This window comes from Lissotriton helveticus, chromosome 9, assembly GCF_964261635.1.
Source record: "Lissotriton helveticus chromosome 9, aLisHel1.1, whole genome shotgun sequence".
Classification (NCBI taxonomy): domain Eukaryota; kingdom Metazoa; phylum Chordata; class Amphibia; order Caudata; family Salamandridae; genus Lissotriton; species Lissotriton helveticus.
In genome coordinates, this window is record NC_136070.1 from 1233726643 (window position 1) to 1233798731 (window position 72089).

Genomic DNA, 72089 nt, shown 5'->3' on the forward strand with positions numbered 1-72089 from the left:
ATGAGCGTGGAAGAGATTAAATGAGGCCCAGGCAGTGTGATACTTGAACAAACAAGGGCTGATGCCCCTTTAAATGAGGCCTTGTCTTGGACTTAGCTGGAAGTCAAATAAGGATGCTCGCTTTCCACCTGCACGTTAACACTAGAAATAGAAAGCAGACAACATGCAGCCGATGCCGAATGTGTTCCATCAATGGAAGATTACACTGGGACAAATTCAGCATATTTCACTGGGACTAGCCCGGATCCAATCCGGCTCAATAATAGCTGCCATATCCGGGATCCGGTTGGATACCCTCATTTCCTGTACCGCTCCACACCCAATCAATTTTTTTTAACTTGTCTTTATTAACAATTTCCACCCGTAAGACATTAAAGAACAAAAAATCAAAACTTTGCAGCAAAGATGAGCACCCGAAGCAGGCAAAGGTCATGATATACTTGAGATGCCTTGCGGACACCTTCCCCCTCTGCGCCCCCGGTGTGAGTGGTGGTTGTTTTCTCACCACATCAACAATACTTAACACTGTAGCACAAATCCTGGAGGGTCCAGCTCAGGCCCACTCCTGCGCTCTTCCGGACTAACTCTCTGGTGCATCACACACTCACACTCACACCACACACTCAACACTTGCCACCCCAACCCTACCCATTGGAGTTGGAGGTAAATGGAGAGCCATAGAAGTGTCCACAGAGAAGGAAGAGAAGAAGGTCACAAGAAATGAGAAGACAATTTGAGTGCACCTGATGGAAGACCAACCATCTGAACAATGCTTTGAGTGTTGCACCAAAAACACCAAATATTGATGGGGGATTTATCTGTGATCACAAATATATGGCTTCTAAAGCTACAGTGCCAAGCACTCATCACAAGTCTTGTTTCAGTATTATGTGCTAAAGATCCACCAGGCCACCCTACCATGTCTTACTGACAATGTATGTATTGTACTTACAATTATGTTGTTGCAAGTCAAAAAATCTAGATCGAAGTGCAAAAAGAGATGGCTTTATTAGTTCTTGTCCAGCATTCTTTTCGTAGTAATTGTCTGGCGGATAACAAGCAGCTTGACAAGTCAACTTTTCTTGAGTGCCTGTCTTATTAAATATTCATTCATTGTACAATTAAATTGTGTTTGACATTTCAAGAGTTGAAATAGCTGCAAATGGGTAACACATTTAAAGTTTACCCAAACAGAGTCATGCCGAAATGCCCCAAAATCATTAAGATGCCATTGCTGACCACTGCACTCAAGTGTGGAAAATCACGTCTCTAATAGTGCAAAACAATATAATTTATTTATAATCTTTCCAGGACAGTTCTATTTACACTCATCCAATTTTGTCAGAAATGTGGTAAAACCTCTTTTGTTCTGCTTATAAAGCCACTAAGAATACTTCTTTGAAGTGGACAATGTTTGGCGAACGACCTTTACAACGTGGTTGTTACACCGCAATACATTTACATCGCGGTCATTACAAAGCAAGTTGTTACGACGTGGGCTGGATGGCGCTCTACACTGAGGAATAGTATGATGTACTATTCAAACACCTTCCCTACTGTTACACACACTGGAGTTGGAATAGTGAACCATACTATTCTTAAGTCCAGCGCCTCTAGCGCAAGTCGTTGTAACGACTTGCGTTGTAATGACCACGATGTAACGTACCGCGATGTAAATGATCACGTTGTAATGTCACATATTCACAATGTTTATCCTGAGTGAGTGAATGGGTAAACAGTCAATTTCCTTCATGCCAAAGATGTCATCAAAGTGATTTCAGGATGGAGCCTGAAACACACTGAGGCAATCATTACCGTGGTACATTCACCAGGAATGATAGCCCTGGGCGGATACTCCCACAGCCCATTCAATGTAGACTGGTGTCTTTGTAGTTAGAATTACCAGGTTCACAAATACCAGAGCTGGTAACACCACTGCATATACTGGACCCAGTTATTCTCGGCCTGGAGACTCTGAGCCTGGTTTCATCAGGATGCAGTGAAGCTGCTGTAGAGACAGGGAGGTGGCTGTGGACCCAACCCCTTCGACACCATGTGGAAGCTTACAAGGCTCCCTCCGATCAGGCCAAAGACTACCCCAGCCCCCAATTCCTCCCACTGTCCACCCAGGAACAAAGTCAAATGTGTATGTGCACTCAGCCACATTCAGTGTCACAGGTTAAAGGCTGCGGACGTGGAAAGCCTGGCCCACACCTCCCTCAACCCAGTGCTTAATTTGAGCCAGAACTTTCCGGTGCTGAGCACCTGCACTTAATTGGTTTCCGGTGCTCAGCACTGGCACCTAATAGTCAACACCACACTTAGGACAGTCTGCCACAAGGTGGTGCTGCTCATGTAATTTAGAGATGAGCAGTATAACAGTTGTTTAGGAAAACAATATACAGTAAAAAATGTCTAATCCCTGCCTCCCCAGCCATTCCTTTAGCTTTGGGGACCTGGAATAATCCGAACTGTCACATTTACATGCGAGAGAGATGGTTAGTAGTTGTTTTGGCAGCGATGACAGGGGCGATGGGTGGTGCAAGCTGCAGTGGCCTCCGGTTCAGAGCTCTGGCACTTAAAATTTTACAAATTTAGCCCTGCCTCAACCACCGCATGGGCTCAAACTTTCCTGCCTCTCAAGTAGGTCAGACCCACACCTCTCACCCCACAGCTGCCAGGTCAGGTGTGAGTCCACATTACGCAGAAGGAGGAAGCCAGGAGTTACTGTTCGGGTCCCAGGATGTGAGACTTCATCACCCCTTGGCCCAACCTGGCTGAGGAAGGACAGCTCGGAACCATTGCCTGCGCCCTGGCTGATGGCTCCAACCACCTCGCATAAGGATGCCCGGGGCTACTGACAGAACTACAGACTGAGGCCAGGGTGCATCCACCCAGCTAGAACACAAGTGGAGTGAACAAACAAAGGGGCATATTATCAAGAAACGGCGTTAAAATTATCGCCGTTTTAGTGGCAGGAAACTGCAGCTAAAGCGGTGATAATGGGCTTGATAATATGCCCTTGTGAATTCCCATAGAAGCCCATGTTCTGGTGTGAATTCACAAGGGCATATCATCAAGCCCATTATCGCCGCATCAGCAGCAGTTTCCTGCCGATAAAAGCGGTGATAATGTATCGCCCCTTCTTGATAATATGGCCCAAAGCTCCTACTGGACTGACCCTACCCTGGCTCCACCAAAACCCACCCTCTAACTAACTTTTTCCACCTGCTCTAAGCAGAAAGGGAAGTGTTAGTCTTTATATCCCCAGAATCGTCGTTGCCAGTGGACTCCCGGTGCATAAATATCTTTGTCGCTGATGTGGAAGTATTTTACAAAAGTGCATTTAAATATTTGTTGTGGTTTTTTTTTGCTATCCCAGTGGAAAAATAATTTTCCTTGAAGCAGACGTCTGCTTCCTTCCAGAGTCCATAAGGAAGGCTTTGCGCTGGTGGGTGAGCAATGTTGCTCCGATCGCTGATGGCTGTGCAGGTTTTCTGCAGCATTTCCACTGACCGAGTGGGTCACCTGACATCTACATTGATCGATTCTTGGCAGAATGACATTTGCACTGAATGAAAATGACATCTCGCTTTGCTCACTCGGTGCAAATGCGGGTGCAAAATTGCCTCGTCGCCAGAGGTAAATTGCTCATCCTCTGGGGCAATGAATGCATTCATCCCGGCCACAGCTTAGAAGTGTACAAAGGTCGCACATGCATTCCAGGTACCTAACGTTGCATCTTCATGCTTTAGGCTGCTGGATCGACGAAGAACAAGAAGTAAATGCAGAAATTACCATTTATAACCGACCTGCCACAAATCGAATAAAGAGAGGTGTGAAGCCATGTTATCTGTTATAAGATTACCACGTGTCATTGCGCTTCTGGAAATTGAGGGGCATATTACTAAGGGTGGTGATAGGCAATTATTGCCGGCGATAATTCTATCGCTCTATTAGCAAGCTGTCGCTAACTGATGTTAGCGACAGCTTTTAGGCGATAGCGAGCGGTTTGGGGCCCGCTTTGCATGTCAGCGATATTGATCGCTAATGACATGCAAAGTGAGCGTACCCAACCAGTTAGCGACTGAAAGCAGTCGCTAATGTCCCTGTCGCCTATTAGCAAGGCAGGCGTAGCGATGGAAATATTCCCGCTATCGCCCAAACCCAACGCCTGCTCAGACCAGTTCTTAGCCATGTTATCCAATGGGAGGTGGATAACACGGCTAAGAGCATTTTGTCGCTAATGCGTCAATATCGCTGTATTCTCAGCGATATTCACGCATTTCGCCGCTATCGCTGGATATTTTAGAACAATGGAGAAAAACGTTGCTAATAGCATGTTTCCTCCACTAACATATCCAGCGATAGGCAGTGATAAAAAAATCATCGATAAGCTTATTTAGCGATAACTATCGTTACTTGTTGGTAATATGCCCCTGAATTTGGCCAACTGTTAAGTCAGGGCCTAAGGGTAGTTTTGAAACAGTACTATATATGGGCAGGACGTACTACCCGGTACAGAGCACTTGCACTTCTTTAATTTGAAAGTGAGAGTACCTGCACTTCTCAGCAGGGCTGCCGTACATTCAATGGGAGGGTACCAGCACTTCTCCGGAGCAGACAGGTACACTGGAAAGCGAGTTCCAGAACTTCTATAGTTTCATTTAAAGCACTGGTTGGGAACAACAGGCAGCATTAGCTACTAACCACCAAGTGTTACATACTGGACTATTCCAGGTCACCCCAAGCTGTACGTATGGGCCGGAAGTGAGAGTGTTATCGTTTCTGTAAAATATTGAATTGCTGAACACTCGTGGTAGAAAATTGGGCTGAGAGTGCCACCAAGTGGTGTACTTACATAAACAAATGCTGATTTTTTTTTAAAGTGCTGAGGCTGAGTACTGGCAAACACCGGCACAAATTAAGCACTACAGTCTTGATCATGAAAAAGCCTGCAGACTTGGGGATGATATGGCGACACCTGGAACTTCTTCCAACACCATGTTCACTGGTGATTGCGCCATGATGTGGATTTTCTTGTTGCATGTCTGTTGCCAGGAGCAGACTTGCAAGTTCTTCTAGCAAATCTGCTGCTGGCCCTGGCATACTGGTGGTAATTCTTGGATCAAGGCAGCACCCATGGCAGCATGCGTGTGTTCCCATACTGGGAGTCATTTTTCACATACGCGAATGCACATTGGGAAATGCAGGCCCTGACATATTGGAGGTAATTCTTAGCAAATGGAGCACCCATTGTAAAATTCTGGAGCTGGTAATTTGGATTAATAAAGGTAATAAGGAAATAAGGGAAGACAACCAGGACATACTTTAATTAGGCAGAGGATGGGCAACCATGATAAAACACTAGCCGTCACTTATTGGATGTAAATTTTCACATATGCGTCACTCATGGTTCATCAATTGCATCAATTACCTTACCTACAGTAATTCTTACCTACAGTAACTCAGCCATTGCATATGGGAAAAATCCATAGGAAAATGTTCTCCCTGGCACACTAGAGGCAATTTTTGACATGGGGTACCCATAGCACATTTTGAAAGAAATGGAAGCAACTTTTGGGGAAGGTCAGGCTTCATTGGCACACCATTAAAATGCTGATTTGTGTATGTATATGGTTTTCTAAAGTACAAACTTAGCCAAAAGGTAGCAGAGTGCTGTACATGGTCAAAGACAAGAATTCAGTCAACGAGGAAGAGTGGATGGTTAATGCACTGCGATGTAGTGTTCTTTAAAGGGATGTATGACATTACAACGCATGCTTTTACCACGCATGCTTTTACATCGCAGTTTTTACAACGCATACCATTACAACGCATAGCGCTTTGGGGTGCTGGATAGTGAATAGTTTAATTTACTATTTCAACTCCAGTCCCCGTGGATAGTAGGGAAGGTGTTGGATAGTAAATTAAATCTATTCCCTATCCTAGAGCGCCCCCAGCGCAATGCGTTGTAATGGTTTGCGTTGTAAAAGTTGCGATGTAAAAGCACTGCGTGGTAAAAGTTGCGTTGTAAAGGATGTTTCCTTCTTTAAAGAGGTGAGTCTTCAACTCTCACTTAATTTGGAGCAGCCTAGGGGCACTCCTGATGGATACAGGCATGTTATTCCAGGTCCTTGGTACATAAATAAAAAAAGCGCGCTGTCTTGTTTTTTCTTTTTTACACATCTCAGTCTGCAGTCTGCACAAGTCCTCTCTGTACATGTGCTGAGATCCACCAGAGATGGCGAGCTTGCTGCAAAATAAGGAGGGGTGCTGGGTTTGATTCCTTTGTAAATGATGCACTAGTTATGAAAATGTTAAGGGTCAACAAGGGGAGCCAATGGAGCTTCATCAGGATGAGGGTGATGTGATGATATTTCTCCAAGCCCTGGATGAGATGTGCTGCAGCATGGAGGATACCCGTGAGGGGTGCAGGTGTGGCATCTGGAAGGTGATGGCATATGGTATTGCCACCATTCAGATGTAAGCAAACAAGGGCTTCAACAGTAGTTTTTAAGTCTCTTTCTGAGAGAAATGGTGTTACTTTCATTAGCAGAAAGAGCTGGAACCAGGCCGTCTTTGTTTTCTGGGCAATGTGTTAGTTGAGTATGAGGTTTGATGTCCAGGGTGAATCCAAGTGACTTGGCTTTCGGATTGTTGGGGTGCAAAGCAGTCAAGGGTCAAGCAATTCAGCAAAGTCTGTAATGTATCGTGTTTATTATTTTTGGCAAATAGCAAGAATTCTGTCTTGGTTGACATATACTTGACATCTGTAATTCCGAGTCTCAGCCATCTAACAACTGATGATTTATTATCAATAGAATTTGTAAACTCAGACTCAATGCAGGACGGCACTTTAACAACCCGTAGGAATAGCGAAACAGTCACGAAATTACTCAATGAAACCACTAAATTTGATGAGTGGGGGATCACCCTGAAAGCAGAGGTAACACCAGGTTACCCGTCCCCTCTCTTGATGAAACACCGTACAAGAGCAAACAGTCCAGTGGCAAAAAGAATCACATACTCGGTATTGCAAGGTGCCAGGGGCGCGGAAAATCGGAAGTCCGAATTTCAATTCCGATTAATCCATGGAACACGAGAGGCCTGAAATAATACTCAGGGCACCCACTTGGACCAAAACCCAGTAAAAATCCTATCCTGGAATATCGCTGGAGCAAAAAACTTCGTAAGTGATAAAAATAAAACGGACTCCTGGGATACCTATGACATCATTGCACTACAGGAAACATGGCTAACTCTATAGTTGATGTCCTGGGCAGGATAGGATTCCATGTTAGTGCCACTCGAACCCAAAACTATGGGCGAGCAAAGGGGGGTCTTTCGGTCTATATCTCCACAGCCCTAAACATCAAGTCCTCCCAGACACCAGCATCCACTTCAGATGTGCAAATAATTAAACTAGAAATGGGAACCCTGGTTGGTATCGGAACTGTTATTCTCATTAATATCTACGCCCACCCAAAATCTAAGGTTAAACAAGAGTTATTCAAGAAACTCAGTGGTGTAATAACAAAATTCCGCCTAGAAGAGCCAACATGGGAAATAATACTCACAGGCGATTTCAATGCCAATCTATTACACCCTCATCAGGATGAAGAAAATATCATTACAGCTCATGAACTCTGGGCTGTCGAAACACAGGAAATCCCGCACGCGAAGAGATTGGATAAAACGGGACGACAGTTGTTGTGGGAGCTAGAACAACAAGGACTACAAGTGTTAAATGGGAGAATAAGCCAGGACAGACCCACGAACAGCACCCACATTGGTCCTAGCTCATCGACAATTCTAGATTACACCGTTGTCTCCGTTCCACTCTTGGGATTAATTAAAAAGTTCCAAATTATATGCTCTCCAGATAGTGATCACTTGGCCCAGCATATTGAAATTAAACTAACACCTTCAAAACACCTAAATGTACCAAAATTAGCAGGGGACACCTCAACGACAAACTTGAAACGGTTAAAGTGGACAAGTGCCACACTCCCGCAAATAGCTCAAGATGCAAAGAATTTACTGCATAAGCTCACCTTAGAAAATGAACTAGCCATGGAAACGTGGGTTGCCTTTGTGGATAAATTACCAAAGACCAAACTCCATGTCAAATCAAGGCATAAGGCAAAGAACATTAGCCATTTCAGCCAGGCAACACGCTATTTAAGAAGGCGCTTGCGACAGTCCGTGAGGAGAGCACAAGGTCACAGTTCACAATCCATGGTATGGCAGGACGTACGTTTCATAAAGAAACTTTATAAGAAACAAATTTGGATTGAAAAAAAACACGAGGTCACTGATTTTTGGACAAAAATAATACATAATGCAAAAAAATCTGATTCCAGAGCATTTTGGTCTCAAGTAAATACACTCAACAGATCATCTAGCCCTATATGCATAACCTGCATTACTGAAAAGGCATGGACACAGCATCTAGTTGATACCTTCTCAATAAATCCTATGAAATCTCCTCCGCTAACAGAAATTTCAGCATTTCAAAGATCCAATGCAGATACAATAGCGCTTGATCTTATTAACATCAATCAGCAAGATCCAGAACCACATGAGGAAGCAGACATACTACAAATAATAAAAAAAAGCAGGAAAGATAGTGCACCAGGACCGAACGGCGTTCCTCAGGCAATTTACAAGGAGGATCCTTACTTCTGGGCCAGCTACTTTTACAAATTGTTTCGGATAATAAACATCGGTGGTCGGATTCCGGAAAGCTGGCGAGGGGCGATCATCAACCCAATCTATAAAGGTGGTGACCGAAAAAAACCTGTAAATTACCGCCTGAAAGCGCTCATTGACGCCGAGGCAAAGTATTACGCCTCATTGGTATTAGCCGACCTTACAAAATGGTCTGACAATAACAACAAAATACCTGTAAACCAGTCAGGGTTCCGCCGTGGCATAGGTACCATGGCAAACGCCGTAGCGATAAGCCTGATTGCCGAAAAAAGCCTCCAAAATCATCAAGTACTACACTTATGCTTCGTGGATTTTAAGGCGGCTTTTGACCGTGTCAGCCGACAATTACTCTGGGCAAAATTGAAGCAGCAGGGCCTGCCGGACGCGATCTTAAACCCAATAATGGACCTATACACCAACACCTGGATGCAGGTAAAGATTGATAACGGCTATCGGCTCACGAGGAAGATCGGCACCTGTGATGGTCTAAAACAAGGCTGTGTCTTGGCCCCCCATCTGTTTAACTTATTAATGGCCGACTTGACACCAAGGCTTGATGGGATCAATGCACACCCCCCACGCTTAGGAATAATGCCCCTCACGCATCTCTCCCACGCTGATGACGTTGTTCTCCTTAGTCAGACGAAAATAGGACTGCAACGTCTCATAAACGAACTGGCTGAATACACCAAACAGAATATTCTGCAAATAAATACCACGAAAACAAAGGTCATGATTAGAACTCACCGTCGTACAAAAGTACTGAATTATACAATTGACAATAACAAATTGGAAGTAGTGGATAATTATAAGTACTTGGAAATATACTTGGATACACGGTTCACCTTCTCCGCGCACTTCAATGACATCGAGAAGAAAGGGACAGCGCTACTCCATGCATTCAGCAGTTTATCTAAATCGCTTAAGGGCCCCCTGTTCACCCCCCTCCTAACAGTCATCAAAGCCAAGCTACTTCCAACAATAGCTTATGGCAGTGTGGTACATTGTGGAAAGAGCGCGCCGCTCTTGGACAAAATCCAAACAAGGGTGTATAAACGCATATTCAGATTTCCATGCGACGCCTCACCCGCCCAGGTTCGGCTTGAATTTGGATTGAAGTGTCAAACATTGCAAAAAAAGTACGACACAGTTAGATTCTGGTACAATGTGTGGCTAAACCGTGAGATACAAATTAACCTTGCTATCTGGGAAGCCATTCAAAGCAACCCAAACTCCCAGCACGCAAAGTATTTAAAATCCTCCCTAGAAATCACAGCGCTGGCGTCATTGTGGCAAAAGCAGTTACCAGTGTCTTCATTCAAACAGGCTGCAAAAAAGGCAGCTAATTGGCACTCGTTGATTGATGATAAAACAATCCTGAGACAACGCTCACACTCCTGGATGATAATCCAATCATATAAGAAGCTGGCCCCGGCACCCTATCTAGGGCTAGCCTTTTCCTCACATCTGAAATCCAAATACCTAACCCTACGAATGGGTAATTTGCCTACAAACCGGGCTGGAGGATACCATGCTCAAAGGAGTGTAACTTATATGGCGCTGCGGTACAAGATCTCATTCATCTGATCTGCATTTGCCCGCAACTAGACAGTGAACGTCGGCACCTGCTCAAGGCAAAATTCAACAAACTAGGAATCCGCACATGCCGCTCAGCCATAGTCCAAGTGTTGGACTCAGCGGACCCCCAATTTATCTGTCGAACAATTAAATATGTTATCAACTTTGAAAAAAAAACTGAAATTGTGTCAAGACCTACTACAAATTTGATCTTCCTGAACTTTTTAACCTGTATTTTATAGAATTTGAATTAGCACTTACAATTTTTTATACCAGTACCACTATTATGTTTACTTTTTAAATCAATGTTTGTTTTATTATTCTATAAGAATGTGCTTTCTTTGATCCATCTTAAATCAATGTTGCATCTTATATTGTAATGGTTTTTATTAACTACACAATAAAGAATTTTTACTTTACTGTCTTGGTTGGGTTGAGCTTCCGGTGGGCGCTTGACATCCAGGTCTCAATGATGTGCAAGCAGTGTCGAGGCCTTGGAATCTGAAGCAGAAGAGACGTTCAACTCTAGTTGTATTCATTTATGTCCTCTCAGATCCTATTGCTTTTTAGCAAATTTAGTTGGCATTTTCTCTTTAAACTGCGTTACGTTTTCTCATATTTTCCACCCCACTTGCTCATTTTGCTCTCTCATTGTAACTCTGGTAAGTATTACACACCACCAATTTCAAATGTCACCAACCACCACCGCTGCACACATCAACACTTTCTTGCTGCATTTAAAGGCTTCTCTTACACCTCCGGGTAAAACTTAACACATTATTTATTACTCATAATGGTGGGTGTGCAGTATATCAATTGAACAACACTCTTCACCCAAACTGTCTGATCGTGTCATGGTCGATTGGTGCGGGTTTAGGATTTGTTCCCAGATAGCACATACCAAAAAGGGTGAACATGACAGTGTCATTTTAACTTCATCCCTGCCCCTCTTGAGGCTAAATGAATATGGAGACCATTTATGGTTTACTGGCAGTGAGACATTGATTGAAAAATCGACAGTTCCTGCCAGGTTCTTGACTGTAGAGTTGCAGCTCATTCTGCCATGGGAAACTGTTTGCTTGTAGCCTTGTGAAGGATGGACAGCTAGTATATGAACATTTGATGACTGCATCTCTTTAGGGCGATACAGAACTCAGCTGCCAGACTCATCCTCAACCTCCACAAACAGACCCATATCATCCCAACCTCAGGAACCTCCACTGGCTACACATTCAGAAAATATGCCAATTCAAGATGTTGACACACATCTACAGGGCACTCCACGACCTAGGTCCAGCATACATCAACCACTGCCTATACTTCCACCAACCCTTCAGACACCTGCGCTCTGCCTCCCTTCCCCTCGCACACACACCAGAGCTACAGTGGAGGACGATCTTACATGGCGGTCAAGTCCTGGAATGACCTTCCCCATCACCTACATACATCATCTCCCAATGGCTTTTTGACTGACCCCAGCAAGAACCTAGTGTCGGGACACCCTCGCAGGTGATTAGCCGCGCTCTACAAATCCAAGTTGACTGACTCATTGATTGCTTCCAACATTTATATATCATACCCAGATATGTTGTACAAAACAAAGTGGACTGTGGTAGGGAAAAGTAGAAGCGGCTTCCATGTGATAAGAGAAAATCCCTAGTGTGTCAGAGAAACAAACCACCATGGACGTAGATTGGCAGCCCACAGCTTGTAACACCTCCCTGTGGAGGTTGCACTATGTGGAGAGTCCACTGCTGATCTGCAGTTAGATATAATGCACAAAGCTTGTGTTTTTTTTAAAACAAGGCTATCTAAATCCAGTGTGTAAATAGTTGTGGCCTCTTTAAACAGGGAGAAATCATAAGGGAAACATCCTTTACAACGCAACTTTTACCACGCAGTGCCTTTACGACGCAACTTTTACAACGCAAACCATTACAACGCATTGCGCTGGGGGGCGCTCTAGGATAGGGAATAAGTTTAATTTACTGTCCAACACCTTCCCTAGTGTCCACGGGGACTGGAGTTGGAATAGTAAATTAAACTATTCACTATCCAGCACCCCAAAGCGCTATGCGTTGTAAAGGTATGTGATGTAAAAACCGCGTTGTAAAGGCATGCGATGTAAAAGTATGCGTTGTAACGTCATACATCCAATCATAAGCATACCTCACTCCCCATCCACCATCAAGACTATAATGAAAGGCCCTGTGGGCTGCAGTGCTGGTTGTCAGGTCTTTTATGCATGCCATGGGTTAGTTATTGGTTACTGAGCAGTTCTCTGGGGGGCAACTATTGTCAAACACTGGGGTCACAGAGCACTGGGTACTATTGCAATGCTCACTGGGTACCAAATACTCCAATTTTCATTGAGACTCTGTAAACGGTAGTATGGTTGAGTAATTAATTCTCATTCTTTGAAATTATAAAGATTTTTAATCTGTACTGTATGATGCAAGTAAAGACACTCAGTAAAGTCCCTTTTTAAGAGAGTTAATAAGTAGAAAGAATTCTGCAAATGTTTGTCATGATTGCAGGAGGGAGAGGGGAAACTCAGTCTGAGAAGTGTCACAAAGCAGACAAAATCAGTAGCTGTTGCTACTGGACCCAGGTGGTAGGCCAAGGGCAGGGGCAACAGGGATGAAATACATTTTTTTTTTAAAAAGAACACTTAACTGTGATGGCCGTCTGGCAGCTGCCTCTCCTTCCTCCTCTTCTTCCTGACTCTGGTCCTGCAGCAGGATGCAGGAAGCAGCAGGAAGTACCTGGCTTCCAGCCTCCCGATAGCCAATCACAACGCTGCAATGCAGTGCTGTGATTGGTCTGAGCATCATGGATCAATGCTTAGCCAGGGAGTGGGGGCCTGGGCATGTTCTTCACACAGACTGTAATGCAGCCTTCATGGAGAAGATGTGAGGTGCTCATGAATGTTTGGCCAGCCCGAGAGGGCCTGCTAAACAGTCATGTGCACTTAGGAATAGGCAAACCACTCCTTACCTGCCCCTCTCTCATCGGAGCAGCTCCACACCAAATGCAAAGCTGTAGGAGAAAGAAACATAAAAGTATAATAACGCAAGTTATTATCATTTTATGTTTCCTTTACCTCACTGCTGCAAAGCAGATTTACCCGGTGATTCGTGAACCGAAGACTACTGCTTTTTGAAATTTTAATAGGACTACGAATGTTGCACAAAACATCATGTGACGATGAATACATATGAGATTTTGATGTCTGTCAAAAAAAGAAAAGACTACTAATTAGCCTTGAGAAAGCCCTGGCATTACTCGCCAAACAGGGCGAAACACGTGTCGGCTGTTCTGTCCTTTGTTGTAAAAACCAACTGGATAATGGATAAATGAAAAAATGAGCAATAAAGGATGAAATCTTGTGATAATAAAAAGAAATCTGTTCACATAAATCGATTGGTACTGTAGTATCTAAAGGAAATTTGCCTATTGATGGGAATGAATGAAAAGATTGGGAAAGGAGGAATAAACGCTTGCAACCCCTGCGCGTTGCTACAAAGCAGTGTAGCTACGCTCCTCTGCCTTAACAGAAGAGCCGCCACTGCACAAAATATATCAACACCCACAAACCAACTATCGAAAAGAGAAGTGCCGCTCGCACCCAAAGGCAAAAAATGGATTGAGGGTTCCAAAGAAATAAACGAAAGTAAAAGTTACAGGTAAGTGGATCACTGGGGCTTCAGTGTGTTGGGGATGGCGGGCACAGGGCACCACCACATGCAGTTCAATGTGGTAACTGTCACAGCTCCCCCTCCTCTCAGAGTTCAAACACGAGGTCAAATGGTGCTGGACATAGGCTTGCATCCACAGTAGTTCCATACTTGAAGAGCCCCTGTATATTTAATGGCAACTCATGGATGAGATTTAATTTTATAAGATGAACTACGAAAACCTCGGCTTCTACAGGAAACACTTGATTCCACCTGCAACTGGGCTACTAGGATTTAAGATCTGGATACCGTTGCACATTTACAATGTGGTATCTCTGGTCCAAAGATCAAACAGAAATTGGTCCAAGTGCCTGAGCATAGGAGTGACCAGCCTATTCCAGCGAAATGTTACCCAGGATCTGGGATGAAAGTGGAAGACCTAGAATTCTTCATGTCCTTAACATATGGCTGAAGTTCTGAAGACTGCCTCCCTTCTCTCCCCCTTTATTTGAAATCTGTATTTATGAGTGTCCTCAGGAAGGTGCATGACTGCTGTTTGATGTGGTACCGAAACACACGTCGGCAATATATTGGGGATTTGAGGATATCTCGAAATTTGAAATATAAACAATGGGAAGTACCATCTTATACATTTGTGCTTCGAAGAAAATGAATGTCTACATGAAGATTTCGATTTGAGTAAACAATATTAATATATTGACTACACATTAGAGATATAGTGCAGTAGAGTGTATCTAAGTGGAAGTAAACATAATTACATTGGAGTTTTTCCATCACAATAACATAGTTATATATATGTTCATACATATGATGCCTAGATCTCTCGTTGTGTATCCCCATTGTCTTTCATGTGGTGGGATGTTGGTTATAATTGTGGTATGTTCGTAGAATTTATGGCTAGATGAGTGAATGCAGTGTGACCACAATTTTAGTGGAACATATTTGAGTTAATGTGGAGAAGGATATGAGTAGTTCTTTTGGTGATGAAGTGACTATCTTTAAAAAGGGATTTTGTATAACCATATATATACATTAAAAATGTTCTGAATGAGAAGACAATATGTTTAGAAAAAAATAATAAAAAATAAATGAAATGGATTATGTGTATGTATATTGAATGTTTGGCTCAACTTATATGTATTATAATGTATTGAGTTTTTGACTTTTGCATTCTTTGAAATTAGTAGGCTATGTGGTTATTTTTTTCATTTTCAGTGCCACTGTGAAAAGCCATGGCTTACTCCAGTCCGGCGCAGGGTCCATCCTCATAAGCTTTTACATATAAGCTGGAATGGGATGGGCTCCACCAGGCCAAAGGGTGGTATGTTCTAAAAAAAGAAGGACCAGGCACCGCAGCAGGTCACTCCTGTCTCTCAGGTTACTACAAAGAGGGAGGCCAAAAAAAGCCAATGGGTTGTGGATGCCAAGAGACCACTCAGACGCCCTGTGTGGGGTAAGGTATTTTCAAGTAGAATTGTAAAACATGGGAAACAACCGTTACAACGCATGCTTTACAATGCATGCTTTTACCCAGCATGCCATTACAATGAAATGGCTTGCTGTAGGGGGTATAAGGTGTTGGATTTAACTCCAACACCTTCCCTACTGTTGCACAGACTGGAGTTGAAATAGTAAATTATACTACTCCAAACTCCAGCACACCCCCAATAGAACTATTGGGTTTGTAAATACTTGTATTGTAACGGCATGCAGGGTTTTGTTTTCTCGCTGAACTCTGGACTGGAGGAAAATTGCATTGAGAAACAAAGATGGGTGAAGCTGCTGCAGGGTCTAGGAGACAAAACATATAAACAGGGCCATTGGAATTATGCAGCAGGGGAGGGTCAAATTATGTGGCAAGGTCGAGTAAATTATGCTTCAAGAAAAGACAAATTATGCAGCATAATGTAGCACATTTCATGTTGGTGTTACATCATTATTTTGTCATTTTTAAGTTGAGCCTACGGCACTTGCGCTGCAGGATGATCTGTTGTATCTACTTTATGGGGTTTGACTCCTCCCATCGCTGATGATTGGTTTAGGAGAGTGTCACTCACAAAAGCATGTTTTTCAGTGGTTTCTTTTGCTTCTATGTCCCACCTTCTCTGTCTTTCTCCTCCCCTGGAGAATTGGACTAGTGATGCTTTTGTTTGGCCATCATAGTGTGTTCTTCCAGTCCCACAATTGGCCCAGTTATGGCTAGTGATGCTTTTCGAAGACTATCACAACCTTTTGTGTGCCGCTAAAGCCCTACCTCCCCGGCTCCTCCCCTGCTCTTGCGACAGATCTCTTGTTCTTGCTGAATGACCTTGATCGTTTTTGAAGATGTATGCTGTGTTGAGCTTTTGGCTAGATCGATGCGGACAGGAGAGTTTTATTCTGTGCTTGATGCATGAACACAATCTCAACCGGACCGAAAGAAATTCAGATATGACTAATTGCTTGGCTGTTTTTATTTAAATAATCTCTCTAATATCTTGTATTTATTTCTAAGCATATCACACATGTCAATGTTAGTAATTCAGAGTCGCCCACTGTCTCAGGAGTGATTGTACGCCCAGCGTTCTGGAGTTTCGAGATCAGCCCCCGCCAGCTCATTGGGTGGTGTACAAACAGTGAATGTTCATGCATGCCTCTGACACTCTTTGCTGTTACCGTAGCCGTTGCATGCAATTGGTCCAACTATTTGTATAGGCCTTAGTTGTTAATCCACAAACCGGTTTTACTGTATTCATTGTGTTCCCAAACCACATGATCTCTTTTTGAGGTTTAGCAAGGTTTTGCCGCTTGTACGTGAAGATGTGCTTGGCTTTCTACAGTTAACTCTTTGCCAATAGACGCTGCTCTACTCTAACCTGTCATCGCAATTGAAAGCAGAACTACAGCCGATATTAAGTAAAACAAAGTCTAATAAAAAAGACCTTCGATTACGAATTTTGCCCGACTGTACCTTATGCCCCATCGCTCGTGCTTGTTTATTATTTCTTTCCTGCACGCACTCCGGTGTTGTTCAGCTTCGTGCCCCATCACCACCTACCACCCATCTCATTCACTTAATCGCTCCGCTCATCAACACTTATTGCCACTCGAGTGAAATCTGTGCCTTGAATAAAAGGCCGAGCCCCGACATGAACCTTCTTTAAAATATGATGAATATTGGCAAGCCCACCATTAACATTTCAGGCACTCACTTCTCAGTTCATTTCTGAAACAGTTGAAACGTTCTTTTTTTTTTTTTTTAAATCTTTTTATTAAAAAAATGTTCTGTTGAAGAAAATAACTGCTTGCAAGCCAGCCCACTACTGTCTATTTCTTCATCACCAAGCATTGTGGTTATATGCTTATATGCTTGCTTGGTCCTCTTCTGTGTGCATTGTGGTGGAACTTGGGCAACACTTTTAATGTTTTCTTTTCTGTTGCTTAAATGATCCAAAGTGACGCAGAAGACAGAAGGATAATGTGGTGCATGGCTAAATACTTATAAGGTCCCAAAGGCGAGACCGATTGCATTGCAAATGCTTGTTACACTTGGTAACACTGTCTGGGCATTGGTTGCACCTCATTTGTTCCAATATAACACTCATATATAGCAATAAAAAACAAAAAGGTTACCAGTCAAGGTTTGCAAATTGCCTTCCTCTGCTCTGCAAGACATGTCACTGCACTTTTGAACATTTTGAGCTAGACATTTTTTATTGTTTAAATCTGGTTTGTCAATGTTTATTTTAGTTATGTGGTGTAGTATGGTATGCCAGTCCTTTTATAGTATGGTATGGCATGGTATAGTATGGTATGGTCTGTCATTATATGGTGTGGTATGTTATGGCCTGTCATTGTGTGGTATGGCCCGTCATTGTATAGTATAATATGGTATGGCCTGTCATTGTATAATATGGTATGGTATAGTATGAAATGGTATGGCCTGCTTTTGTGTGATATGGTATGGCCCTTCATTGTATAGTATAATATGGTAAGGCCTGTCATTGTATAACATGGTATGGTATAGTATGGAATGGTATGGCCTGCCTTTGTGTTGTACAGGAAGGCTTGTCGTTGTATAGTATAATATGGTAAGGCCTGTCATTGTATAGTATGGTATGGTATGATATAGTATGGTATGGTATGGCCTGCCTTTGTGTGGTATGGTTTGGCCCACCATTGTATAGTATAATATGGTATGGCCTGTTATTGTATAGTGTGTCATGGCATGTCATGTATGGTATGGTCTGTTGTTGTGTGGTATGGTTTGGCCCGTCATTGTATAGTATAATATGGTATGCCCTTTTATTGAATAGTACGGTATGGCATGTCATGGTATGATATGGTATGGTATGGTATGGCCTGTCATAGTATATTATGGTCTGGCATGGTACGATTGTGGGTATCTGAATGGTTTTCCATCAATACGTCTTGTGTGTTTGTCGAGGTATAAATATGTCTGTGCGCTTCCAACCAGAAATGAAAGTCTGAATCTGGTTCCAGAGTTCAGGTTCATTTCCCAGTCTGTGATGCTATGCCTGAACCAAACGAGCCCGAACTTTATCTGGTTCCTCAGTTCAGTCTCGGTCCGATGTTTTAATAATATCTGACCTTTAAGTCCGAACTATGTGAACTAAATGTGAAATAAAGCGTCTATTCGTCTGGCTCAAGGGAGCTCTCAGTGTACAACGATAAAAAGAAAAAAGGGTCTATGAAGTGTAAAAACTAACAAGAAAACATTGGGAGTTCTTTTTAACATTTCAATAAGAATACTTCTAATTTGTATTATTAAAAAATCTCTTAGTTCCATTTACGTACTTGAAGTATGACATAGGTGTGCTGCACTTCATAAGAGGAGGTTCGCATTAAGATGGTATTAACTCTATGGTGCAGATTTACAAGCCCCCAGGAGGGCGCGCGACGCGACGGACAAGATGGCCGCTCCCCCCTGAGCTCCGCGATTTCGGCGGCGCTTTCCTAAAGAAGGTCCCGTTTCCAGACAGCGATTTCTGGTGCAAACGGCTGATTTCGGCGGCGGAAATGCCCTTCCTCGCCTTGGTATGCTTTTTATCTCAACTGTGCATTTTTTCTTCCTGAAAAATGTGAAAACGCTGAATACTTCATAACGGCCGCCATTTTGTTTTTTCCTTTTACTCGTTTTTCTTCAAAATCGACCTCCTATGCCTGAATTTGGTCCTTTAGCCTTATTTTTCCTTTTTTCACATCATTGATGGACCCTTAAGGCTTTTTCTGTGACTGCAACTTGGATACTCTCTGAATTTGTATCTTTACCTCAGTTTTTTCCTTTACCTGTGCGTCATTGGTTTTTTGAGGACCATTTCTCCACTCATTATTTTGCACTATTTATTTGCTGCTGTTTCCTGCGTCCTGATGCCCTAATTCCTTTGTTAAGGAACTCTTTTTGCTTCATTGTTGAGATTTTTGGGGGCATTTCTTTGATTACATATTCTGCGAGGTGCCTCCTTTCTCATTCTACATTGGTCCTCTCAGCACCTGCCATAATGGAGCACTCACAGCACTCAAAGGCATCTGCTCCGTCCTCTGCTACGCACAAAGACTCTGCCGCCTCTGGTAAGCGCCTCTAAAAAGACCCCCCCTTCCCCTCTAAGTCTCCACTTCCTGTTACTCTTGAAGACATCATGGAGGAATTACGCCTTATTCGTCCCTTTATGGCAGGTACCACCACCACTCTTCAGAGATTGGACGATAAATGGTCCAATTTGGACAAGAGGGTATCAGATGTTGAACAACAGATGAGTGATGTTCAAGATGTTGCCGCCAAGGTTGTTAGCCTTACTAAGGAAGTGGAAATGATCAAGAAAACTTCTGAGGATTTGGAGAATCGTAATAGGCGCAATAATCTGCGCATTTATGGTGTTTCAGAAAATTCGGAGGGGTCTGACATCATCCAATTTTTGAAGTCACAAGTTTTACCTATCACTGGACTGCCTAAACATCTTGATGTGAAAATTCAGAGGGCGCACAGCCTTGGTCCTAAAAATTCTTCCACTTCTTCGAAACCCAGGGGTATCATTGCGTATTTTCTTCTCTACTCTGACCTCATGACTATCCTTCACTGTGCCAAACAACATAAGCAGTTACTTTGGTCAGGTCACAAACTCTTTTTCACTCAGGATGTTTTCAAATTGACTGCTGCTCGTCGCAAAGAATTTCTGGATTTAAGACCCACGCTTCGTTCCATGAATGCAAGATATGGCCTCATTCATCCGTGCTTCTTCAAGGTTACTTATAAAGAACGAACTTTTAGCTTCGATGACCCAGCTGACCTTCGGAAATTCATCAATACCCACAAAGAAATTCCATGGAACACAGCAGTTCTTAATGTTTCAATGTCTTTTCTTTCTGTTTTATAGTTTTTGGTCATTTTGTTCCTCAGTATAATATGTTTTTTTTGTTCTTCTATCTTGTTTTCTACTTCTCTTCTCCAAGTGTTTTGGTTATTTGCTTCCCCCACTGTACTGTGCTGTTATACGTTTTATTCGTTCCAGTTCGCTGCTTTCCCTTTACAAATGTTTGGTAAGTCCCCTTCATTTGTTTTTTATCGTCATGTCTGGTCTCCCTTTCCGGTTGTATTTTTTCTTTTTTTCCTTTATTTCTTGTTTTTGAGACCATGCTTCTGACATCTTTTTCTATTGTGCGGTCGTCTTTTCCTGTTGCTCCCACTCTCACCCTATTGCTCTTCACGTTATTTGTCTTGTATGGCTGAAGCCTTGCTGGTTTTTTGCCATCCTTCTCTCTCTTCTCTTTCTCAGGGGAGCTGTGATCTCCCACTCCTTTTGTCCTCTACTGTCTCTTTACCCTTTTCTTTTTCTTTCTTCATGGCATTCTTCATGTTCTTCTGCTTCCCTTTTGTTTCTTATATCTTCCATTTTTTCTCTTTCTTTACATTGCGGTACAGGTTTTTCTTTTCTTCTCCGTTCCAGGCTATTTCTCTACTGCTCTTGCCTATTTTCTCCTTCCTCAATTTTTCATTCCTTCATGCTTATCTTTCTTTTTTTATTTTTAAATGAATGGTCTTCGTGTCATTTCTTGGCATGTTAAAGGTCTTCGTAATCCGATTAAAAAGCAACGGGTTTTATCTCATTTAGCCAGACTGAAATGCCAAGTTGCTCTGTTACATGAAACCCACTTCTCTCAAAAAGATCTCTCCTCTCTGCGTAAACACTGGGTGGGTGATGTTTTCTGTTCACCATCAGTTAATAATAAGAATGGTGTTCTTATTTTGTTCCATAAAGCGTTGTCTATTCAGTTAAAAAAATGAGATTTCTGATTCTGATGGTAGATGGTTGTACTTAGATGTTAAAGTTAATGATACTGTTTTATCCTTTTGTAATGTTTATGGTCCAAATGGTATTGACCCTACTTTTTGGACTGATTTCTCTATGCTCCTCTCCTCTCATACTAGTGTTGATTTAATTGTTGGTGGTGATTGTAATCAGTTAATGGACCCTTTTCTGGATCGTAAATCTCAGACCAGGTATATTCCTAATAAAATGCAAAAGTCCTTTTACCGAGCAATCTCCTCTAGAGGTTTAATTGATTCCTGGAGACTCTCTCACCCTGATAGTTTGGAATTTTCCCTTTTTTCCCCTGTCTATGCCTCACACTCCCGGATTGATTATATCTTTCTCACCCAACACACGTTTCAGTTCATGACAAATGTTGAAATTGGCTTTATTCTAATTTCAGATCACGCCCCTGTCATCCTAGACATTGATTTACCCTCACCTACTCCCAGTTCTCGCCATTGGCGTTTCAATAATTCTCTTCTTCTGGACCCTCAGTATTTTGATCAATTCACTCTTTTTATGGATGATTTCTTTCATGCTAATCTTAATTCCACTTCTCAATTCCATTTTGTTTGGGATGCATTTAAAGCTTCGGCCAGAGGCTTTATTAATGATTTTGTTTAGCGTAAAAAGAAATTGGCCCTTTCCAAATCTTCTCTTATCCTCAAACAAATTAAAGACTTGAAACACCTTTTTTATATGTCCAACTCTCCCGAAGCTCTCTCTTCTCTCATCAAAGCTAAACTTCAATTTAATAAATTTTCTTGTGACTCTGCCTGCAACCATCTTTTAAAATGTAATTCCAAGATGTATGGCGGGCGCAATAAAGCGGGCAGGTCTCTTGCAAATTATCTTAAAATTAAGAAACAAAAATCTAATATAGCTGTTATATCTGATGCTACTGGGATTCGTCATTGCACGGATGATAAAATCCTTGATTGTTTTGTTCAGTATTACTCCTCTTTATACACACCCGAATCTACCCCGACTCCTTCTCAAATAGATTCCTTTTTTCTCAATATACCCAAATCCTCTTCCGCTAATCTCGATTTCTCTTCTTTGGATGCCCCCATTTCCGAGAAAGAGATACTACAAGCAATAACTCTCTTACCCAAAGACAAATCTCCAGGTCCAGACGGTTTTACTGCTCGTTTTTTTTTTCAGTTCAAACATTGTCTGATACCTCACCTATCTTCCTTGATATCTTCTTTTCTTTCCGCAGGCGAATCTGAAGGCTCTTTCACCCAAGCCATGTTATGTTTACTTCCCAAAAAAGATAAAGATCCTTCCCTTTGTAAGAACTATCGGCCCATTTCCTTAATCAATACGGATTGTAAAATGTATGCCAAAATCTTAGCTTCCCGCTTATCTACTTTTGTTCCAGACCTCATCAACATTTACCAGTCAGGCTTCGTTAAGGGCAGATCTATCAGAGATAACCCTAGAGCTCTCCTTAATAGTATTAACCTATCTTCCAAAATGACAACCCCTCTCGCTGTTATCACCCTTGATGCTGAGAAAGCTTTCGATAGGGTTAATTGGGATTTCATGTTCGGGGCCCTACGCTGGCATGGAATTAGTCCTCATATCATTAAACTCATACAATTATTATATTCGTCCCCTTTGACTTCCATTTGGGTTAATGGTTCTCAGTCATCTTATTTTCCTTTACATAGAGGCACTAGACAAGGTTGCCCCTTGTCTCCCCTTCTTTTTATTTTAGCATTAGAACCCTTCCTTGTAAAAATTCGTCTTTCCACCTCCTATTCTGGTTTTGTTTATAAATCATTAGACATCAAATCCACAGCATATTCTGATGACATTTTACTTTACATCTCCAACCCTGCTACCTCCTTACCGGCACTTTTTTCTTTACTTACCGAATATTCTTCAGTCTCTGGTTATAAGTTAAATATTGATAAGTCTGAAGTCTTACCTCTTAATAAGTTCTGTCTCGCTCATATGTTTCATGGTTCCGGTTTTGCATGGAATCCTAATAGTATCAAATGTTTCGGTGTTTTATATTCCTCATCCATTAAAGACACTGTTAAAATTAATCATAAAGATATTCTTTCCAAGCTTACTACCTTAATAGAACGATGGTCCCCTTTATTCTTATCTTGGTGGGGTCGATTGGCAACTGTTAAAATTATGCTTCTCCCTATTATTCATTTTTACCTTTCTATGTTGCCTATTTCTCTCCCCGCTTATTTTTTCACTCAAATTAATCGTATCCTCACTCGTTTCCTCTGGAATAATCGTAAACCCAGGATATCCATATCCCGCCTTCAACAACCAAAGCATTAAGGTGGCGTAAATTTTCCCAATCTTGTCCGTTTTCATTCTTCCTTTACTTTAAAGCAAATCTGGCCATTTCTTGCAGATTTGCACCTCCCTCTTCCCACTGCATGGAGTGCTTTAGAGCAAGCTCAATTATCGCCTTTCCCTTTTCTTGCTGCTATCCATTTATCTCAACCCCAAAACGATTTCTTTCTCCCACTTTTAAGCTCTCTAGGGCTCTATCCCTTTCATTGTTTCGCTCCTCTTTTTCTCAAGCGCATTTACACTCCCTTACCCCGTTATGGTACAATCAATCTCTGAAGATTAACAACAAGGCCCTCTTCTGGAAGGAGTGGATTGACAAAGGCATTATGTATTTAGACGATCTCTTTGTTGATGGTTCCTTACTGGATTTCCCCACTATTTGCTCCTCATTTCAAATTTCTAATACACAGTCTCCTCAGTTTCCTGACTTTAATATAGCCTTAACTACACTTTCCTCACTCCACACTACCCTATCAGATGTTGTCCAAATTGATTCCACTCCCTTAGTTTTTACCTCCCCCCATAAAGCGGCTACCATCTATAAGATCCTCTCCCGCTCTATTCCTGACCGCCCTAAATACAAACCCGAACTTGCATGGGAAAAGTATCTAGCACAGGATTGCTCCCTTCCTACTTGGGAATCCATCTGGTCTAAAATTCACACTGTTTCTCGTTCAGCTAGCACCACTCAGACTCTTTATTTCTTTTATAATAGACTTTTTCTTACCCAAATGACCCTTTTAAGTTCAGGGTCCTAGATTCCAGTCACTGTTGGTCATGCTCTCATCCTGATGGTACTTTGTTTCATATGTTTTTTCAATGTCCCTTGGTTGTATCCCTTTGGCAACATATATGGTGCAAGCTGAATGAGATTTTAAATTCCAATCATAACTTTGATATTGTTCATATTTTTCTAGGTGGTTCCTCTCCTATTTGGAATGTTTCACGCAATGTTCGTAATTTTATAGACTTGTTTATAGCCATTTCTTTGCAGATTATTACATCAAACTGGAAAGATACCTCAAAGATCTCTTCTACTGCCTGGTGGAATTTATTATGTCATCATCACAGACTTGATCGTGCACATGCTACAACTACCTCCCTTTTAATTAAAAGAGATTTGTTATGGTTACCCTTAACCGATTTTCTTTCCAGACGCCTACCCTGATATGCCTCATCTTTTTCCTTCATTTTTCTTCCCTTCTTTCTATACTCCTACTTTCTGTCCCCCTTTCTTCTAGCCTTTCTTTCACTCTCTTATCTTTCTTTTCTTTTTTTCCCCACTTCTTTCCTTTCCCAACTCCATAAAATTAAAAAAAGCATTTTCCCTCAGTATATTGTTTATATTTCCCCTTATGGGGTTTTTGTTGTTTTTATATTCCACATTCTTATTGTATTATCCATTTTTTTTATTCTTTTCTTTTCACTTATGGATTGTGTTCCTGTACTGATGTTTTACTTCGCTTATCTAATTTAATAAAGCTTTCTAAACTCAAAAAAAGATTTACAAGCCCCTTGCAAAACTTTTACTCTGCCGTTGCATCACTTTTGTGAGGCAGCAGCGGCGTAAACAATGCACAATGTTACGACACATTTACAATGTGATGCATCTAGGGAGAGGCGTCATGTTGTAAAGCCCTGCGTCACATTATACCTGCATCCGGTATAATGTATGCAAGATGGGCATTCCGACGCAAGAAAGCCTTGTAGAAGTGACGCATTGAAATCTACAAGATTTCAATGCGCCACTTTTACGACGCCATGCGACAAAACATTACACTTGAAGCAGGCGTAAGGAGTGGCACAGCCCAATAGGATTAGGCATTCCTGAGCATTGCTGGAGTTGGTTTCTGCTTGTGACACGCCTCCAGCAATGCGTTACCTTTATGCCAACACATGCGTGACGCATCTGTCAATCCTTGCGCCATGGTGCGCCGCATTGTAAATGCAATGCATCCTTGATGGCGCTAGGGTTTTATTGCAGGTCGCAAGTAAGCTGACGCATCTCTGCTATAATGCAGAGATGCGTTGGGTTCTTGTAAATCTGTCCCTATGTTTGCAAACTTTTACACTCTCAATCCATTGTGAAACCTGCACAAAGTTGAACGTTACTGAGGCAGGACACCCATGTGGGTCATTATTGTCAACTTAATACTTTTCATCCCTGCATCACTGGTTAAAGTGTTTTCTGAGCGCTATAGTACACAACTCACTGGCGTTTTAGTCATTTCTTTGAATGCCTCTTTTCTTGCTCAAAATTTGTATCAGGCCTCTGCTTATATAGTATTCTGACATCGTTCTAAAACTCAAAAGGCTGTAATAGCAAGTGATCTAGTTAGAACCACATTCAGTGCTGTTCATTTGAACAACCTCAGAAGGATGAATGGCAAAATCTGCTTTCCAGGAATTCAAAGCTATGCACTATATGTTACAATTCTAGACTAAGGCAGGTGCAATAACGCCGCCCCAAGCTATCTTACCAGTTTGTGGGTTCCATTGAAGGTTCCACACACACAAGATTATAAAAAAAGTTTCTCAAGTGATGAGAGAGGTGAGCGATTTTGGAAACATTCCTGCACAAGCGCTTCACAAACAGCCCCATCTGGCAGCGGGTGCAAGGCTCAGAAGAGGCTGCCTGTGTCTGCTCCTTGTCACGGATCTCTGTGCAATGCTCCGTAATGATCCCACCCACCTGCTTCCCACCAGGGGTGTAAATGACACCACTGTCACTAAGTAATCATGTCCATGGGCTTGCCGAGAGCTCTGTGACTGGAATGGCAGGTTGCAGCAGGGAGGGAAGGGATGCTGGAAGGCCAATAAAAGGGAGAGCAGGAGAGACAAGGGAGGTGGTCAACATGGACAACAGGAGTGCGGGGGGGGGGGTGATCAACACTGACAACCCGAGGGTGGGCGGGAGGGGGGAACCTGCAACACAGACAACTGGGGCAATCAACAACAGGCAAGGAATGATGAGGAAAAAGAAAAAAAAGAGTACCACAGTCCCAGTGCAAGCAGCAGCATGAGGATACTAACCAAAAAAACCAATCAATACTTGGTCCATGCTCCTGAGGAAAGAAGAGGAAGTAAATCCGGCAGGTGCTGCCCAATTTGGAGGAAGAAAATAACAGTGACAATGAAGTCAACAAATGGTAAGCAATAGGCGGGCTCAAATGCTCTTGTTGTTTATCCATAGCTCTCTCAAGCGAGACTGCATGCTGTGCAAGCGCTGTCACAGGCTAGACCTAAAAATAATCACCCTCACTGCTTTTTTCACTGTAACAGCTTCCGCTAAGGGGAAGAAAAGGCTGTGTGAACCTGCCCCAGATGGCCAGCAGCCAGCTCGCCAATGCATAAATGACCCACTTAGGGTCCCATTACAGTTGCCCCCGGGTATGGATTGGGTATGAGTAAATTAGGGGTACCCTCTAAAATGAGGAATTACAAGGGAAGCTGTTATACCACCTGATTACTGGAGCAAGCCTTCTTTTCTCCTTGCATCATCTGCTGGGACAAGTGAGTTCAATTACTAACCACATCTGAATTGATGGGCCACTTGTTTATAAGGGGCTTAGTGTTCCAATGTGCCACTTGCCCGTACGATTGAGTTGGACATTGTATCGCGGTTGTGACTGTGCAGAAGGTGCACCACAATAATGTGATAGTAATATAGGCACAGATTATTAAACTTTCTTTCAATGCAATTGTAGGAGTTATTAGTTGAGGGAGGTGAAACCCTACTCAAGCAGCAACCACAGTTCTTGTCAGGATGAAGCCTAAGAAATACCCAAATTAACCTGTGATTAACCCTCTGGTAGCTTGACACAAAGGAATCCAGGCTTAATTTAGAGGCAATGTGTAAAGCATTTATTTAGCTCAAACAGTAATAAAGTGAAACTACAACACATGAAAACTCCCACACCAAATTAGAAAAATACAGTGAAGTTTAAAATGACAAAAATCCAATTATTAGAACAGGAGATATTCAATTTTAGTGTTTCGCTGCGCAGAGGTGGCTCCGGTCAGCAATACAAAGTCCTGTGTCGGAAATGCATCGCACAGCGGCGGTTCCAGGACGGCGGGTCTACATTGTGAGGCCCTTCTTATAAGATGCATCATGCAGCGGCAGTTCTGAGGCAGGCTTATGAGGATATACGTTGTGCTGCATTGGTTCTGCTGAAGACGTAGCTTGGCTGTCAGAGCACCTTTATCACTACTTCCACGTGTCCAGGACGGAAGCTGCACCTCTCGGGGGTAGGACTCATAGCAGGACTTGGCAAGGGGCAGGGTTGTAGATGGTTTGGGCCTTTTCTGTCCCTGAGGCTCTGATAAGGAGGCCAGACAACTAGCCATTGGAGTCACTCTGGTGGTCCTGGGTTCAAGATGCAGTTCCAGTTCTACTCACTCAGGCAACATGGCCACAAGGCAGCAGAGTAGCAGGGCAGTCCTTCTTACAGCAGATCAGCACAGAAGTCCTTCTTCTGAGTCTTCCACAGGTCCAGAAGTGAACTGAAGAGTTGATGAGTTCGGGTGGTCCACTATTTATAACTGGTGCCAGCTTTGCAGTGAAAGAAGGTTCTGGAGTTTCCATCTTCAGAGGTGTCTGGAATTTCTTGACTCCCTGTCCTGGTCCCAGTCTGTCTGGGGAACTATAGGCAAGTGTGATGTCCAATGCGTGTGTGCTGAGGTCGTCCCATTGAATTGCAAGTGTGGCAGGTGACACCTCTGCCCCCTCATTCTGCCAGAGAAGACTCATCCTGCCAGCAACCAGACTCTCTATTGTTCGGCTGCCTAGAAGGAATAAACAAAGGCTTCCAATCAAACGATATCACTTACTAAATGTAATCAGGTAACCCAATGTTATCCTATGGGAGAGGTAAGCCTAGCAATAGTGAAAAACTAATTAAGGAGTTTTTCTGTACCAGAACATGTAAAACTTAAAAGTGAATATTCAACTTTTTAAATACAATGCACCCTTTCCTATGGGATGCTTAAGGCCTACCGTAGGGGTGACTTATATGTATTTAAAAGGAAGGTTTAGGCATTGCAAAAGGTTTATTTTGCCTGGTCCAAATGGTAGTTTAGAACTGCACACACAGGCAGCAATGGTATGCCTGTAACATATTTGAAAATAGTACTAAAATGGGGGGTACAATAAGTGCTCCTGGCCCACTAGTAGCAATTAAATTTAAATTAAAGGCCCTGATTACCACCACCCTGATTACCACCTTACTAGGGACTTACAAGTAAATTAAATGCGCCAATTGGCAGTATGCCAATTTTACCATGTTTAAAGGAGAGACCAAAAGCACTTTAGCATTGGTTAGCAGTGGTAAAGTGTGCAGAGGCATAAAGCCAGCCAAAACAAGTTCAGCAAAACAGGCGGGGTGAAGGCAAAAAATGTGGGGGTAACCCTGTGGAGTGGGCCAGGTGCAACATAAATGCAGCAAGGGAACTTGCTGTGCCTCTTTGCGTAACAGACTGAGAGTGGAAATGTGCCCATATTTACAAAGATATGGCACAATTCTGCTCTCTTCTTTTTCTTGTTCCCTTGTGGCTGCTTAAGGCAAATGCAGTGACCCTTGTCCAACGGCATAAAGGGCCTGCACTGTGGGCAGGATAGTTTTTCTCCAGGAAGGAATACCTTCCTGCAGAAAAAATCAATCCTTAGAGGCTTATTCCCCTTTGTATGTGAACTGCAAAATGTAGCACACATGGAAAGAGGAAGAAACAAGGAGGAAATATTCCCCTTGTTAAGGCAGCCTCTGGTAGGCTCACCAGTTTGGTGCTTACCCAGGTTTACGGACTTTGTTAAATGTGGGTTTGCATCAAAATCCATAGATGGATGCAAGGGACTGTTCATGCTCCAATCATGCGACACCTCTTTGACTGAATGTAACGCGACACAGCGTAATGGGCCGCCTTGTGTTAAATTGTTTTTTCACAAAGCCACGCTGATTGGGTTTTGTGTGGCTTTGTGACATCATTTTGCTTTGGGGCTGCGTCAAAAAAGTGACGCAACCGGAATGCGCAATGTTAGTAAATATAGGCCCTAGAGTCTAAAGTCTGTCTCCTTATTGGCTGAGAGACGTCCAGTGACATGTCCTAGCTCTTCCTGACTTCTCTATCGCGCAATCCTTCTGTGTGCAGCCAGACAGTGGGCTTCATTTATGAAAAGTGACGCATCGCTGCGTGAAAACAGCGATGCGTCACTTTTCATTGCGCCCTTCTTCCGACATCAATGATGCGTCATAGTTACAGTATGACGCATCATGGCGCAAGGAGTTACAGATACGTCAGTATTTCTGACGTATCTGTAGGCGCAAAAGTGATGCATTGTTGTAGTGTGTCACAAAAGTGACGCAACTCCAGGAATGTGTCCTTTCCCATGTGAAAGGGCCTGCATCAGTCTTACGCCTGCTGTGAGGCAGGTGTAAGATATTAACGCATTTGAGTCCTAGAAGTGGCGCAGTGAAATCTATGAGATTTCACTGCGTCACTTCCATCACCCTTTCTTGCGTCAATACGACCCCCTTGCATACATTATACCTGGCGCAGGTATAATGGGGCGCAGGGGTTTACAAAGTGACACATCTAGGTAGGTGCGTCACTTTGTAAATATGGCGCAACAAGGTGCATTTTTTACGCCACTGGTGCGTCACAAAAAGTAACGCCCCGACGCGTAAAAGTGAAGCACAGCCTCATAAATGAGGCCCAGTAAAACTACGCTGCTTGCGCTGGCATTCTCTGCGCGGTTGTTGCTGCGGCATCTGGAGCTTGGCGACCACGTTTGCAACAAATCAGAGGCGTCTGCGTGATCAGAATCCGTAGCATCGCCTTTGGGGCGGAAGCACTTGCCCTCGATGGCCCTCCTGGGATATCCAGAGGGAACAGGCAGATTGATGGGCCTAACCATCCATCGGATGCCACTTCAGCCCTTCACTAATTCAACCAAAATAGCATTTATCTGACAGAAAAGCACTCTCCTCCAAAGAGGACAGGCCCACTCATTGGAGACGTTTCAAGCAGATTGTCTGTTTCCATCTTTTAGCCTCGTCCTTGCCTCATCTGGAACTTTTTTTTATATCTTCTTTCATCTAAAGTGAAGTTTCAGAACCATGACCCCGTGGCTGGACCGAGGCAGCTGCCAGGAGAGAAGATGACAGATCTGTTTCAAATGGCCTGCAAAGAATATTACACTTCATGGGCAGAAGAGACACAAATCGATAATTGACAAGACTGATGCATCCCTTCCAATGGACTTTTTAGTTTTACTAACACCAAGGAAAACCTCAGAATGCTGTCAAAATCAAGGAAGGAACTTAAAAAATAATATTAATAATGATTTATTTTTTAGTAAAATACAAAAATAGCCAGATACACAAAAACTATAAACTGAGCACTGTACAAGCAATTGCTGTCAAAAATGTTCGGATTCCTCAGACGGGCTTTGTCCTGCTTGGGTCTCGTCAGCATAATGTAATTGACATGACGTAAGAATAATGATGGTGCAATAGTGTTCACGTCAGGTGTGAGTTTTGCAGACCCATACGTGTCAACATTTTGGAAGTGGAATGTGTGAGATTAAAAATAATAATAATCGCAAGAATGTATTTCTCCCCTTGACTTCTATTGAGACCTAAATCAGATCTATTGACACTGGATAGTTTTTTTCCCCTTTCCTGTCAGGACAGGAGCACAGAGAAGGTGCTATAGCAGGCAGAGAGAGCGTGCCAAAAATGCTGTGCACTGGCTTGCAGGAGCAAGTTGTTGCCAATGCATAGTCCGAGTTACACAAGACCAATCCCCGTCTGCAGAAGCCTGCCAATGAATTGGGGTTTGGCATATAGGAAATGGGTGGTGGGAATCTAGCCATGAAGTCGGTAGTCTCCAGCCATGTATGCAGATCTGCTAACTAAAAAAAAGACACTGTGTGAGGAGAGGGCTGTCCCTTAAAGAAACCATCCCCACCAATATTAGATTGTCTATGTTTTTAATAATGTTATCATATGTATCAATGAAAGCTATTGGTTGATGTTTTTAAAGTATAAATGCATTTGTTGACATAATTAAAATGTATTATATTTTTTAATTCTTTCCTATTTTGAACTCATTTTTTGCATTGCACATGTCATATATTGCCTAGGAGTGTTGTTTTTCACTGTATGTTTTACCCAGTTACAGGAATTGAATAAATTCACAGGGGGTCCTTGATATTTACACTTTTTTTGTCCCTTGGAGGAGGCAATGTATTTTGCAGAGAAGACAAGGCACTTTTGCCCCATCCCCACCACCAATCCCCCTTCTTTAAAATAAAACAGAAAATCTGGCTGAGGCTGGATTAGCACCAGCCTTAGCCAGCATTTCTGGGTTTTTCCTGCCCTTTTCACAACCCTTAATAGATATCAGCTGTTCGAAGCCTCGAAAGACCAGCTGGAAAACCACTCGTTGTAGTGGTTTTTATCTCGTTTCCCTGCCAGGGTGTGATACTGGCTCTTTTCCAGGTGACCGCGTGAGGAGAGTCATTTTAGTGTGACATATGGTGCCACCGTGTGAGGTGGCAGGTCTGGTTTTGTATTGAGGTGTCCCACTGGACTATGCCTACGGTAGTGATGGGTATTGATGAAATGCCTTTAGTGTCTTCTTCAGCCTCATCCCATTCCTAAATAGACATGATATCTAGAGGTAGATTGTGATTTAAAATACGCTTCACAATTTAGTGTTTGTCTTTGCTAAAACCACTAGTAAAAGGTACACGATCAACAGATCAAAATAGGGATCCGTTTGTCGTGATTAGTTGCCACTAAATGTTTGTAATATGTTCCTGCTATTCAGGGCAATATGTGTGGGATCAGTTGATGAGTTCATCATTGTTACTTGTGGCATTTGTTCATTGTGTAAAGGAAACATTGTGACAATTGACACCCTGCAGCAACATTGCTGTCAATGTCTGTATGATGTAATGGTTTAAGCAGGCATTGATGGTACCATACTCTCCTTTAAACCCTAATGTTCCTTGTTCACACCCTAAAGGAGTAGCCGAGTAGGAAGAACATAAGTAGGGCAAAGTGGGGATGTTTGCCTTGGCATGACCTCACCTATAAATTATTGTAAACGAGACCGCTATACAATACCCATAATGCTGCATTTTAATTGGCTCGTAACAGGTTGATAGCTAGCCTGGATATTCACAGTCAGTACCTGGGCAAGCGTCATTACAATTTCAACTCAAATACCACTTCATCTTCTTACAGTAACAGCTACCTGTAAACACACTGAATTCAAATAATGAACAAGAAAGTTCACCTAGATCACAGAATGTGCAGAAGCAGAATACCTACATTAAAATATGTCTTACCTCTGCTGCTATAAATTCCTAGAATAAATGAGACCCTGGAAAGATTCCTTCCATTTGTTTGGTTTTCGTATTTAACCCTTTCATTGTGCCCGTCAGCCAATGGCCGTCGCAAGCACCTCCTCCGCGGTGCTGTGCACGTCCGTTGGCCGACGTCCTCACCGCGGCGGAATTTTTGCTGCGGTTAAAGCGTTAAATTGGTCTGAGTCTCTGAAACGTGTGTAATCGGAGAATATTTTTAGTGTGTTTTTTAAATTAGGAACCTGATATTTTTTGTCATTTATAATGTTATATATTCTAAAATGTGTTGCAATTAATTAACTTGCACAGAAGTCGTTTATAAATTAAATTATCCAGAGTAAAATTTTGTGTAAACAATAAATACATTTTTTTAATGTTTTTATCATTTCCTTAGATTAAATTCACAATACCAATTATTATATTCCAGTGCACGTTCATGCAAGTAGATGCGACTGCTGACAAGAGAGAGTGGGAAAAACAACAAAGAAAAAGAATTAAATGTCCATACAGCAACTCATTCGGAGGGTCTCACTACCCACACAAATCAACTTGTTTTCAACAATTTTCTGCATCCCCAAATTCTACTCCAATATATTTGATTGGAAATTAAAAATAAATTGAAATGTCTACCAAAATGTTCCATGTGCTCCTTGCTCCCAACATGTGGGTGGAGCCAAAACCCCTCTCTAGTGATTTTCACATAATTGTCTGGCGATAGCTACGCTGTCACGCCAGACCGTAAAAACACCTTCACAATGGCAGTGGTGCTCTTAGAACATTAATCAGCACACCTGACGAGGTCCACCCTCGCAGGCCTATCCTTTGTGTGAGCATCTACTAATAAACCCTGAGTGTGAAAATAAAGATTGTATAAGTGAACACTGTCATCAAAATGTTACACTGTGCAAGAGGGCACTTAGGGGCATATTATCAATGGATTTATCTCCGCTTTTTTGGCTTTAAAAGCCAAGAAAGCGGAGATAAAATTATCTCCCTATTACCTAGCTGTCGCCAACACCAGTTAGCGACAGCTAGTAGGAGATAGCGACCATCTTGGGCCCCGCTTTGCATGTCAGAGATATTTATCACTAATGACATGCAAAGTGGGCGTGCCAGGATGTTAGCGACTGGAAACAGTCGTTAACATCGCTATCTCCTATTACCAACTTTTGGAGATATTCGCGCTAAGCGCGAATATCTCCAAAAGCTAACACCTGCCCTGAGCAGTTCTTAGCCATGTTATCCAATGGGAGGTGGATAACATGGCTAAGAGCATTAGCTCGGTAATGCATGAATATCGCTGACTTTACAGCAATATTCATGCATTTCGGCCGATTTTTATCGCTTAGGAGATAAACCTTGATAATAGCAAGGCTCCTAAGCGATAAAAATCACCGCAACACGGCGATATAATTATTGCTGCTAAGCCAACATAGCGATGATTATTGCTAGTTGTTGGTAATATGCCCCTTAATTTTCTTACTTTGTATTTGTTTTTGTTAAACCTACTCTATAGGGTCAATATGCTGCAAAAGAAAAGCACATTTTGATTATGATATCTGAATAGTGTTGTGATGTTGGCAGAGAAGGCCACCTAAGGTGTTAGAAAAAGACTGCAGACGCATTATGGGGCATATTAGCAAGAACCTCGTTAAAATTATCGCCGTTTTAACGGCAGGAAACTGCTGCTAAAACATCGACAATGGACTTGCTAATATGCGTTATAGAATTCCAATAGAAGCCCAGGTTAGATGTGCAGGACATGTCCTAATTAGGCGTTAATTTTAACGAGGTTCTTGCTAATATGCCCCTATATGTTTTGCAGAATCGCTCATGTCGCTCGGCCAGATTAAGGCATTACATGGAATCTAGTTGGCATCAAGTTGTTTCTCGTTTCTTTATTGATTGACTAAACACGTTTTTTCAACAGACTGAAATAAAGTGTTTGCTTAACAAGTCTGCCGCTTGAGTAACACGTTCAACGTGTGATCTGACGGTGTGATCCAGCTCACAGGGCTTTGTTTGAAGTCCATTAACTGAAAGCTCTTCCGTGCAGGCCTCTTCCTGCCAGCCCCAGGCCGGCAAATTCAACTCGCGCTGGAAAAGGGGAATTTAGGGGGATAAACATCTGGTCTCAAGACTTTCAGCACAGTTCTGCAGATGGCATCCTGTCTTTCATCTGTGATGTCTTTAGAGAAATGGAGGTTGACTTTTTACTTTGCAATGATGTCATACAAATGCAGACAATTCGCAAGAATGCCATCATTTTTGTGAACTGCAGTTTAAAAAAAAGAATTATTAGTTGGGAACAACGTTATTGAATAAATGTAAGGGCTGCAGCGTTTTGTTTGTAATTATGGGTTTATCACACTTGCCACTTACTTACCATGTGATGCATCATACACAGATTTGGTAAAAAGTTACTAAACAACAGTGCCACACTTGGTTCTGCGCCTTTGTAGAACCCTTGCCAGTGCTAAATTTGAGTCGGTGGTTTCTGGTGCTCGGCACCAGCACCTACTTGTCAGCATCAGCACGTGTGACAGTCTGCCACTAAGTGGCACGGTCTGGCTAATCTAGAATATGATTTGATTTGATTTGATTTTGGGTTTTATAGAGCGCATAGCTACCCTAGGGCATCCCAGCGCTAGTGACCACTGTCCTGTGGGGTGAGGAAACAAGAGGGAAGGGCTCAGGGGAAGAGTAGGGTCTTTAGTTGTTTCCTGAACCTGAGGTGATTGTGTTCTTGCCTGAGGGAGAGAGGAAGGGCATTCCATAGTCTGGGGGCGTTGTACGAGAATAGGCGACCGCCTGTTCTGGACTTCCTGATTCTGGGAACGTTTGCAAGGGAAAGGGAGTTTGATCTTAATTGTCTACTAGACTGTTGTTTTGTCACAAGTGGCCTAAGGATGGGAGGGCCTTCGTTGTGCATAATTCTATGAGCCATGCACAGGGATTTGAAGTTGACCCGTTCCTTTACTGGCAGCCAGTGCAAGCTTCTCAGGGCTGGTTTGGCCGAACTCCTTGCGGCGGTTCCTGTGAGGATTCTAGCGGCCGCATTTTGTGCACATTGAAGTCTGTGGACTACAGAGGCTGGGGCCCCCAGATAAAGGACATTACCGTAATCCAGTCTGGAGTTCACCAGCCCCTGCATCAGGAGTTTCCTGGAATGGAGGGGGAGTAGATGTAGAATCTTTCGTGCCATCTTTATAAGGCCGAAGCAGGTTCCCGCGGTTTTCCTAGCTTGAGTCCTAAAACTGAGCTCCTGGTCCAGCCATATCCCGAGGCTCTTTACTTCGGGTTTGGGGGATGGCGGGGTTCCCATGCATGGTTGCCAGGGAAGGGGAGTGGGGATTTTCTTAGGGTTTCCCAGGAGGAGTATTTCTGATTTCTCCCCGTTCAGTTTTAATCGGGAATCGCACATCCACTGGTGTACCTTTTCCAGACAACTGGATAGATTGGGGAGGGCGTTGTCTGACTGATTGAGGGAAACGACGAGCTGGGTGTCGTCAGCATACATTATTGATTTAATGCCAAAAGGCTTGACAACATCCTCGAGTGGTTCCATGTCCACATTAAAAAGTGTGGGGCTCAGGGAGGATCCCTGAGGCACCCCACACTTGAGTGCTTGAGCCTTGGAGGTGGAATACCCATCTGCTACTTGAAAAGACCTGTCTTCAAGGAAGGATGAGATCCAGGCTAATGCGGAATCCTCCACTCCTATCAGCCCAAGACGGTGAACAAGGGTTGCGTGGTCCACCGTGTCGAAGGCGGCACTCAGGTCAAGGAGGATCACTGCCACTGATCCTCCTACGTCCAATATGCCCCTGGCTTCTTCGACTACGGCTAACAGTGCGGTGTCGGTCCCTTGTCCTGGTCTGAAGCCTGTCTGGGACTGGCGGAGAAGATGATTGGTTTCTAGGAACTCAGAGAGATGTTGGTTTGCAACGCGCTCGGCGATTTTGCTAATAGCCGGTAGCAGTGAGATCGGTCTAAAATTAGATGGTCTGTGGGGTCTAGATGCGGTTTTTTTATGAGAGCCTTGACTGTTGTTTTTTTCCAGTTTGCCGGGACTATGCCGTTTTTGAAGGAGGCGTTGATCAGGTTGGTGAGAGGGGGGGCTATGGTGGAAGCAACAAGCTTTAGTTTACTGATCGGGGCTGGATCTGATGGAGCGCCGCTTTTGACTTTATGTAGGACGTTAAGAAACGTTTCGGTGGTGATATGGGGGAAGGAGGATAGCCTCGGGGTGTCTTGGCGGGGGAAGTGGTTAGGGCGTCCTAATGCGATCGTGGCAGGCGGGAGGGAAGTCAGGATTTTTTCGATTTTTTGCGAGAAGAATTCGGCCATCTGATTACATTTTGCGCCGTCCAGGTCTGGTGGTGACGGTGGGTCCTGAATTTTGGTGAGGAGCTTAACTATCCTATAGGTCTCTTTTGCGGAATTTGCCGCTAAGGCTATTTGCTCTTCGAAATAGGAGGCCTGGGCTGTTTTGAGTGCATTTTTATAGAGCCTGATATGGATTTTATATTCACTTCTGTCTTCCGGGTTCCAGTTCTTTCTCCATTGGCGCTCTAGCCTTTTGCCTTTCTTTCTTAGATCGCGTAATTCGTTGGTGAACCACGGTAGTTTGGAGGATTTCCTGGGGGAAGGGAGGGTTTTGAGTGGCAGGACTGTATTAAGCGAGTCGCTAATCCATTTATGTAGCTGGATTTCTGCTTTAGACGGATCTGGGTCTACTGTAGGTAGAGTGGAGGACAGAGAGCGTTCCCAAAGGATTATGTCTAGTTTTTTCCATGGGCGTGACGGGGCCTGTGGGCGAGGAATATCCACCATCTTCCCTGGAAGTTGGAGATTAAAAGGAACCAAGAAGTGGTCTGACCAGGGAAGGGGCAGGGGAGTTTGAGCAGAAAGTTTGGGAAGATTAGAGAAAATGGGATCCAGTAAATGTCCTTTCGTATGAGTGGGATCGTTACTGAGAAGTTGTAGGTTAAGGGAAATTAAGTCGGTTTTTAAATCTGCAGCGGGTTTGTTGTCTTGATCATCGAAGTGGAGATTTAAGTCTCCGAGGATTGTAAAGTTGGGAGTCACACAGGCCAGAGAGGCGATGGCATCCATAAGTGAGTTTATGAAGCGCCCTACCTGACCAGGGGGGCGGTAGATTAGGACCCCAGATAGTGTGGTAGATGGCGGCAGGTGTAAAGAAAAAAGAACATTTTCACTATCTAGGATGGGGCTGTCTTTAAACTGACAAGCAAGGTTATCTCGATAGATAATCGCAATTCCCCCTCCGGTACCCGTCGATCTGTTGAGAGTTTTAATGAGGTACCCGGGAGGTAGAGCTTGGACAATATCCGGGTTGGAGCTCATGGATAGCCAGGTTTCTGTTAAAAACAGAACGTCAATGTCCGACTCTGTTAATAATAGGTTAATTTCTGTCTGGTGCTTTGGGAGTGACCTGCAGTTCAGCAGGGCCATCTCCAGACAAGCTGGTTCGGGAGGGTGGGAGGGCGAAAACCTGAAGGCGCAGTTCGGACACCTAGGATGCTCGTCTTCCGGGCTGATAGGTCCGATGCATCTAGTGTTTAACGGTACTCTGAGTTGGTGCAGAGTTTCCTGTGAGTATTTGATAAGGGGGGTTTCGGGACCGGCCAGGAATATAGGCTCTGGGCTCGGTCTGGCGCGGACGGGCGCAGACGGGCTTGCCTTAGGCGCGCCTTCGGCGCGCAACCGGCGCTCCCGCTGCGCTCGTCCGCTGCGCTTCCTGTGCAAGCACATGTTTATAGGAAGTGGGCGTGGCCTAAATGGGCGTGTCCAGCGCGCACGCCTCTGCTGATGGCGGCCGCTGTTTTGCAAAGAGCGCGAACAGAGTTCAGATCGGCTGTGCGCTAAGAATTAGGTGTCAGGAGCGCGTCAAACACAGAAAAGGGTGAGTGAGCAAAAGACAAACTAAAATGCAATTTTTAAAATCAGAGTCCAAGTATTACAGTTTTAAAATGCAATTTTTTAAATCAAAGTGCAAATTATCTGCTTGAAGAGTACCTCCAGCTCCCGGCTATTTTGCCTCAGGACTGGGTGAAAGGGTCAGTCGAGCGCTAGATGAGGCGGTGTATTTATAGCGCTGTCAGGGGGCGTGGCTTAAGTGGGCGTGGCCTAAATGGGCGTGAATAGCACAACAGTCAATTATTAATTCCTTTATGCTATGCAAATGACTACAATCTGCCACCCAAACAATTCTTACAGCTTGGGGGCCCTGAAATAGTCTGAATTTTCTCACTTGTAGGATGTGATGGTTAGTAAGCATGAGCACAAAATCCGATTTTGCGGATTTTCGATAAATTCGCAAACCGTGAACTCCCGCGAATTTACCGAAAATCCGCCAATCCGCGAGCGGCGGATCCGGGTGGCAAAAGTTCAAGCCTTCAAGCATGAAGTTGTTGTAACTTTTTTAGGATGGCGCCGACAAACTGCCAGCGCCATCCTAAAATAGTTACTAAGTTAGCTTCAACAGGAAGCACTAATAGATAAAATAAAGCAGGTGCTCGAGCACCTGCTTTATTTTGTCTATTAGTGCTTCCTGATGAAGCTAATTAAGTAACTATTTTAGGATGTCGCTGGCAGCTTGCCGACGCCATACTAAAACAGTTACAGGATGATGGACAGCTCACTCAAGGGACCCCTGCGCACATCGGGGCGATTGCATAGTAACACACACATGGTCGCTGGAACTAGTTGAAGCTCAAATGCAGTGACTCATTCATCAGCCCAAAAACAATCGTGAGCGTCGTCGAGGCGGGGCAGGTGTGCCTTCTTCCCAAATCTACCGTCGAAAATCAGCTGTGATGCTGGATAGAGGCCTTTGCATCCTTGACTTTCACGAGCGCAATCCTCGTGCTGTTCCTGTGACCAGGAGCTTCTTTACAAGGGACCCCTGCGCCCTTCGGGGCGATTGCATAGTAACACACACATGGTCGCTGGAACTAGTTGAAGCTCAAATTCAGTGACTCATTCATCAGCCCAAATCCGCAAATCCACAAATCCGCAAAATCCGCGGATTTTGCGGATCCACGATCCGCAAATCCGCAAAATCCGCAGATCGTGGATCCGCAAAATCCGCCCATGCTTAATGGTTAGTAGTGGTGTTGTTACTATCATTGGCAGCATGGCAGGGGCAGCGTGTGGTTTAAACTGCAGTGGCCTCCCAACAATAACCCTTGCACTTATGTTTTTACAAATTAAACACTGAAACGTGCAGTACCCTTGCAATGTTTAACTGTTCACGTTTCAGCTACTGGTTGCTGTATTCAGTTGTTAAACTAGGCCTAACGAGTTGAAGCTTTACCTAGACATAATAGCGTATTTTAAAATGGTGATGTGGTAAAATAATAGTCACAGATCGTGCCTCATTGTCGAAAATATTTTGCTTTTGTTGACGTTTAAGTCAGGCAATCCTGAGCATAATTCTGTGCTCCATTGCCACATGATTCCAATCGCCCTGTACACATGTATTTGATTGGTTAGTATTATTCACAAGCAACAAGGCTTTCAAAACCTGCTTTGCATCGAATTATGGATTTTATACCACTAAGAAGTTAAACGTTTTGTGTGACGTTAATTTTATATGGTATAGTTTGATAATATATGACACGAAATTTCCTAATACGCAATTGTAACGTCACTCCTCACCTGTCATAAGAAATTTGCATCGCTACTCTGCTCTAACCCCTTCGGCGCTCATGACGAGCTGAGCTCGTCATGAGTTGTGCCGCTCGCACGCTCATGACGAGCTCAGCTCGTCATGTAACACGGCTTTTTGAAAAAAGCGCGTAGCGCAAAAATAGCCGCCGCACGCATGCAGTTAACAATTTGTAAAAGTTCATAATGCCAGAGGAACTGAGCAGACCATCAGCGGGAGCGGCCACCTAAACAACTGCAATAAATAACAGATCGTCGGTTCCCATTCTTTTTTCTTTTCTTGAAAGTTACCAGTCATTGGCTACTCAAAAGACATTTCTGTAAGTTTGCTGATTTATTCAACTCCTGGAATTTGTCACAGGGGACAGCAATCTCTCTGCATGTTTATATCTTTGTAAACCACTGAGGAACTGTTAATATTGTCTACGAACTTGGCCTTTTTCTTCATGAGGTAGAATGTTTTGTTGCTTGAACATGAAACACCTTTGAAAAACAAGTGACAAGAGGCATTTCGCAAAACAGGAATAGTTTGTTTAATTAAAGAATGCGGCTGGGAGATCCGTTGCAGGCAGAGGGTCTGAGGGCTTTCGCAATTTACAATCGATCTGAGACGTTCATTTATACAGTTCATTGTAAGCCATAAAATGGTTCCAGAAATCCTTGTATGGTACAGAATGTAAGTTGCTGCCTTTGGAGTCACAAAGTAATTGTGCCATGGATAATACAGGTGGGCCTTGACCTTGCGTAGACACAATGCAGGTAACGTGTCCAGATGTCCAGCATGGGGATCGCGTGATCACTGCATGTGCCGTGTTCTAATTGGTTATATGTTCCTAACTTATGTGGCATCTGACTTTATGGTGTTTTAGGAGTGTGCGTACCCCCTCCGGCCATGTATGCTTTCATTGGGGCCATTCTCCGTTGACCCTTGTAGTGGTGCTGCCCCTATCTGTGGGATTGATCTAAGGTTTTGTGTCTGTGTGTTTGTCTGCTGGCTCCATCCATCCAGGGACCAGGTGAGTGTAGGCAAACTCGCCACACTGCCAGTCGAAATCCACAAGCGTGGTGGTGACACATTGCATATCTGGAATGTGCATAAACATGCAGCAATTCTCATTTGTGCACAGTGGAAGCGTCCCTTTGCCTCTAAAACACAAGGAATACAGTGTAAGTTTCCATACAGTGAGGGGTTGCCCCTACCCTTCTAGCTAAGTGTATCCACCGATCTCACTGTCCCAGATTTCCTGACAAGGGTTGGTCATACTGTCATTCCACCCTCCCCCATGTGACTCATTCCCATTTTTTTTCCTCGAAAGGAATTCCCTGTCAGGAGTCTGCTGGTTGTTAAAGAAGACTGCCCCAGATATGCTAAGGGCCACCCTTGGTCCACAAAGGGATGCAGGAGTGGACATATTTATGCATTGAGTTGGGGGTTTTGCTACCTCCAAGAATCTCTTTTCCGGGAAGTCTCGGGCCAAACAGTATCCTCCCCTTTGGTGCCCTTTCTGCACATCCTATCCAGCTCGGTTTGGATTTCACTAGGCTCAGTGAAGAGGTATAGAGCCGTTGGGTTGGTTTCATAGGGTCAAATTTACTACTACCCTGAGGGGTTCTACCTTGTTGGGTTGGATTTTGGCCCTTATTCTGCATAGATAAAAACGAAGAAGGCATTTTGCTTTTTCAGGGACCACCTCTTGGGATAAGTAAAGCCTGTCTGCGCCTACTGCATGCAGAATCAACGAGCAGACGTAACATGATCTGGCTGATGTTTGGAGCCCACTGTGGTCATGGTCTGATACCATGTATTGTGCAAAAGGGCAAGGGATGAACAGGGATGGGAACACAAAAATGGCAAATGCTTGGAGCTTGGACCAAAAAAAAGTTTGCCGAAGACTGCCGGGTGATATGGATGAACTGGGACTGCATCCATAATTCTGGGATGCCTGCTTACCCTGGTGAACCCTCCAACTGACTAGATGCCTTACAGCTTATTGGTTCTTTGTGCTTGTTCTGTAGAGTTTGTAGGTTTTCTTTTACCCATCCAAGATGTACGGGCATTCTGGCTCCCAGCACTGAGGACAGCTTAGTTTTAGAACAGGAAGTGAGCCTTCTGTGGGCAGAGACTTCTAGCATTTTTGGAGGTGCAGTTGGAACTCCATGCTATGAAGGAAACATGGGTCCCATCCCGGATGTCCTAGAATGGAGACCTTTTGACCTTGTTATTGGTGCCCGTCCCAGTTGACTTTGGACAACAATGTCTGCTTTTTAAGTACATCATCTGGCCAGACTGCCCTACCCCTGGCATGTGGCCAGCCATTCCCACCATGTGACATCAGCAGCCAAGTGGGGCCTTGGGTCCCGCAGGTGCCCTAGATGGCGAACTCTAGTGAGGCTACCTGGTCTGCAAAGCTCATACATCAGCTGTGAATTCTTGAACGCAAATAAAAGTTCCTGTTGTCTCATTGGTCTTTCTTTGGTTTGGTACAATTTCTTGGGGAAGAGGATGAATGGGTGCTATTTATTTTTATTTATGCCGGGGGTTTATCTTTACAACGCATTTTGATTCAGTGATTGTGCAAAGGCATTACCTCTCCAGACAGTTACCCCTCCCTCCCAAGGTTGTGGCCCCAGTCCCTGTTGGGCTAAGTTCCATGCCTGCAGTTGGTGCTGCCACATGTTTGTCCAACTTCCTGATCCCTGCTGTGGGGTGCGGTCGCTGGCAGACCACACTGAGGCTGAGTGTAGGGTGCATTCTGATTCCCCTGTGCTTGATTTTGTTGGTGAACATATGTAGGGTTTTGTGGTGAATGGCCCAGGCCCATCGATCTCTGCTCATGGCATGCCTTTAACCGGCATCTGTCTGCCTGAGCAGCATCTTGTGGCAATAGGAGCACTCCCTAGGGTGTGATTGCTGCCAACCTCCCTGGCCTCCACCGCCATAGTTGGGCTGGAACCCTCTGGGGTTATGCATTGGAGCTCTCTTTAAGACAGGCACCATTTGCACGCTCACTGCCAATTAGGCCCCCTCAAGGGCAGTCTTTTTCAATTTTTGTTGGACCAATTTAGCAGTGTCTCTCTGCGCCTGATCTTGTGTGGGGATCATCCTTGTGGGTCACTGAGTGGGGAGTACATGTGATTAGCTACCCGTTCCATAAGGGCCTTCTTTCCTGCCTGGTCGGTGGGGATATTTTGTTGATATGGGCTTCTGACTCTCTTATGTGCAGCACTCTTTACCGTAACTTCTCACTTGGGCAATGGAGAGGAGTCCTTAGGCATGGCAAGTGCACTGTACAGCACCAGGCAGCCTTGTCTTCACCACTGCCTGGTGCACAGATGCACTGTGGTGGTGGCATAGGCTGTGCTCAGAGTTCTTAAAGGAGCGTGTGTGGTGTAATCATGACTCTCTTCCTCCTCTAATATTTTATTGGCTATGAAGGTTTTTGCTCTTTGAGCAGTCTCAAGCAGAAGATGGTGTGCGTAACATACCCACTGCCTAACAAGTTCGCAAAGATCTGAGAATTTTTTCACGTTCTCCGAGACTGCCCCCGGGAGAGCTGTCTGGTTGACAGTGGATGTCTCTGCCTGTCTACCTGTGATGTGGGTGTGCTTTAATGGCACGGGACCCAGAGAAGGAGCTCCCAGGGAGGAGCAGGCCATGGATCCGTCATCAGAGAACTGAATGGTCATTTGTAGTTTGGCCATCATGTCTCGTCCTAATAGATTAGTTGAGGACAAGGGAAAATGTAATAGCTGTCCTCTCATGCAATTCATTCCTGTCTTTAGTTCAAGGGGTTTTGCGAAGGGGATCCTTGTTACCGTACCTAAAATCCCTTGCATAACTATAGTGTCTTTTGATCAGGTATGACCTTGTTGCCCCTGTGTCAATTAGAAAGCTATATGGTGTATTATTCATGAGTACTCTGACCACAGGCTCCGCTTTAGATCGGCCCATGGTTACCAGTACGAGGCCCATGTGGCGTTTTCTACTTTGGGCATTGGTTCTTGATTTACCTCCTTGGTTAACTGGGCAAATCCTGTAGCCTCACTCTCGCCTCGGTTCCCGGGTAAACTGGAGCTCCTTTTCTCACCCCCACTTGCTGTCTAGACCCACCACAAATCTTCCAGTCACTTGTGTGCCTTCGTTCAAACCTGTGGGAGTGCATTTTCTTTCTGCTGCTGAGGTTCTATGTGTCGGACGTGGTAGACGGGGGTCGAGCTTATGGGGACTTTGTCAGGAGACTTGGGTTGCATTGGAATTGTCTGGGCATGCTGGCTTGTTAGTTTCTCATGCTTTAGCCTCACCGTTCGTCTTTCGGTGGTGGGCCCACTGGCTCCTGCTATTGGTGGATTTGAGTATTCTACTGGGGAGGAAGCTGGTGTACCTGCATACGGTGGGGGAGGCGGTGACGCCTTGTCTGATATCAGTAGTGTAGGATTATTGATTTGGGCCTCCTCGAAGATGGCCCAAATTTTAATAATGCCTCCCTCCTGTCTATCTTTTGACATGTGTATTTAGTTTATGTGTGTGTTTTCTAGGCCTGGGCAGTAAACTCAGCTCTGCTTGCGTAGTTTTTTTCCCACTCTGCACTTTGCATAGAGCCTGGAGTTTTGAAAACTCCATATAGCGGTGTGGAGCAGAGTTTTTACTCTCTTGCAGCTCGCCAATGTTAAGTTGGCAAGCGCGAGTGAGGAAATTCCAAAGCTAGATCACCTCCCGGAGAGATTTCTCGAACCTGCTGTTAGCCTTGAGGAAGCTGTCACTCGAATAGAACATCTACTCGAGCAGCAGAAAGGAGCTGCGCCCTGTTGCATTGTGCATGGTGATTTTACAGCACAGGACAAACACCCGGCACTACAAATCAGTGCGAGCAATGTGACTTACCTCACTCTGCCGCTTGTGGAACTTAGCAGAGTGCAGAGGAGTTTTATTTTGTCACTTCGTATAGTTCTAGAAGGCGGAACTCCGCGAACTCTGCCTAGGCTTAGTGTTTTTGAATGTTCAATCACGTTAGGGTCAAAAGATTCCTTCTTCGGCCAGGGAAATGTGTGTGCCTTAGTGTGTGCATGCCATTCTTGGCTAAACTTGTTAAGTTGGTTTGCATGTGTTTAATGGGGAATCCATGACACGTCAGGTATTTTTAGTGGACAAAATAAAACTCTGCTGTTTTTTGGATATTCTATGCTTTGGTCTAATCATGGGGAAGACTCATGTGGCGCACTCTTATAATTATATACTATGAGCTCAGTGATATCTACAGATGCCTGAAACAATTAAATATGAACATTTTCAACAAACACAGATGACAATGCTTATGGAGGGTTACAACATAGGTAAACAGTGCAATTGTTCTGAACAATATATCTTTTGGTGTCAAATACCGTTTTGCAAGAACTAACAGTACCCTCATATGCAATATTGAGACATAGATGTGAAAATGAAGTGCTTTAAGTCAATCTCTGATAAAGTTTTGTACAAAATACAGTTTGCAACAAATAACAGCACCATAACAGAACATAGACATTACACCCACTCAATAAAAACTGACAGAGAAAAAATGATTGCTTTTTCAAAAAATCTCTTAGCTTGCTGCTAGCGCATGCTATCCTGTAACCAGGGGAAGCTCTGCGTGGTGCCTGATACAAAGTGAGCCTGCTAGCCTGCCAATATCGGCTCCGGGACAAAGGAAATAGCAATAGCTTGTGGAAAGAAGGGAATAACTAGAAAACCACAGGCCCCTCTTGGCCACACACAAGTTACACCTAGTTTCTCACTTCCAAATCCTTTTACCTAAGTGTCCTACTCACACCCTGTATCACACCCAGAGGCCAAGCGTACCATCTCTGTCACACCAAGGGATTCAAGCTACCAACACCTCTCACTGCCTTCATATACCAACAGTGTTTAGAAACCCTTTCAGACTAAAAAATAAGAGATTGAGGTGCCAACTCCACCCATTCAGGATAGCTTTCTCACAAAAATAGCTTCCTAGGAGCCATAAAGGGCTATTCTACAAATATTCACCTTTCCTAGCCTGCAGACTATCGAAAAAAGGTGACCTCTGCAGGATCACCTCCGAGGCTGCCTTCCGAGAACTCAGCAAGGACCTGATGCTTTAACATTAGGTTCTGATGTAGTCTCTTACCTTCCTTGATGACTGCTTCAGGACGGACTTCCGCCCCGCGGATTCAGCAGAACTTCTAATCAATGGAGGTGTCTGCTCACCTTCCTTGATGGGCAAATGTGAATCAATCTGGTTGGGGTCTCCTTCCTTTGGCTGCAGTCGGATTCGAGGTACCAATCAGATCCAATGGTGGTCAGTCAAAATGCTGGTTGAACATGAAATACCTTTGAAAACAAAGAAGAGACATGAGGCATTTACCAAAACAGGAACAGTTCGTTCAATTAAACATTGTGGCCAGAAGATCAGTTACAGACATAGGGTCGGTGACTGTCTCAACTTGCAATTGATCTGAGCCATTCTTTCACACAGTTCATTGTATGCCATAAAACGGTTACGGCGATCTTTGTATACTAAAGGAATGTAAGTTGCTGCCTTTGGAGTCATACATTAATTGTTCAATGTATGATACAAGTGGGCCTTGAATTTGCATGGACACAATGTGGCCAGTAGCATGTCCAGATGTCCAGCATGGGGAGTGTGTGATCACTGAGTGTGCGGTGTGTGCTGTGTTCTGATTGGCTATTTGTTGCTGGGAGTTGCAACAAGAACACAGATCCCACTGGAGGGAAATAATGGTGCACAACACATACCACAACTCCCAGCATGCACAAAGACTGAAACTCATTTGAGAGACCCAACGGAGGGCAATTACTTGCTAGCATGCAGCAGGGAGAAGAGGGTGTGTTACTGCCTTTGTTGACTGTTTGCAAGCCTCTTATGAAAGAGCAGGAGCTCTGAAACAAGTCTGAAAATGTTTGGCATGCCGGATTGAAAGTAAAGTTTCTGATAAAACATCCTTTGCTGAGTGCATCTGCAATTTTTGGACAACACTTTGTAAACATAACTCACGGCAGCCCTGCTGTGGAATACTGCACCACCAAGAAAAAGGTATTTGGAGCTGGGGGCTTAGGCTATTAACTATTATAGGCCTGGAAACAGCACAATGGATCTTTTTTAAATGCAAACCAAATTGACATTCTGAGGCCTACTGGAGTGCAAGGAAAATATTTTAAATAAAGTTGCAATAAGAACACAGATCCCACTGGAGGGAAATAATGGTGCACAACACATTCCACAACTCCCAGCATGCACAAACACTGAAACTCACTTGGGAGGCCCACCTGGGGGCAATTAATTACGAGCATGCAGAAGAGCGAAGAGGGTGTGTTACTGCTTCTGTGGACTGTTTGCAAGTCTCTGATGAAAGAGCAGGAGCTTTGTAATGTGTCAGGCTATGAAAATGTTTGGATTGAAATGCCGGTTTGAAAGCAACGTTTCTGATTAAACATCCTTTGCTGAATTTGTCTTCAATTTTTGGACAACACTTTGGAAACATATATATAAACTACACTTGTCTATATGCATATGCACTTACCTTTCAATATTTTGTCCCTCTATATTTTGTCTACGTTTTGTGTGCCACAATATTCTTGTACACAGTATTCTAGAAAATATTCGACATCAAGTTAGCAACTTTTAGACCTGACATCCTAGGCGTAGTATTCATTCAAACTTTTTACCTTCTCACCTGTTTGCTGAAATAGTTTTGTTTTAAGTCAAAATTCTGTAAATGATACTTTTAGAAAGTTGGCATGTTCTTGTACTAAGGATATGTGCCTTCTACCAGTGTCCTGGGTCACATCATGGTGAATGGTTCTGCGGTTAGGGTTTGTATATTGCTTCCAGAAAGTAACATAAAGGAGGGCTTAGGTATAGACAGGATGGGCCCTCTGGCAGGACTACCGGGGAGGGGCTATACACTGCCAGATTTACACCTCAAAGGATTTTGCCTCCTGAATACACAAAGGAACCTGACACCAGGCCTGCCTTGTTTTTTGGCACCCGCAGACAGTTTAGATCCTTGACAGGGGAAGAAACTTTCAGAAGTAGATGGGGTAGGAAAGAGAGTGCCCCCACAGAAAGGCTGGCACAAGATAAAAATATTGGACCTCCAGAACCACCACTCATCAGAAGACTCCTGGACCTCTGGAAGTCACAGAAGAAGGACTGTCCTTCTGCCCCACTGCTTGAAGGATTACCTTGCTGCTTGAGAGGGAGGATTGGACCCACTTGCTTTGACCCCAGGCTATCCAGATTGACTCCAAGGATCAGTTGGTTAACCTGCTTTGTGAGCTATAGGAGCACAACAAGCTTCAGAGGCCTCCCTGTAACTGACCTGTTGACCTTCTGCAACTCGACCTGCATAGACCTGCAACTTGACCTGCCTGAGCCTGCTGTCAGCCTCTGCTGCAGTAAGCCCTGATTGCCGCAAGGCGCCCCCCATGTCCAGGACCCTTGGCTGGGGTCAGGGTGTACTTCCCCCCGGCATAACTGAAGGTATCATAGGAACCAAATCAGCTCGACCTAGGACCTCACATTGCAGCACCTTGCAGCTTTTTGTTGGTGGGTTTATTGGAAATGACACAGTGTGGCACAGCCCAATGAAGGACCTTGCATCTAAACCTCAAACACACAAAGGAACAACTCCCAGTGGGCCAAATGCGGTTCTAAACTTGGACTGTGTTCCATTGCGCTAGGCCTGAACTTGTGATTTTGTCCCAGTCCAGTGCGACCACCCCAGTTGGCACTTTGTGCTTTTTTTGGCGATATATTCACTTAAAACCTTTACATTGAATATCTCCTGTTTGACTGGTGTAATTTGTGTTATTCTAGTATCATTTTATTTATTAAAGTGTACTCGATTTTTCTAAATTAGTTTGGGATTTTCCTGTGTTGTGTTGTCACTTTGTTACTGTTTGAGTCCTGCATAAATACTTTACAGTTTGCCTGACTGCTTTTGTGACAAGCTACCAGAGGGATAAGCACAGGTTAATTTAGTGACTTTTGGAGTTCACCCTTAAGGATTGTGGTTGTTGCCTGAGTGGGTCTTTCCGCCCCCTCAACCAATCACCCAATTTCTTAGGGCAACAATGCACAGTTGTTTTCAGGATGGGGTGCTGCTCTACTACAATTATTAACCAGAACCGAGCTGATTAAAGAAACAATCATTAAAGAGTGCTCATAGCTCCACCCATTGAAGTGGCACTTGAGAAGTAAAGGATTACCACCAGCATAGTCCTACCTGCTATTCACATAATTCCAAAATGGACTACCCCAACTTGACTACACCAGGTGGTAAAATACTAGAATGGCGGAAAAACATTTCTCAAAAAAACTATCCTTTCCATGGAATAATTATACCAGACCATGGATGTCATTTCTAAAATCGACATAAATATCGGAAAAATAGGAAATCTTCTCACAGTTTGCTACATATTAAAAATTGTAATACAAATTAATAAAAAATAAATATGAAGGTAAATGGATATGAAGGGGCCTACAACAACATCAGGGTCATAATATTCAGTTTTCTTTGTCTGCCACAACCCTGAACCAGAGCTTTAAGTGTGATGGGTCCTGTCAGGGCCCAGATCCTTTCGTAATTAAAAACGGACTCAGAAATGGGGCCCTATAATAATATCCTTACCTGTCTGGGGTTAAAAAACTCATTGATTTCTTAACAATGACCCTAAAAAGCTGAATGGTAATCCATGCCAGCAATGCAGTCCCTGTTTACATTTCAGGGTTTTCTTTATCTTCGACATGTTGTGTTTCATTAGTTTTTTTCATGCAACATTCCCTTGAAGTGTGTTCTGTAAACTGATTTGCCTTTAGGTATCTGCATGAATTCAGATTATGTTTGGGTGGGGAGCTCTGGGTCTGAGGCCCACAGCAGTTCAGTTTTTTCACAATGCCTGTCAGTGGGTCATAAAGGTGTTCAGAGTACATTCTCATCCAATTCTTGGCCTTCTGCAGAGCAGTGGTCATGCATGTGTCAACTGCAATTGCAAATTTATGTTAAATGTGATTAACGAACACACCGCTATTGAAAAGAGTGAGAATGAACATATGACTAATAATATCAATGAGAATATGACTGGCTGGGGGGTAACCAAGGAAGTACAAACCGTGCATTGGATTGTAGAAAATGGCGCTACAGAAATAGAACGTTTTAGTTAAAGACACATCATCCCAACATTCCCTTCCTTTTTAATACAAAAGCAGACGCCATACCAAATGGCATCCTTTTAAATTGGAATGTACCCATAGAAGTTACAAATGCTGTGAGATTTCCTGACGAAGAGGCTAATTCAATACCATGGAATTATAAAAAACTGACAGACAACAATCCAACAATTTTCATTTCATTGACTGAGAGAGAGAGAGAGAGAGAGAGAGAAAAACTCTGTTTATTTAGACCTTAGTCTTTAAACAAAATCGAATAAAATTCAAGGTATTATACATAGTCAATTATTGATAAAACAGTGTCCAGCTTTTTTAAAAATCTTTAAAACATATAAAAACACTTAATACATTCTAAAAACTAAATCACCTTGGACTTTATAGAGTTATGGCTGTTCGTTGTCTTCTGCAGACCACCATTGCCGTAAAAGGTATTAAAAGATATTAAAACCCATCGGACTTGTCCCACCTAAAATTACTCTTCTATAATTATTATATACAATGTAACTAGGGTTCCTCACTGCATTTCATTGAGCTTTCCCCCCTGACCATTTGATTTATTTCTTTCAGGTAGTAACCCAGTGCTATAGCTATTTCTGGGCATTCCATTCTTAACAATAAATTAAGTGCTTGGGCTCTCAATCTTGTATCATATTTTATGAATATAGGTCGCAGAATCCGTTTTCTCACTTCTACATACATGAGACAATCAAGAAGAATGTGCATTATCTCACACTTAGTCCCCATACCGCACTTACATATACCATCCGGGTACATCATTTTTGCCATGACTTTCTCCTGCACTCGCCAGGGGATATTGCCAATTCTCATTTTTAAAATATCCCACCTAAATCCATAGTTCGGGAGTGCTTCTAGGTATGGATATCCTGTATCAATTTCCTATACTTCTATCATGTTTTTTACCGAGTTTTTATTTCTTAGGTAACCTAGGTCCTGCATTCTCGAGTACTCCCTTCCTTGTGCTCTAAGTGCCACTTTTGTGAAAACTGCCTCTAAGGGGTTTTGGGTTGTACCCACATCTAGGCAACACATTGTCTCTTTTATCTTCTTTTTTGCCTCAGCTGCCCATCTTAGATTGCTATGTTGAATGTCCTCACTACACCAATGTGACACCTTTTGGGCTTCCTCTATGGATTGGTGTTTCCAAAATCTAGCCACCGCCATTCTGGACTCTGTTTTCCACCCTATCAATCCTGTTTCGAGTCTAATTGCCTGTAGCATGGCTGACTTTGGCAAGGACAGTAGCGTTTTTACAGCTTTACCTTCCTCCTGATTTCAATCCCCTTTACCACTAAAGAATAGGACCTCTGCCCCATATAGTACTTGTGGGGGAACCATGGCTGTGAAAGCTTTTAGCATGGGTTTGTGTGACATATCTCCATAGGTTTTGTTAAATTTTTTCAATCCACAAATGGAGGAAGAAGCTTTTGCATTTTGGTTTTCTACATGTTTATTCCATTTTAGGGAAGATTCAAACCATAGGCCCAGATATTTGTATTCTTTTACTATTTCTAATTTGGTTTTATCTAGATGCCAGCAAAAGCTCTTTGACCTTTTACCAAAGAACATAACCTTTGTTTGTCCATATTTACTATTAGCAAATGACTCGTGCAGTATTCATTAAAAGCATTTAATTTCCTCTGTAGCGCCATCTCTGTCTGGTCAGTGATGACAAGATAGTCTGCATACAATAAGCATGAGACTCTCTTACCACTCATTCTGGGGCTAGCACTTTTCTCCACCTCCAATACTGCCGGCAAGTCCGCTAGAAAGATTGAAAAGAGTAGAGGGGATAACACGCAGCCCTGTCGTAGTCCATTATCTATGGCTATTTTCCTTGTGAGTGCCCCCTGTGTATCTTTTACTACTTGCACCCAGTTTCCTCTATGTAGTTCTTTTAATATCACTAGTAGGTCAACTGGAATATCATATTTAATCAGGCACTCCCAAAGTTTCCCACGGTCCACTGAGTCGAAGGCTGCCCGGAAGTCGACGATGCAACAGAACATGTTTCCCCTTTGCTCTATCGACTTCCGGGCCAGTGCCCAAAGTGCATAACAGTGGTCCATTGTGGAATGGCCTTACTTAAATACTCCCTGTTCCACAGGGATGATTAGGTTTGCTTCTACCCAGTTTTTTAATTTACATAGTACTATTTTGGCGAAAATCTTCTCCCCAATGTCGAGTAAATTGATTAATCTATAGTTTTTAGGACTATACATATCCCCTTTCTTGTGTATGGGCCGTATTATGGCCCCTTTCCAGGTATCGGGTAGTCTCCCGGTTTCGAGGATTATTTGAAACATATCCGCAAAGAATTTTGCCCACCAGTCTGGCTGTGTTTTAATTATCAGTGCCGGGAGGTTATCGGGGCCTGCCGCTCTTGTAAGGTTTAAACTCTTTATCGTTTTTCTAACCTCATCAACAGAAAACTCGGGTTTCATACCTACTACCAGACCGCTCCAGTCTGTGTGCAGGTTCTCTTCCTAATCTGTTTCTGCGCTATACAGGTCCTGTAAATATTCCTCCCAGGCAGCCTCGAACCAAGGAAGTACAAACCGTGCATTGGATTGTAGACAATGGCGCTACAGAAATAGAACGTTTTAGTTAAAGACACATCATCACAACATTCCCCTCCTTTTTAATACAAAAGCAGACGCCAAACCAAATGGCATCCTTTTAAATTGGAATGTACCCATAGAAGTTACAAATGCTGTGAGATGTCCTGACGAAGAGGCTAATTCAATACCATGGAATTATAAAAAACTGACAGACAACAATCCAAAAATGTTCATTTCATTGACTGACTTGAGGTGTGGTTTTCACCGTATAACTCAATCCCATGGCACTGACACAAAATGGTGAAAAAGTGTGAGTGTCCCTGTTTGCCTTGATCACTTCCCAATCCAAGATGGCAGTTAAATAACCTTACATAGCACGCAATGTCTTGACAGCATCTTGATGTCGGCACGCAGTGACTTTGGAACAGCGGGTGATCCACACACATGAAACGTTCGCAGCAGTTTAAACAAAGCGATTCATGAGCTGGAAATCTTTGAGATCTGAAACAGTTGGCAGGCGCAAGATAACCACAGCCAACAATCCCTGGTTTACTGCAAAATATTATCAAACCACTAGTTCATATTTGGGGATGAGCTGACATTCTCCAGTCAACATACAGCTAATTGTTTAATACAAATAAAATAATCCACGTACCTTCAGTAAAGATAATGAAAGAAATCACCTATTGTTGACCGGTGGTACTACTCACACTAGGTAAAGATAATGCCAGATGGAAAAATGTGTGCCTAATGCAGAGTAGAACACTTTTCCTCCAAGTCTGCAATGTAGTGTAGAATATTTTTTACATGCTTGAAACAGCCTTATTTATGAGGCGTTGCGACACTGTTGCGCTGACATTGCATCACTTTTTGTGATGCACCGGCGGCATAAAAAATGCTCCATGTTGCGCCCTATATACAAAGTGACGGATCTAGGCAGATGCTTCACTTTGTAAAGATGCGTTACTTTGTAAACCCCCTGCACTACATTATACCTCTGTCAAGTATAATGTATGCAAAGTGGGCGTTCCCACGCATCAAAGCCCCGTAGAAGTGGCGTATTGAAGTCTATAAGATTTCAGTGTGCCACTTCTAGGACGCCATTGCGTGAAAACCTTAAGCCTGCTTCATGGCAGGCGTAAGACTGATGCAGGCCCTTTCACGTGGGGCTTGCCCCTTGTGAGAGGAACATTGCTGGAGTTGCATCACGCTTCCAACAAAACTCCACCAATGCGTTGGTTATGCACCAACAGATACGTCTGTAATAGGCCTGGACAGTAAATTCTGTTCCGTTTGCAGAATTTGAGTAATTTCGCGCTCTGCAGAGAATGCCGAATTGCCCAAAATTCTGCGAACCACCGCTTTCGCAGAATTTTTTCCTTGTTGACACATTTAAAATGCATGTTCGCAAGATATTTCCTCTGATGCACGCAAACAGCGTTCGCGAACAGTAAAAAAGCATCACGAACGGGCAGAACAAGCAATTACACGTGTTTGCGGAACTATGCGTGCTCGCAGAGCTTTTCTACCATTTCCCGGAGCTTTGCGTAGCGCGACTACGCAAATTCCGCCCACCCCTAGTCAGTAATACTGACTTATCTGTCATTCCTTGCGACATGAATGATGCATCATACAGTAAATATGATGCATCAATGGTGTCACAAGGAGGGCGCACTGAGAAGTGTTGCATCGCTGCTTTTTTCACAGCGATGCAACACTTCTCATAAATAAGGCCCTAACTGTCCAAAGTCCTTTCAACAGTAAACTCATGCATAGGATACGTGGGTTGTGTGGCAGCTCATTGCCAAATTGTAGTGAACAAGCTACACAAAAGTGGTGTGATAAAGAGTGTTGTTTATTCACACCTGACCCACACAGCACCAGGAACAGCTTCCTGGAACTTTTCTGACAAATGATCCAACAACATTCAGTGAGTTACAGGAATTGAATGCGTTAGTTAAAGACACATCACCACAGACAGTCCTGGTATTCAGCAACCCTGGCACTCAGCAGCACCAACAGTAGGCATCTAATAAAAATCCTTCACCCATGCACTTATTATTTCTTTTTTTACAAATTAACCTCTGGTTTTACATTTATAGAGCGGGAAATCCCTGAAAATTTGGGAGCACAGAGTGGTAAAAAAGGTTCTAAAATTTGACTTATCAAAATAAAAAAGAATAAGTTTTAGAACCTAGATATTCCCTACAACCTCCATAGAGCTGTCCTTAAATTGGGTTAACAAAAATGTTTATTTTTCTCTTTCAGTACATTTTATTCTTAAATTTTGTCTAATTGATTAAAAGACCCTATAACAATTTCTTTCTGAAAAATATCTTCTTTCCTTTGCCATTGTTTTATTTTACATAGCACTTCATACCACACTTCTGTCATTTCTAAGACCCATTTATACTTCCTTAAGTTACCCTTGAATAATGGAAGGCTGTGTTAGCAACATATACAAACGTGCGCCCTTCAGATCCCCACATGTCAACAATGAATATTTAACTCTCTGTTCCAACCAGACACTAGGGGCCTTATTAGGATGACGGGCGGACTTTGCCCGCCCGTCATCCCATCGTAAATCGGGACCGCCCGTCATAAGGGTGGGGGTCCCGGGGGTGCTATTAGGATGTGCCCGCCACAGTGGCACATCCTGTATTTTCAGCATTGTGGCAGGCGGTGCTCTCTGCACCGCCCGCCACAATGCTGAAAATGCACTTTCACATTGTCATTTACAAAGCGGCAGGCACCGTGCGGTGCCTACCGTTTTGAAAATAACAATGAAGGGGGTACCACAGGTACCCCCATGTGCACCCCCCACCTGTACTTCACTCCCCCAGAGTGAAGACCGCATGCCTTTCCGTGGCGGCAAGGCACTGAAAACCAGACATCATAATATGACTGGCGGTGTCTATTAGACACCGCCACCATATTATTCCTTTTCCGCCCCGGCCGTAAGGCGACTGGGGCGGAAAAGCGGCGGACGGTCTTTCAGTCCGCCCTGGTCACCCCCGCCATCCTAATATGGCGGGGGGAAATCTGGTTATGATATCGGGCGGATTGCTTCCGCCAGGCTGGCGGTGGATACCGCCCGCCTGGCAGTAGCAATCCGCCCGATATCATAATGGACCCCTTGGTATTCACTGAGTATCATCAGCTGAAGCCATTTGCTCAGTATTTGGTTTCCTTTGGTCACCAGTTATCCACAACATTTCTTCTGCGAGAGATCAACTAGTTGTATTCAACTCACTCTTTAGCACACCAGATATCAGGAACATGCCCTGTGAGTGAGATAAGCCAGTACTACTCAAATCACCAAAGTTTGTAAATTCAATCCACTAAGTATTTCCGCGGGATTTAGGGCCTTAGTACGATCTTGGCAGATGGAATACGCGTTCACAAACGTGACGGATATCCTGTCTGCCTATTTTACAAGTTCCATAGGATATAATGGGATTGTAATTTGGCGGATGGGCTCTCCATTATGTTTGTGACTTATTAACCCTGTTCACCAAAATCATAATCAAACGCTTAGTTTGCTTCTGATTTGACAAGCAGTTTTTGAAAGCTAACCTATCAAAACTATGTAATTTGTAATCACTTTAGGATCTAAAGTAAAAAATTACAAGTAAATTCTAAATTCAAACTGGTCTATGGATGAACTCTGCGAAGTCACTGCAGGTCAAATGATACATCATTTCCTTTGCCCCCCCCCCCACTTCCATTGTATTGAATTACAACCAAGCAAGTTTGCAGACAACACACATGCATTATTAAGTCAACCCCAATGTATTATGTTGTTTTTTTTGTTTTCCGCCGTGACCTCTCTGAAATTATAAGACATATTATCCTCTAGGTGGCAGTGTTTCAAATACTGCATGCATGGCTTATTTGTATAATGCCCCAAGGCTCCCTCTGAAAAATGATGATGTTGCCGTACTCAGGTGGTGCTCACATCTGTTATCAGGGAGATGACAGCCCTGTCTATTGATATTAAAATGAGAAAAGGTGCATGGAGGGGGTGTTACCGGTGGAAGTGGATGTGTGAATTAATTTTGCATCTCACACACTTTTCCATGGAGCAACATGCACAGCACAGCAATGCTGGGAAGAAAGAATACCACCCTCACGCAGGTGGGAACACCTGGGAAGATTTCATTTCAAGACCGCAGGCTACCATTATGCATACACCTTTTATTGCTGCCCCTAACACGAGGCCCTTTGAAGAACATTAAACACATAGTATACAAAGGGAAGATAGAAGGCCACCCTCATGCAAGAGGGAAGAGCTGAGAAGATCCTCCTTCAAGGTGGGTATTGGCCTGGAGAAGATTCAAAGGGTAAGGAGGTAACAGAGATATACTATGTTGTTTGTGCTGCATTAAGCAAAAGGTAACAGCTGTCCCATGCTCCTAACAACTCTTGAGCTAACAAATTCTTTACAAATTCATATAGGTTTCCACAAGGCAACACCAACCAATTAAACTGCTAGATAAGGCTGCTGTGCAGACAGGTGTGCAGGAGTCTGTATATCCTGCTAAATGGTCTTTTTTCGCTGCTTGTTTGTATATTGGTCACAACTCACGATGAAGATCAGACCATGAAGCAGTCACTGTTTTAAAAAAGCAATGGCTTTGAGGCCTAACTCATGGTACATTGAGTCTGGAGACATCTATCCTGATTTACTAGATGAATTTACAAGTGTCGTACCCTCATTACCGCAAATGGGTGTCCTTCCTCTCGTATCTCACTTTACCCACAACGGCGTGCCTCCTCTCTTGAGAAGTGAGCCCAGAATACCCTGCGCATCAAGGGCCTTCACTCTTCTATCTGGAGAAAAGAATGCTCCACCCCTGAAATTGATAAACCCCATACTGACTTTCCAGCAGATTCTTGATGAGATTATCAAACTTAGCCTTACAGCCTGCCGTAGCGAGCTCTCGAACACGCTACAGAGGGCTCAAACACTAAAGGACATGCCGCCCCTAGAGGGCACAGTGAGGAGCTGCATTCTGCAGCACGCATAGAAAGAGGAAGACACGTCTCGTGACTATTTATGTGCATTAAGATGTCCCTTCCTGCACAAAAACCATCATTGCAGGCACCCTTGCATCATAGTGCAAGGTTGCCTGTATTGGCGCATGGCATCCAATTGTGTGCCAACGCAGGGGATAACTCAGAGATGAGTATGCCATGTTGAGTCTGAGACCATGAGTCCATTAATGGCACTGTAGTGATAACACTGGGCTAGAAAAAATTCCCATCAGCCCACCCATCTGGTGGAGTATCGTCACGTGGGAGATATATCATAAATCCAATTCTTGAAGCACCTAGAATTGATGCAAAGATGGATTTTGTAGATTTTTTAGACCACAGTGATTCACTCGTGATGCCAATGGAGTGCAGTGCGCGTGAAAAGTGAAAGTGCAAGATAAAATTGACTCAAAGAACCAAAAATCAGTTTATTTGGTATGGTGCTATGGTCAAAACTAAAACCAATGCCTCAATAGTTTTAAATAATAACTATACCAAGGCATAGTGTATTTTGGTCGACATGTTTCAGCTAGATGGACAACGGGTCCTAGCTTTCTTCAGGACCCGGTGAAATACTGCGACTGCAAATTAACACAAATGAAAATATAGTTCTAGTACTGAATTTGTACACCAATAATGGATAAATCCTACCAGTTGTTCTGAGCCCAGATGTATACTGGTGGTAATCCAATCTTAACGTCTATCCCAGCATTATGTGGGATAATGCCTCACCTCACCCGGTCACCCACTCGGGAATAGGTAGGCCCCGCTCTGTCCGTCGGTACCTCTCTATGTCAGCAACCAAAATACACTATGCCTTGGTATAGTTATTATTTAAAACTATTGAGGCATTGTTTTTAGTTTTGACCATAGCACCATACCAAATAAACTGATTTTTGGTTCTTTGAGTCAATTTTATCTTGCACTTTCACTTTTCACGCGCACTGCACTCCATTGGCATCACGAGTGAATCACTGTGGTCTAAAAAATCTACAAAATCCATCTTTGCATCAATTCTAGGTGCTTCAAGAATTGGATTTATGATATATCTCCCACGTGACGATACTCCACCAGATGGGTGGGCTGATGGGAATTTTTTCTAGCCCAGTGTTATCACTACAGTGTCATTAATGGACTCATGGTCTCAGACTCAACATGGCATACTCACAGTGATATTGACCAGGTTACTTTTGTGTGTTTTGCTATTATAGGGGCCTAAGTAGCCTTGGTCGTTAAATAACTGCCCTTTTTGACCCTCCCCCACTTCATGTTTTTCGATAACTCAGAGATACCTCATCTTGTTGTAAATACGATGCACCCCTTTACTTTGAAAGTAGCGCAGCGCAGCCAAATGGCTTGCAAAACCGCTCTGCAATACTTTCTCATAAATAAGGCCCTGAGAATTTTACCAGTGGCATATTGATAATAAAATGGCGTCAGTAATGCACTTTTGGAGATTAAGGGCCATATGTATCAAGCAAAATTGCATTCGCAAATGCCGAAATTCGCAGAATTTCGGCGTTTGCGAATGCCATTTTGCCAAATGGTATGTATTAATGCAAAATAAGGAATCGCAAAATTTGCGATTCCTTATTTTGCGATTGCATTTAAGGAATCGCAAATTTTGCGATTCCTTATTTTGCCTTAATACATACCATTTGGCAAAATTGCATTCGCAAACGCCGAAATTAGGGCATGTATGTGCGCCACATGTGCACCCATGCTAATTTCAGGGGTGCAACAGGGTGACCTTTGGACACCCCTGCACCCTTCTCAATTTGCGATTCTCAAATTGCGAATCGCAAATTGAGAATAACTTCCCATTCATTTCTATGGGCCTCCTGGCCCATAGAAATGAATGGGAAAGTATTCCTTAATTGCGATTCGCAATTTGCTCATCGCAATTAAGGAATACTAAGAAATCGCTAAAAAATTGCGATTTTGTACATACATCCCTATTTGCGATTCTCAAATAGCGATTTCTTAAAAATCGCTATTTTAGAATCGCAAATCAGGTTGTTGATACATATGGCCCTAAGTCATATGTTAAGCATGTAACTAGCAGAGAGATCCTCTTATTCATTCCTAGATTTTTGTCCTGCTTATGACCATACAAGGAAGTGCTGGTGTGTATCAGCTGTAAGATATATGGCTATTTGACGAGCACAGGAACCACCTATTTATTTATTTATTTACGCGTTCTTAAAGAACATGCTAAACTAAAAAGGTATCAGCATATTCTACAGTACAATGACACAATACATTGCATTGTTAAATACAACCAAAATAAGCAAGCATGTAACTCAGAGCCATAATGTATATCTAAGCATCAAAACCACATCATGACAGACCAGGAGGAAGGTGAAACTGGACACGGGAGACCAGAGGGTTTGGAAAGAAATTCAGCGATGGGCAGCAGAGAAAAGGACGAGAGTAGATGATTTGCTCAAAAGATAGTGAAGAGAAGAGCAAGAAGAGAATATGTGGGACTTAGAAAATTATGTTATCAATGCCAATGTCTTCTATTGATACATACTGTCATGCTCCAATGTTGGGATTTGTTTGGTTCAAGCATGAGATCTCACACTTTTAATACAACCTCCTTCCAATATGAATCCCACCTCTTCTCTGCAAGAAGGAGGAATTGTCAAAGTGTGAGTACACTCACTTACTTGGTTTTATTTGAAGACATTGGCGAGCCATTTATAGATGACTTGATCAATTAGATGTGTCTATGACCCTATTCAAAGCTAACAAGCAAAGCCTAGCATGTTTTTTGTTCTATCCTCTAATGGTGGAGCTAGAGCGAATCCATGCTACTGCACCTTCCACACATTTTATATGCTGAACTATGTAAAACAATATATGTGGATCTCACCAAATTCATTTTGCTATTAACCTCCTTTGTCTAGATGAGACCATTGGGAGAGTGCATTTGATTGGATTAGATCATACATCTGCTGTGATGGTATTGGTGGATTGCGCGTGTCCCATTGATGCTAGAGAAAGGGGCTGTGGGTTCCAGAGAGGTCAGAGGCTAGGGTGTCTTTCATAGTGTTGTACAGAATTGTACCAGTCATTAAAATAGGTTCTTAGTTTTTATTTCAAATTAGAACTGAGTGTGGCACCAGGGCCAGACTGGGAACCGAAACCAGCCCAGGCAAACTGCTCGGCCAGCCCTCCTGGGGGAAGGGCGGGGGGGGGTGCTAGGGCCGGTTACGGCCGACTTTGTTATAAGAGGGCAGATATTGCTGGCCTCCAAAACTGGCCCGCATTCGCCATTAAATTTCTGCAGGTCAACCATGAAAAAGTTTAGCAGGGGGAAAGATCTTTAGGCCTGATAACAACTCTGGTGGTCCATGAACCGCCTTCACTTTCTGGCGGTCTGACCATCCACATACCTGGTGGTCCAATCGCAGGACTACGAGCAGAGCAGAGGGACCACATCAGGACCACTGCCTCAGCCACCATTCCTGCAACCGCAGCGGGGGAGGCAGATGCGGTCAATGGAGGTCAGGCGGGCATGTGGACCGCCATCCAACTTACGACTTGCGTTTCTAATAACCTATTCCTGGCGGGGACACCGCCATGCGCAAGTCAGTAGACAGGCATGTAAATTGCTGAAAATATGACCCTAGGGTGACTGTGCATTTAGGTTATGTCCCTGGTGCACATATAAAGTGCTCCAATACATTTGGGTCAGGTTACCGCTAACACCAAATGGATAAAGTTAATAAAAGATACACATACCCGCAGCTGGCTAGGATGAAGTTCTGGTTGTGTTCAACAGTAAGCAGTGTAATCCTGCTTGACTCTGCCGCCCTGCAACCGCCAGCCCTGCGGGAGGCTCCTAATATGGCCGGAGGAATGCCGCCAGCTCGGCGGCGTCTTCAGAACCACCACTGCGGCAGCCCATCATTTCAACCGCCAAAATTGTAATCGAGCTCTAAGAATTTACCAGGACATGCAAACAGCGCGTAAATTCCCTTGTTATTCCCCACGAATCCAGTACATAAGTGCCCCGCTATACAGTGATCCCAGCACAAACTCTTTTTCCACAGGGATCAGAGTTACAAGTGGAGCGATGTTTACTGCATCTAATAATTACTAGGTGTAATTACCAAGTCTGCACCACCTGTTAAGTTTCAGTAGGTCAAACCTGCCAGAATTAAGTGTGTGAAACTGCACAGGAGATACCAGGACATACAGATTTTGTTGTGGTAAGCACCAAAATCTGCATATCATCCAAATAGATTTTATTTATTGCACCCAATAAATTATGAATATCTCTGTATTATTTGGTGCAATAGTTGTTGTGTCTGACAAAGGGCATGCATAATCAGGCCCATGGTTTCTAAAGGCTCAGTAACCCTTTATAACCTCAATCATTATGAAATCAATTTTCTACTCTTCAGGGCTTTAAGTGGGACGGGTCCTGCTGGGTCGGAGACCTGATAGTAAATAAAAAACTGACCTTTTGACGGGTCCCTATCAGGCTATATAGTCGTAATCCTGCGATGAAAGGGTAAAAATGTCATTTCCTTAACTGTGATTGTTAAAAATGTTACATTTGCGCCGCTCGAATCTCACTTTTTCGATGTTCCGGTGGTGCAATGAGCCACTGGCATATTTATAAGGCCACGTAAAGCCATGTTAACTGACTTTTCATAGCCTCATAAATATGTTCCACTTTTGCGCAGAAAACTGCGTAAAAGGTGCGTTCCATGGGTGTTCCTGGGTGCGTTCTGAACTGGGGTGGCAGAGTGAGCTAAAGAACGGTGATGGATCAAACCCAGATCTTTTGACTGGGTGTGAGTGTTTGATTGGTTCAGATGCTCCGTCCATCACCACCCCCTTTTGTACCGCTTTGGCCGCCATAGGTGTGGCAGGGTATGCTCAGACGTGAGTCCCTTGCTCACTTTGCCACTGGATTCAAGCAAGCCGGGCTGAAGACGGCTGTAATGCCAGAAACCGGTCCTCGGAAGCTTGTTTCCGGTCCAGGGAAGGCATGGCTTGGCAGTTCGGGCTGGACTGTTCCCATGAGGCACAGGGTCAGACTGATTTGCATATAGCCATGTCTGAACTGGGGTGGCAGAGTGGGCTAAAGAACGGTGATGGATCAAACCCAGATCTTTTGACTGGGTGTGAGTGTTTGATTGGTTCAGATGCTCCGTCCATCACCACCCCCTTTTATTCCACCTGGGTGCGTTCCCAGCAACATCCATGACCTTTTGACACTGCCCCAGATTTACGAGAAATCATAAGTCTGAGGCAGCCCCAAAAACATACGCCTACCAGGGGAGGCGTAAGGGAGGCACAATAAGGAGAAATGTCTTTATTTCTCCTAGTTTTTCCTCCTTATATGTGTGGCACACATAGAAAGAGGAAAAAGCCTCTTGTGATTGTTTTTGTGCTGGAAGGTTTCCCTTCCTGCACAAAAATAATCATCCCTGCAACGCAGGCACCCTTGCACCATGGTGCAAAGGTGATAAATACAATGAGAACAACCTCTTATCTGACCTGTCTAATTTCTAATACGGTAATTACTCAGACTGGACATTTCCCCATAACACAAAATCTCAGCACAGGAATTACTTTCTTTCTAGTTTTGTGTATTTATCAAAAATATTTTTTCCTGTATTTCCATATACTTTTTTATAATTTGTAATAAATTCACAAAAACATTTACAGATTAAACAGAAGCATATTGTTATTTCAATTGGAAAGAAACCATTCTTAGTTTCTCTCAGTATTGATACAAATTATAGTATCCCCCAAATTTTGCACCATCATCCTTCCATTCTCACCTTTCATTCTACTCACACATACCATCAATCATACCACACAAAAACGTCACAATAAAAACACATCTGTAATGGAGTCCTGCTCACTAATCCTATTTGTCACAGTTATCAAAATCACAGTTTTGTCATTCAGAAGTCCATCAAATGTGTTTTTATTTAATTCTTCTTTTAACTTGGTTCTTGGGTAGGACTCCCAGATGTATGCTCACTGGTCTACGCACGTTTCGGTGAAAACAACAAGTTTGTATCACCTTCTTCAGGACCAAAAGAGAAATATACTTTTCATCTGTGTAGTGGTCTGGGGGTCTATATATGTCTTGAAAACTGGAAATATCTCTGATCCAGAAAGATATAAAGATATCCAGATCATTACAGTCATTATATGTCGTCCGCGTTATTGAGGATATCGTGGCTCCATCTAATTTTAACGATGTCTGTTGATGTCTTAGTATGTGTGAGTAGAACGAAAGGTGAGAATGGAAGGATGATGGTGCAACATTTGGGGGATACTATCATTTGTATCAATACTGAGAGAAACTAAGAATGGTTTCTTTCCAATTGAAATGACAATATGCTTCTGTATTCTGTACACAGCTGTAGCAATACACCAGTGCAAAAGGAAACAAACATGCATAAGCTTAGAAGTGGATGAATGGGTTGCGTGTGGGGGTGGTTGGGTGGCAGAGATTAAAGAAAGTGCAGAAGGAGAGAGAGAAAAGACAGTGGAGAAAGAGAAAAGAGATGAAGTGTGAAATATGCAGAGGGAGGAGGATTTTAGAAAGATGTGGGGTAGAAAAGGGCCTGAGTGTTTAAAAGGGTGAAAGGTTGCAGAAGAAAGTAGTATAAAGGGGGGTACGAGAGTGAGTTGAGCAACTGTTAAGACCACTACCCCTTCCAACAGACCTTAGTAATGTTGTCTTCACAGCCTCATATGTTTAGGATAGAAACATTTTCAATTGTAATTATTCGCAACAAATTAGTTGTTGTCATTCAGTTATCTGATACTGGTAACAGGCATGGTCAAAGCCGATAGGTTTGATTTGTTCTAGGTGTATGCACTGGTTGTTGTGTAGTATGCATAGATACAGTAACAAAAAACTCACAGAGCAAAATACTGTTCAGGTGGCCTGCTGTGTGAAACACAGGATTTTAGTTGAAATGTTTTAAGCCATGTCCAAATAACAGAAGCCACGCCTCTTTAAACGGTATCCTAGTTTCCTTCCTTAGCCACGCCCCTTTTAGAGACCTATCACCTTTTTTATTTCACTTAACCACCTTCGTGCTGATGATGGAACGGCTCCGTCATCAGCCGCGGTAGTGCTGTGCTGATGATGGAGCTGTTCCGTCATGGCCCGCCCGACACGCCAGCGCCTCGCTGATTTCGCGCCTGCGCGGCGTGTTCTATTGAGCGGGCGGGGCCATGACGGAACCGCTCCGTCATCAGCACAGCTCAACTGAGGCTGGTGACGGAGCGGTTCCGTCACCAGCATGGGCGCACCGCGCTCCCTCCCCCCTCCCCCTTAGCGCTGCGGCGGAATAGCCGCCGCAGCGAAGGTTTTAAAGCACCGAGGCCCAATTTACAGACCCCTCGAATGTGAGTTAGCCCTGTAAACATGAGAGTTAGTGACCTGCACATTAGTTGCACACCTATCTCGGCAGTAGATCAGATTAGCGACTGAGATATCTTAATGATAGAAATACAGATGCCTTGCTTCTCTAACTACATATAAATAGTGTTAAAAAGCACCTTTTTTTTGTTGGGCTTGCCGTAAATGTATTGTCATGCTGAAGATACTGCTTAAGTGATCAAACATCTATGCTCCTTTTCCCATTAAACTGCATTGGGTTTTTTTCTTCACTTCTTGTGTAAGTTAAAATTTAAAAAAATACACAAAATACAAATAATCAAATTGCAGCTCGGATCATGCCTGCTTTAGGAGGGACTCTCGCTAACGTGGCGTAGCTGCAGTGTGACAGGACGTAATGGATTGCCTCGCTGCCAGGAGCCATTGTGGGAAATTTTCTGTTTTAAAATTTATGCATAGCCTTTAGAGAAAATATATGTATGCAGTTAACACTTTTCTATAGGCAAGTTCCCCAAAAACGCAGTTTATCAGAATAAATTTGGCAGAAAATCCCCAAGCTGTTCAGTTGTCGAGGCAGTGTTTTGCCGACATTGTTAATTGCTTGGAAATTTTTGACAGCACAAAGAACACAAATTAGCGGGGTGTCGAGGCGCGAGCGCTTTGCCGCTGCAGAAAGGCGCGAAACGGCGTTTTGATGGTGCCATGGGGCCTGCCACCCAACTGACCCTTCCAATCCATAATATTAACTATGTCAGAGTGGAAGGCGTGCTTACAGCACTTCAGGGGATAACAGCAAGGGTTGCTGAACAGATCCAGAAATAGGCTGTGTGGCCCTGCGCGAGTCAGGCTGCAATGGCAACCTTGTCAGGCCGCCCTACGTGCAAGCAGCAAGTGTTGCAGTCAGCAGACCACTACTCCTGGGGCAGAGGGCTTCCATATTTGCAGCGTAGGCGCTAGGTGGGAACGCGTTCCACAGGCCCTCTACCAATGGGGTTGCAAGTTATTGTGTCAGCTCAGCGGTCCAGTGGGAGCCGCACAAAGCATTTGCCTGAGGTAGGCCGTGAACTGCGCTACGTTCACGGAGTTTTCCAAATTCAATGTTAATTTGGCGAGATAGGACTATCCATCGCTAAATCACCTGCCAGTGAGATTTCTCAATGCGGGCAGTTGCGGGTGGTTGCAGCAACTTGCGTTGAGAAACCATCCGTTCGCGTTGAAAAAGCTGCCACTCGAGTAGAAAATTTACTAGAGCCGCAGAAAGAAGCAGTGTCCCTTCGCGCTGTGCGTGGTGCCGTTCGTGCTGATTTTCCAGTGCGGGAGAAACACCCAGTGCTAAAAATCAGAGCGAATGGCACGACCTAACGCACCCTACCGCTTGTGGAACTCCACGCAGTGCCGCAGTGCTTTTGGGTCACTTCGCGGAGTTCGCAAGGTCTGATACACTAAACAGCATAATGTCAAGGGTGCCAAACCTTCAGTGAGTAGGAAAAGGCGAATGACAGGTGGCGGACTAGCCAAATGGTATATGTTATCAAGGCGAGGTGGGTCAGGTGATAAGAACACCCTACCTGCATAAACAGATCGCCCCAGGACATCCTGGCCAAATTTTAAGTAAAACAAGCATTATTTTTGCAACCGTGACAAAAGGTCCCTGTCATAAAAATACTGTTGTCCAGCCAAAGCACCAGCACCGCACAGCAAACATGAGCTGGGGAACGCGATGTTTAATTCCAGAGAGAGTGCAGAATGCAATGAGCGTTCCATCTTCCACCAGACATGCATGTCACTTCCCAGCACGCATGCTACTGGAAGGAGCTGTTAATATGCACTTGGACCATCTTCCATCTCAATCTAAGGTGAGAAGAGTGGGATACATCACCATATATTTCAAGTCTGGGGATGCGGGGCATGGGGTGGAGTAGAAAGGTGTCAAAGGGGCGGGGTAATAAACCGTCAAGAAGGGGAGTGGACCGGGAAATAAAAGTGACAGGGGGAGGGTCCAAAAAGCAAAGCAGTAATATTATTGGAAGGTGGATAGGAGGAGGGCAGGAAGACACCTGCCAGGCACGAGACAAAAGAAAAGAAAGAGAAGTGGCGGAGAAGGTGAAATCCTGCCAAAGGAGTTTGGGGTGCGCATATACCTGCTGTGTCCCTGTCTCCAGCAGTCTATCTCCATTTTGTGCAGGCCTGGCACAGATTGGTTTGAGGTTCTTTGAGGCAGTCTCTGCATCCAGGAAGCTTATAATGGGGTTCGCAGAGGAGGGATGACAGAGCGCTAAGACCTCCCTCCTGCTGACTCTATAGCAAAGGTTCAAATAAGGACCAGAAGCACGACCATCAGGGTTATCGACTCCAAAATTGAGAGTCGCAAAAGCTGATGTACAATAGTGTCTGAGACACAGTTTGCAATTCCCAAATGGGTCGCAAGGGACCTGCCTCATTATTATTCATGCGGCAGGTTGCAATTGGCAAACCATTGGGAAAGGCCGGCACTCACAGGGATGGTGGCCTGCTAGGGTCACCAAACCACCATGTCTATGACTGCTTTTTAAACAAAGCAGTTATCTTTTCATTTTGTCACTGTGGGCAGTGGTCTGTGGGAACACTGCCTGCTCTGAAAATGTGTTGCCACCCCCATTCACAAAGGGGAAGGGGTCCCTTGGGGACCCCTTCCCGTTTGTGAATGGCTTACCCCCAATTGGAAATTGGTGGTAAACTGCAAATGTATCGCAACCGCATTTATGGTCTAAAAACATTCCTACATACCATACGCCCCTTCCTAATAGCAGCTCGCAAACTTTATTTTGGGAATCAGTAATTGATTGACGACTCGTAAAATAGAGTTGGTACAGTTGAAAATGCATTTTACCTGTCGCAAACAGCCTGATGGGCTGTTTGCGACTGGTAAAATGCATCATACAACTGGCCCCAAATTAATGTCTTTTTTACTGCAGCTTTGCAACAATTGCAGGATATTTACAAAAGTCCAATGTTTGAGTTTTTCTTTTCGCAAATAGCTAAGTTACAAAATCCTGCAGGGTCTGCATAGGGTCATTACTCAGAAACCAGTTGGGTGGCCAAGATCAGGTGACAACCCATGATATGTCAAGACGGACTGGACCCCATTCCTACGCAGGACATTAGATAATTGTAGAGCGTCCACTGATACTGTCATTGTGAGTTTGTGAACAAAAGTTTGATGGACAGAGAGACCCTTATGGCAGTAACTATTAATGCAAAAGGAGTGACTTATTCCATTAGGAGGAGGAAAATCCTGAATTCTTTTGCATCTAAGTCATCTGACCCCTGGTATAGGGGACCTACTTGCACTAATAGAAAGCAAAAGAGTTAAAGCGGATTGGTTGAGTAATATGATAACCAGTAGCTGGAAAGGGTAGTTCAAAGACACTGGAGATGTGGAAAACAGCAAGAGGTGGAGACTCCCATCACTAATATGCGAGCCACTAATCAGCAGAGTAAAGGACACCGTGAAGGATGAAGATAATAGAGCTGTGTTAGCCAGGATAAATGTGCAGGGGAAGAAGCTGGTAGTTCCTCTGCATGGGCATTAATTCATCAAATTAGCAGAGGTTTTGGTAGCGCTCTACGTTCAACCCACTTATGGAAAAACATATTGCAAAGTGCAGTGGTGATATGCAATGTGGGCCTCATTTACAAGAAAGTGCCACGGGCTGCACCGCAAGCCCTTTGGAGTGCTACGCTGCAGCACTTTCAAAGCACAGGGATGCGACATATTTACAATATTATGTCGCATTCCTGTGCTCTCGCCTATGCTGGTGCACAATGGGCTGCCATGCACCGACTCAGACACCCTTGCACCATGGCACAAGGATGCCTCCATCACAGGGATGATTGGTTATGTGCTGGAAGGGTTCTCTTCCTGTGTATAAACAATCTGAAATGGTGTTTTACAACTGCTATGTTTGCTGCATTAGCACACATAGAACTTGCAAAATTTCATTTTTTAATGATTATTTATGTGCAGGAAGGGACACCTTCCTGTACATAAACAATCACCCGAGGTGATTTCCTTGTTCTATGTGTGACGTAGAATGGAGCACGCATATAAAGAGGAAAAAAACTAGAAGAAATTAATACATTTCTCCTTGTTGTGCCAACCTATGCCTACCAGGGGAGGTGTAGCATTAAGATGCATTTCCAGGTTTACAATTTCTCATAAATCTGGAAATGTGTCATGTTCCATGGGTGTTGCTTGGATACACCCACAGCAACACCCATTGAACGCTTCTTTCACGCAAAGTGCAGCGTGTAAATGGGCTGAATTTACAAGGACTGGAAAAGCCACCTTGTCCTGGTAAATATGGGGCTGGAAAATGGGCACTGGTGTGTCACAAAAAGTGACACACCGGCGGCGCATAGGGCTGGTAAATACGCCCATGAATCTTTTTTTTTTTTTGTTTTATATACCGCTGGCTAGACCCGGAGGTATCAGAGCATTTTACAAGTTGTAGCTCTAACACAGTCGAAAGAAGTAAAAACAATATAAAAAATAAAAATAGTGAGAACAATCAAAAAGTACAAAACAAAAAAACATTCGTTTTATTGATAGGACACAATGTTTGCATTTGGTATTGTTAGGTCATTCTGTTTAGAACTTGGTGGGTGTTCAAGAATATCTAAGCAATCTGCTTGTCAGTTGTTGGATACCTAGGAGCTGGCCGGTCTTGCATGGTGGTCAGTCCTTGTGTTGGATGAAACCTGCCACTAGTTTTACTACTGGTTCAAGGGTGATTTGTCTACTACATGCCTTGCCATTCTTGCATCAACGCTGTTTGATCGGATTAGATAAGTCTCGCTCTATGAGGTTTTTGGTAAATAGTTAAAATGTATGTGGAGCCTGGATATAATTTCTTATTTGGGATGCGGCCACTACCGACTCCTTTTAAAACGTTGAGGGATAGTGATAGCCAGATCAGGAATTCAAGAAGTATTTCTCGTCCGGATCTAAAAATAGATTAACCCCTTCCATGCGGCCGCGATTCTGCGCCTGTGTGGCAAAATCGCAAGTGGGCGGGTTTATGACGGCCCCCAGCCGTCATCAGCACACGAACCCCGTAGTGCATGACGGCTGGGGGCCGTCATCAGCATGCAAGGAGTTAAAGGTAATCAATTTTGCAGCACACATAGAGAAATATGCCTCTAAGGATTGTTTTTATGCAGGAAGGTATACCTTCCTCCTCAAAAACAATCCTGCCTGTAACACAATCACCCTTGCACTGTGGTGCATGGGTGCCTGCTTTGGCACTAGGCAGCACACAATGTGGCAGTGATAGAAAGAGCAGAACTGCTCAATATCTTTGCAAATGTGGAGTATTTTTTCTTTCGCCCTTGCACACAACACAGCAGCTCTGCCTGCTGCCCTGCATTGTGTGAACGTTTGATAAATATACTCCCCTCCCCCCAGTAGCAAAGAAAAGACCTTGAGTAATGGAATTCAATTTAAGTAGGAGGAGGAATGGGGGATTTCTAACATTTATGCAAAGCAGTGGATATAATTTCATGTATGACAATGTAATAATTGAAACTATAAATTTCAGTTTAACAGTTGGCATCCTAATCATTCTGAATTCAATCGAAAAGGAAAAATGAATGTAACGCAACCACAATAGGATAACTTGTTAACATGTAATTAATAACATTCAATGCATTGAAAACATATAAACAAGTTTAAAGGAAAGGTAAGAGTTTGGCAAGCCATGTTTTTTTTTTGCCCAGTTTAAATTTTATCAAAAGTAGTAAATCAAATTTAATTATAGAGGCTAATACTGGGTTTAAGAATATTGTTAAATTTAGGGCTGCTTCTAGCAGGCACATGGACACAATATTGCCGTTATTTAAAATGTCATTCACATGATCTAGGTTATGGTTAAAGTAAGTTTAAAAAGTAGATGAACTGTTTCTGTTTGATGTAATGTGAGAAAATGTAAAACATTGCCTCCTCGCTTCCCTTTCTCATCCCAGGCTCACATGTGTGAAGGTCCTGCTTCCAAGAAGGACACATGTTCCCATCTAGCAAATCCCACCCCTTTTTTATTTGCTCAAAGGCCTCATAAAATGGCCTGATACCCAAAATTACTCCTGATTTTTTCACTCTACCTGCAGTAGGATAATCATTTTTAGACAATAGATCAGGCAGTTA